Below are 72,089 nucleotides of genomic sequence, written 5' to 3'. Positions count from 1 at the left end.
AAATATAAAAATCAGACATAATTAGCTTAGCCTCCTAAATTTTAAAAAATTTGTAGGTCAAAGAAATCATTCTTAAAGAAAAAACAGGAAAAGTAAGTTGCTAGAAAAATATTTGCAACACATGGGGTAAAAAGGTCAGTGTATCTTGATACATATAATGTTCACTGAAAAAAGAGTACTGAACCATAATAGTTGAACTGCCTAAAACACGAATATGAATAAACATAAATATGAACATGAATAAACATATATGAATATATAAGTATTAATGCTTTATAAATGCTGAATAATATGGAAATGGTTATTAATATCTTTAATTTTAGGGTTGTAAAACAAAGGAAATGACTACACACACACACACACACACATGCACACACACACACACGTTTTTTTCCCTGACCTGATTAGCAAAGATTAAGGAAATGATCAAACAAGGAGAATGTAGTGAGTAGGGCCATCATGTGACATTGTTAGTGACACTGTAAGCTGGTACAATTTCTTTGACAATTTGACAGTATTTACCAAGAGTTCTGATGAAATTAATTCCATGAGATTTCAACCCAATAAAACAATCACAAATTTTGAAAAAATGGTTTTTAAAATCAATTATTATATTGAATGAATAAAAGAGAAACAATCTGAATACTTAAGCCATGGAAGCGTGGTTAAGTAAACTATCTTACTTTTATGTGATGGACTGTTATGTGATCAATAAAACACACAAAACCAAACAAAGAGGAATAAATATCTTTAGATGTGCATTGAAAAAATCTGTATGGAATCCATCACATTTCGATAGTGATAGATGATTATTTTCTAATTTTCTAAACTATTTCCAAAATCCTTTTATATTACTTTTCCAATTGGAAAAAGGTATACAAGTCAGATGTTTCATGACCTAATGAAAAAAAAAAAAAAAGATAAGAGAAGCAAGATAGTAAATTGAGGGCAGTGAGTAATGGAAACTAAAGTTAATGGATTTAGAACAGCAGGATGAATCTAGTTTCTGTGGATGGTTGTGGTGTTTTTTTGCTTTTTGTTTTTTTGTTTTTTCCAAATAGTCATCATAGAACATTGTTTTAAAACTGTGGTACAAAAGAAATCCAAAAGATCATATGCAATTCATATATGTGACCTCATATCTTATTGACATCAGAATATTCGGCTACTAAGTGATTTGTTTATTAGATTTCTATCTGAAGAATCAAATTTCTGGCTCTACATGGGTTTTTGACTTAAATTTGGGATTGAATTTCTGCTCTGCAACAACTATTGGTTTTGCGACTTGAAGAATGGTTCTTAAACTCTTTGAGTTTTGGTTTCCTCATCTGTAATATGGGCATAATACTTTTTCAAAGGGTATTTTTGAAGGTTGAGGTACTTTATGCACCTATCATAGTCCCTGATACCTAAGTGTTTGTTTTTATTAGATTAAAGTGTTTTGAAAAAGAAGCATTGAATTTTACATATTTTAGTATATATGAACACATATCCACATATGTCATGTATATATATTTATGTATAATATATAGTTAATATTTATATATATTTGTTTATATATAATTGTTAATATTTTAGTTTATATGTATACATATACATAGTACATATATATTTTAGGATATGTGTCGATATATGTATAGTAAAACTTCATTTATTTTTGGGTGTTTTAACTTCTATTATTTTGGTCTATCAATTTTGTTTTTCATACTCTACTGAGCTTATAGATAACTTTCTCAAAATTCTAGATTTCCCTATTAGGGATTCCATAGCAATGGGAGAGAATCAGAAATGGATCTTCTTTTGTTTTGACTTCCATCAATCTTCACAACCAAGAAGAAACACAAATGGTCCCAATATCCACGTTCTCTGGGCAACATGTTTCATTTTTAGATATTTACAACAGAACCCAGAAATAATCTCTTCATTTCTTCTCACGATTCTGCAAAACTGCCTCTCCGTTTTCCTTTGTGGATAAAGCAAAGTAAAGCCCAAGAAACGTCAGCAGAAATCCGGATGCAGGTTGGCTGCTATGCTGTCATGCTTCCCGATCTCGGCTGGTTAACCAGCATTCAGTAGCTGGGAAAAGGGAACAGCCCTCTGCTCCTGCTCCTTTCTCTGCGGAGTAATATTTCAATCTTTGATGGAGACCAAACTTTAAAAGATAGGACAAAATGGCTTAGGTCATGAAAGTCTGGGCCAGACCATAAAGTTGAAGGTTTAGGTTCAAGTTGGAGGATTGATAATAATATACTTGCAGAACCAGCAAGCAAAGCAGAGAATGCGCATGAGCTCATTGGTGTACAATGAATATGGCCCCTCAGTGACAACCTTGTTCCCTGCTGAGAGGCACCAAAGTTCAGTGGCCTGAGCACCTTTCATGAAGTGAGGAACTAGACCCCAGGATTAGAAGCCGTTTAGGCTGGTGTGGAAAGGGTGCAATCATGAAGCAAACCTCAACCCTAATTATTTTCAAGCAATTGGATTTTTTTTTTTTTAACCAGGCCACAGGTACAGCAGATAGTTTATTTTATGGTTACTTCTGACTGTGCCATCGGGTCTTGAAACTGGAAATTTCAATGCATCAAGCTTAGCTGAAATGCAAATGGACGTTCCAAGTTGCTTTTCGGAGAGTTGCTATGAACACGGAGAAAAGAGAGGGTATTAAAGAAAAATCAAAATGACATATAATATGCATTTTATTAGAGCTCACCAATGTATTTCAGTAAGTACTTTTAACTTACATCGTACGTAGAGAAAATTTTCATGTGTGGTGGATATTTATAAGATGAACATCCATGTTATCACTCTCAGGTCAAAAACAGAACACTTCCAGCACCTCTAGGGTCTCCCCCCACCCCCTATGTTGTATACAGCCCCAATTCTGCTTTTCTCCTTTTCCTGATGGGTAACCACTATTATAAGTTTTTACATTTATTTTCTTGCTTTTTATTTTTATTTATTTTTTTCTTTTGTGTTTTCCTATCTATCTATCCATTCATCCATCTACCAACCTACCTACTTATACTATTCCTATGCTTCACTTTAACCTTTCTATGTAAATGCATTTGTGAGAAGGTATAAAATTAAAATTGGCAATAATATTAGTGGGCATGATAAAAATATTAGTGGACATGGTATTTTATTTATAAAATTAAAAGAGATGTCAATGGATTTTCTTCATTGATTGCAATCATGTTTGTGACATTTGGTTTTAGAGTGACTCTATTATATTAAGAATGGATCCTTTCTCTCCTGCCTCTTTGCTCATTTCTGTTTTTCTCCTTTCTTATTTCCAAAGTGGTACAGAAGAATGTATTTTTATAGGAAAACCTCAAGCAATAACAAAAGTTAAACAATTAAAGTTGAAACTTTTTTTTATTGTTGTTGTTTTGAATCTTTTAAAATTTTGTTTTGTTTTTTGTTTTTTTTTAATTTTATTTTTTATTTTTTAAAATTTACATCCAAATTAGTTAGCATATAGTGCAACAATGATTTCAGGAGTAGATTCCTTAGTAGATTCAATGACTTGAAGCATAAAAGTCATTTAATATTTGCTTGGTGAAAGGTCCAGAGGTTTGAAATTAGTTACATATATTTTTTTGTATTTTCACAAATATACTTATTACACAATAAGAAGACATGTCTGCTTTTGAATTAGGATTGTGTAAGTCTATTAATATTTTGGAAATTCATGTCACTAACTTCCTCTTGCCAAAAGTTGTTGGCTTATAGGAAATGCATGACTAAAAAGATCTTTAAAGCCATTTTTTCTCCATTCCATACTGCATGCCACGTTGTCAAAGGGTCAGGGAGCATTAATTCTCAGACTGACGTAAAATACCGCCTCAATTGTGCGTGCTGTATCATGAAAACTTTTCCTTGGGAGAAGTGGCAAAGTATCAAAGACATTGTTTCTTTCCTAGTTCCAGCTTATCAAAAAGATTGGGATTCATGAGAAGCAGTGACATCATTCCATAGCCAAAAGCACACAAATTTACATAGAAGCAGACTAGATTTACGGTGGATAATCCTCGATTCATATAATCAAGAGCTACTGAAGTGTACTTACTTCCTATTTTTATCTGTATTTTTAGTAAAACCATTTTGGTAAGTTTTTAGTTCCTGTTTCCATCTCAGTTTAGCCACTGACTTCAACAGCACAGCACATTTTATTCAACAACCACCTAAATCTATCATGATCCCCTAATCTCCATATTGTCTTATTTCTGGAAAGTTTTGAAATTAGTCATTACCATAATCCCTCTGCTTAGCTACAGAATATTCTGCAATACTCATTACCAAAGAGTGGCTTTGTGGGTTTTTTTTTTTAGAAACAAAAACTAAATTCCTAACCCATGAGAAATCAAGTTTCAGTGATTTTAAATGAATTATGTGAAATAAAGAGGACAAGGGTTTATATCTCCTCCAGAATCTTAGAGTCATTCTGATAGTTGGGATAATTTTCTGTGTGTTCTGTTTTTGAAGGGAGCAAACTTTTCTATTTATTTTTCCACAGCAAGTATAAATTGCATACTTTCGGGTTGAATTAGGAAATTCTTTTCAGAAAATAGCTATTGTTTTACATAACCCAGATTGAATACAGTTATTAGTTTAACATAAATCCAGGATTTCCCAAGTTCTCATCCACAAAGTGAGCATAGACATTTTGAGGGTTGTATTTGAGACCCCAGCACCCTCAGAATGGATGGGGAACGACGACATCATGTTGTGGATATTGAGCAAACCTCAACAGAGCTGGTGAGTACCAATACCTTTTAATGGCTTTCATGTCTAATAATCTTGTTTGCAACATTTAACATTTAACCTTCCAAGAAAGTTCAGTTGCATTGTTTCTGATTTTGCTATTACAAGATGAATGGAATCTAGGATGTTATTACCAGAAATCACGAGTGTTGAGGCTGTTATTTAACATGCCAGATAGTGCTTTCACATCATTTAGGAATTGTGTATTAGACTTTGCTTAAATTTAGATATTTTGTCTAAATTTTGGCACTTATATATAAGGTACCAGTAGATAGAGTTATTAGTAAATTATTTGAAGTGTTTATAGCAAATATTGATTATTTTTTATTTTAGTTTCTTTATTATGAATATTATTGTATATTTTAATCTAATGAAAATATTTATTCTCATGGGCCTACTTGCATTTAAAATAGTAATTTATGGAAAATGTCTCATTGGGAAGCTTATGCTGCAAATGTGTTACTCTAGTAATATAAAAATCATATTTCTTAGAAAGTGTATGGAGTCTCATTCGTTGTTCAAACAAATCTGTTCATTTTACACAGGAGGAATTGAAACATTAAGAGTCCAGCTAGCTAGTGGCAGAGTTAGAAACAGAACTCAGATTTCTCACATATAATCTCATTATAAGAAACTACTTTTCAGAAATCTTGACTACTATTATGTTCATAATAAGGAAAAATGAATTTTAAATCAACTTGAGGTTGTAGAACCAAGAGACCAATCAGAAAAAATAAATACAAAGGTAAGATTTGATAAGAGTTGTTTTGCCACTTGAAGGTTTTACTTGTGAAGGTTTTACAGTTTCAGCATTCAACAGCTAGACCATTGGAAACGTATTTTACAGGATGCCTCATACTTCAGGGAAGCTACCAAGTGTCATCGCTTTAATATCATATATACATCACTTTATTTCCCTCCCCTTTTAATTTACGTTAAGTATGAGTTATGGTATTTCCCCACATGCTAAAATCTATGCAATTTATTCCATTAAGTCAAATGATTAGATAATCATGCTAAACCCATGCTAAACAGTAAAACTGACTTCTGAGACAGTGAAAAGGAATGTTTGGATTTTCCATTTTTTACCAATCTGACAATCTATAACTTCTTAGATTCCCCAGCATGATGGGTAGAAAAATTTTTTTTTACAATTACCATATGAGTTTATTTGCTAATTTTAGAGAATTTGGGAAATATAGAGAATAAAAAAGAAAACAGAACAATATCACCCATGATTCCTCCTAGAAAAAACTCACTGCTAATATTTTGTTTCTTGTCCCCTCTCCCATCCAATCTAATTTTATTCTTTTGGTTACTTTATTTTGCCACATGAAATTTTTGTTAATTTTCTTGTTTTTCCTCAAAAAAAATCCCATAAAGATATTAATTAAAATTCTGGAAAATTAATTAAAATTCAGCTTATACTGCTGAAGCTTTTTTTTATTATTATTTTTAATGTTTATTTTTAGAGAGAGACAGAGCGTGAGCAGGGAAGGGGCAGAGAGACAGGCAGACATAGAATCTGAAGCAGGCTCTAGGCTCTGAGCTGGGTTTGAACTCACAAACTGAGAGATCATGACCTGAGCCAAAGTTGGACGCTTAACCAACTGAATCGCCCAGGTGCCTCTGAAGCTTTTTATAAGAGGACATTTACCCAAATTGTCTTTTTGCTTCCCAATAAAATTTTGTGGTTTTCTTTATGTAAGTCATATGGCATTTGATATGCTTAGCCATTTTAAATTGCTTTATTACACGAATAGTGGTTGCTAATACATGTACACACACGCACACGCACACACAAAACAAGTGCTGTTACATATATTTTTCATAGTTTTATAATGAGCCAATGTGATGAGTTCTTATTACTTTTGAGATGTTGTATGGTTGATTATTTGAGATTCTGTTTGTAGACAATCATATCATGTACAAATAATGTTAATTTTATCTTCACATTTCTCTTAGTCATGCATATAGATGAGAACTTGTAGAAAAACATTACCTGATATTGGTGGTAGGAGACATTTTTTCACTTCTCCTGACTTCAGAGGAATGTGCCTGATGCTTTACCATTAAATATGATGTTTGTTACTCATTATTTTGAGGAAAACATTCCTTGTTGCATTTGGAAATTACTATTTTATGTTTAGATTTTTGAGATTTGCATTGTTTGTCTGCTTTCCTCAGGATTGAATGTCGAAATTTATTAAAATGATCCTTGGGCATCTATTGAATCGATCATTTTATTTTTCTTCATTGATCATTTGATGTGAAAAATGTATTTGTACAATTCATATCATCAAACCATTTATTAGAGTTTCAGATTCTCCTAGAACTTGGTTGGTTTTTCATTTAATACATATTGGACTCACATCATTTATATGTGCTTCATTTGTTTATGTTCCTGGATAAAATAAACTTTCTTCATCTTTAACAGTAAGAGTTATTTGTTTGTTTGCTTGTTAATTTAAAAATTCTTTCTCTGCAGTTGCCCAGAAATCCATACTGTTTGAATGAAGGAAGACAGTGTGGTTGTACATTGCCCAATGTGACCCTCCAGCCACAGTGGGTAAGATTTAGGGCCTGGGGGAAGGGGGATCTTCAGTAGTCCTGAGGAACACTGGTGAAATGGGGCAGGCAGGCCCTACTCTGCAGACTCTTCTGGGATCTCCTGTCGCCTCACTGTCCCCATGTCCTTTGGCTACTCTGCACTTCTCCGTGCTGCCACTCCACAAGCTCCTGGCGACACCTGGGACTCATGGCCCCCAATAGTTTATTAGGGCTCCCTTCTATTCCTTTAAGACCCTGCACCATACCAGAGTTAATAAGTTTTGTATTTTGATGTCTTTCCAAGCTCAATGAGAGTCCTCTTATGTATGTTTAAGAGATAAAAATGTAATTAAAAATTTTTTTTGTAATTATAAAATTTCAACACGTAATATGAAAATAGGAGATCACAAACAATGAGCAAAAGAATACCTGCCATTGTCCATCAGTCAAAGGTAACTTTGAGTGATGTAAAATAACTTGAGTAGCTGATAATTACTTAACAGTGATTTGAGATAATGCCTTATTGCTTTAGTACAAAGGAGTAACTTAGAAGGGACATTTTGTCCTCATGGACTTGAAAACAAGGGCTTTGTGTGTGTGTGTGTGTGTGTGTGTGTGAGAGAGAGAGAGAGAGAGAGAAGGAATGAGAGAAAGAGACAGCTAAGAGACAGCTGATAAACTACTTTAAATTATAGCATGTGGAGTAATTGAAATCAATTACCTAAGTCACTTCTATGTAATTTGCTGAAATATTTTTCATACTTCATTGCAGGTTACAGCAAAACCGTGGTCACTCTGGAAAACATTTCTGGTGTGTCTCTTGGCCTGTCTAATTGCCACAACCCTTGTTATTCTGGTCTTATATTTTGTCCACTTTGGCAAGCGCACCAACAGTACCACTATCATCATTCATGCAGATGGAAAGTCGAATCGTGTCACCTGCATCCCTGATTCTACCCCATCTCCTACCTCATCAACCCTGCCTGGATCTTCTACCCATGCGGCCACCCAAAGCTCCTTTGCCAAGGTGTCTCCATCCTCCATGGAGACAACTGAAATAACAACACTGGACCATGAAGTTATCATTGAAGAGAACTTTTGAGCCCTTAGCTCTCCTCAAGCCAGACCAACACCTTTACCCCAAAGGAGGCATGTCCAGGTGTTCTCTCTTCCTGCCAATGGGTTGCAAAGCATTTGGCTTCATGAGAGCTTGCTCCTCCCCCTCCACTCATTTGCTATCTTCCCATATGGTAATGACTCAGTCTTGGGCCCTCCAGTGTTCAAATGATTGGAAAACATTTTTTTTTTCAACTGAGGCTGATTGATTCATTCAGGCTGGGGCCCAGTGTTTTCTTTCCATCCCTCCCATATGACCAACTTTATTCTTCACAAATAGTGGTTTCAACTGCTGAAGAGGCTGCCAGGAGGATGCTGCTCTACTTAGATCTCTGCCTGTTGGTTCTGAAGCCAATATTTACCACCTAGCTATTGATTATTTTCTAATCTCATAACTTCCCTATTTTCAGCATTTATATTCCAGTAGGGAGAAGGAAATGCTCAACTAAAGTGGTTAATGAGTCGGGGGCCTGGGTGGCTCAGTTGGGTAAGCGTCCAACTCTTGGTTCAACTCACGTCATGAGCTCACAGTTCATGGGTTCAAGCCCCACATCAAGCTCTGTCTGACAGCACAGAGCCTGCTTAGGTTTCTCTCTCTCCCTCTCCCTGCCCTTTCCCTGCTCGCTCTCTTTCTCTCTCAAAACAAATAAATAAACTTAAAAAACTAAAGTGGTTAATGAGCAAGAGTTTTTAAATATCTATTGGTCACTACAGAAGCATTTCTCTTGGGAAATTCAGAAAAGAAGTCAGTGAAGTTAGGAATAATCAAGGAAGATTTTGGAGAAGGACTAAAAGTTGAAAAAGGATGAAAATTTGGACTTACATAGAGATCATTAAATAGAAAATGAGAGGGTTAAGGGGGTTTAATAGATTTAAAATCAAAAGCACACTTAGGAACACTTCAAATGTGACAAGTGATGTATTTTATATTTGTGAAGTTTCACTGATACTGTCAATATTATTTTCCATATTTGATATTTTGCTTAGTCTCCAAACCCTACTATAAACTATTACTTACAAAATTTGTATTTTGTACTACAAGTTTGAGGGCACATTGCTTGTAATTTGCTATGAAACACAAGACTTATTCAATGTTATTTATATTCTGAGTGTTTAATACTCACTGAAAGCATACATTTTTCATTCTGGGAAAGATTTTAGAGTTAAATTAACCTGCCCATTCCACCCCCAACCTCCAAACTCTACAAAAATGGAAGAGTGTTCCAGACAAGGGGGCTCCTACCCAAAGACTCAGCCCTATAGCCTATACCCAAGCCGATAAAGACTTGGTATCCAGCTTCCAACTTCTGCTTGTCTTTTGTGCACCATTAAAAGTTCTAAAAGCATTGTTTTGTTTTCCTAAAGCAAAAGACTTTGTGTTCTCTATCATTCTAGGTTGAGTTGCCGCAGGCAACAATAAGTCATGTAAATTAGCATGACTTTGAGGCCTTACTGAGTAATTAGACTCCACAAAAGAAAGATCAGAAATACAGTCATTCCTTACAAAATTGTTATATATGGACAACTAGTATTATTTTTCAGACACCAAGAAATGTAAAAATTTGAGTCTTTATTTATTTATTTATTTTTTTAATGTTTATTAACTTTTGAGAGAGAGACAGAGAAGGAGACACAGCATCTGAAGCAGGCTCTAGAGCTGTCATTGCAGAGCCCAATACGGGGCTCGAACCCATGAACTACGAGATCATGATCTGAGCCAAGGTCCAATGCTTAACCAACTGAGCCACCCAGGCGCCCCCAAATTTGAGTCTTTAAAGAATATATATATTTTTATACCACAAATATCACTTGATAATACAATTCAAGAATGATGAAAGTCAGGATGCCTGGGTGGCTCAGTCAGTTAAGCATCTAACTCTTGATTTTGTCTCGGGTCATGATCTCATGGTGGTGAGACTGAGCAGGATGATGGCACAGAGCCTGCTTGGGATTCTCTCTCTCCCTCTCTCTCTCTCTCTCTGCCCCTCCCCTGCTCTCTATCTCTTCCTCTGTTTAACAGAAAAAAGAAAAAAAATGATGAAAGTTGTTATATAAATTTTAGAAAAAAATCCTAAAGCTCTAGATAAGATTAATAAACATAAGGGAGTAAGTGTGCATGCATTTTCCCCCAGGCAATCTTAACCCAAGTCATTTCTATTGCATTTTTGATTTAAAAGCTTATGAAGAAGAAAGACTAAAAGCACTAGGTTTAAATGTACTTTCTGATATGACTTAAACTTTTTGATATAAAAGTTAAAAAAGTTTGGGGCGCCTGGGTGGCACAGTCGGTTAAGCGTCTGACTTCAGCCAGGTCACGATCTCGCGGTCCGTGAGTTCGAGCCCCGCGTCAGGCTCTGGGCTGATGGCTCAGAGCCTGGAGCCTGTTTCTGATTCTGTGTCTCCCTCTCTCTCTGCCCCTCCCCCGTTCATGCTCTGTCTCTCTCTGTCCCAAAAATAAATAAAAAACACGTTGAAAAAAAAAATTAAAAAAAATTTAAAAAAAAAACTAAAAAAAATTTATCAATTAAAAAAAAAAAAAAAAAAAAAAAAAAAAAAGTTTTGTATTCTAAAAGACATGCTAAGTTGTAATAAGAGCTGTTGTTTACTTCCCTTACTTTTAGAGATAATACAGAATGCAGTATGGTAATATGGAAAGGATAGCTTCTTTACATTTAAGGAGAATCTTAGCAATGGATTTCCCATGTTAAATATTGGGGTGGAGGATATTGCAATTAAAGTTATCTGAGATCATTAGATTTCTGGGCTTGTGACTAATGATGTGAATGAACTCTTAGGTTCTTGTTTTTTGCTTTAGACTTTCAGTTTTAAAAAGTTTAATAAAATATTAAAATAGTAAACAGAGTTGTGGGAAATATCTTCACAAATTAAAATACACATCTCGAACAAAAATTTTACAAAGTACTATGAAAATACTAAGTGCACATAGTCAATAAATAAGTAATCACCCAGTTTTAGTGGTTTATTCAACAAATATTAAAACCATATAGAAGTCTAATATTTATTATTTCAAAAATTTATTCACCACACTTGGTCAATTGTGATGTATTTTATTTTAAAAAAATTTTTAATGTTTAATTATATTTTAGAAAGAGAGAGAGACAGAAAGTGTGTGTGAGCAGTGGAGTGACAGAGAGAGTGGGAGACACAGAATCTGAAGCAGGGTCCAGGCTCTGAGCTGTCAGCATGGAGCCCAATGTGGGGCTCGAACCCACAAACTGTGAGATCATTACCTGAGCCGATGTCGGACGCCCAACCGACTGAGCCACCCAGGTGCCCCTATCGTGACATATTTTAAATTAGTCAGAAAGCTTCTCGATATAAAACTTCTGTGCATAGACTTTTGTGAGAGTATCATTTGTTCTTAAATGCAAAGTAACTTTATGTAGGATTAAATGTTAAGCTTTCAAATACGCTTCACTAAATTAGAGTGTAATTAACTGCTTTAGAAGCTTTACTGGAATATGTCCTAATGGGCATTTTCTTCCCCCCAAAGCCCATTTATCTATACTGAAAATCTGTTGTAATAGGTAGCCCTGCTCTATGATGACATCCACAGTATTTTAGGGAAGCCTTTCAACAGGTACACTATTTAAGCCAGTCACTCTGATATTGTGCAGTTTCAAAAGACTTTGAATTTTGGAACTATAGTTCCATCTGACTCCATCTTTGGCCTTCCATCTTGTTCTGGCCTGTTCAGTGACTTCCCCTACGTGTTCCATGCCCTGTGGAAATTAAGGTATAACCTGCCTGGAATGTGGGAAGGCTTGTTCGGAGTTTGATCTTTCCTAAAGTGGCACACAGAAGGCTCCACTTTAGATAACCAGCAGAGAGCCTCTGGTGCACACAGAAGGTACCACTTTAGGTAACTACCCTGTGACCGCCCCACCATGCCCCTTGCTCTATAAATAAACTCAGGATTAAGGGCTGGACTCGGTGGAGAACAGGGGTAGAAGATAGCTCTGCAGTTACAGTGAGTCATTTTCTGCCTGATTCCCCACTGTCGGTAAGTCACCTTGAATAAAACCCTGTAAATGGTATAGAGAGGTTTGCTTCAGTTTTCAGTCTCAGAGTGCCTTCTCTTTGGGCTACTGAACTTCCTCCACGTTCTAACAACGGGCAAGTCAGCCAGGAGACTGAAAACCAAAGCCTGGGTACAGGGGAAAGCCCATTGTTTGTGGGAGAAATCCCAGGTTGGCCAGCCACCCCCATGTGGCGCAACTTGCCAGGTTTTTGGAGCATTTCAGACCAGTGCAAACAGTAATGCACCCTATCCCCGCCCCCTGCCAGCCAAAAGCCCAAGGTATTGTTAGATATCATATCTGAAACAGTAGGGGTGGGAGGAGAGGAAGGAAATGGAGATGGGAAAGTGAATAAGCTATTGTGGTAGTAGTTTGGCCATTGATCTGTGCATTATTAGATGCCAGGGAAAAGGAATTACTAGTAAGGAGAGAATTGGAACAATCAGCGAAGTGTGTTTTTAGAAGTGAGGCTTTGGAAAAGGATATAGGAACCCCTGTTCCTCTAATATGGACATTATGTCCAAAAGAACCCAACAGCAGGAAGAATGCTTGGAAACTATGGCATTTAAGGTGGCAAAGATGCACGGGCACAGATTGTTGCACACTAAAGTGGGAACTGTATCCCAAGAGAAGTGGGACCCTAAATCATGCGATCTCTGAGATAATGACTCCTCTGATGAGTACCTATCATGGAGGAGCAAAACGATGTATGGGCACACCTTCTGATTCAAAGACCCAGGCCACTTGTGAGCCTGGGGATAAGAAGTTCCCACTAGTGAGAAAATAACTATGAGGGACTATTCTGCCGAATTAGTGGAGCTAACCAGCTGCTTTAAGCAAATGGGCTTGGAAGGGTTGGCTTCTTGGGTGTTATGACGGTGGGATACTGGGGGAGATATGTTAAGTGGGTTTGAGATGTCAAAATGGCTTCAGTCACTGCTCAACCTGCTTTGTGTCAAAGATGATGCAGGCATGGAAAATCTAGGTGCTTAGCTAATTTGATTGGATAAATACTAACATTACCATAACCTGGCTTAAATAAAGGGAATATTGCCCCTGCTCTTCACTATGCTGGACCTTTAAGGGAGAACTATAAGAAATTATAGGTGAACTAGGAATAAAACATGCCTTTGATGCCCAACATTTTAGAGGCCCAGGCAAAGAATTATTTTCCTCTGGTAGGAAAGACCATATCTTACAGTTAGCCCTGGGGTCATGGTAGGAGACTTTAGTATCTGTTCTTGCCCCTATGGTTAATTGGCCCATTGCTATAGTAGCTGTTATGATGGCTGACTAAATGAAACCGAAAGAATCTGTCCTGAGGGAATCGGGTTGAAAATGGGGAGAAACAAAGGATCCTGCCAATGATAAAATGGCGGAAAGGAGACCCACCAAGTTCCCTCATAAACAATTATGGCAAGATGTAATATCTGGAACACAGAGGGAAAATATAGACAACCCAATCTAGTCTCGCCAAGCACATGGAAGGTGCTAAGGCAAAGCAGTTCACTCCCTTGAAGAAAGACTCAAAGCCAGGTGTGTCGCCAAGTGCCTCTCCGTTAATGGAGGAATTTCAGGGGTGGATACCCCCTACCCCACCCACCCTAGAGATACGGGGTTAGGCCAACATTGCCCTCTAGTGTGTGTGTCGGGGGGGGGACCCATGTTGAAGTGGCCGTTTATTGGTCTTGTGCTGATGGGCAGCCTGTACTTGCTCTGATAGATGCTAGAGCTAAATGCACACTTATCTGTGGAAACCTCTCAAACTTTGGGGAGAGACAGTGAAGCCATTAATGTTAATGGGGGACAGATTATCAAGGTCAGACAAATTAGTCTTTATCTACAAATGGGCAGGCTTCCTTCCTGCTGTTTTTTAGTGCATATTTCCCCATTCCTGAGTAGAATTTGGGTGTAGATGTTTTCTAGGATCTGGATCTAATTACAAGAACAGGTGAACTTTGTTCTCTGTATTTAAAAGTCTTCTGGTTGACAGCGGGGGGGGGGGGGGGCACCGTGGGGGAGAGGGGAAAGTAGGTGATGGGCATGAGGAGGGCAGTTGTTGGGATAAGCACTGGGTGTTGTATGTGAGCGATGAATCACAGGAATCTACCCTCAAAACCAAGAGCACACTGTATATTAGCTAACTTGACAATAAATTATATTTAAAAACAGGTGAACTAGGTTACATACTCGAATAATGAAACCTGTCTTCAGGACTCCTGCAAAATGGGAGTCTATACAGTTGCTATCCCCTGGAAAGTAATAAAAACAATGTAAACTACCTGAGGGCCATAATGAGATAATCACCACCATTAGAGAATTAGAAAAGGTTAGGGTAGATCTGCTCAAAGCTCATTCAATAGTCAGGCTGGGCCTATAAAGAACCCTAATGGGACCTGACAAATGACAATAGGTTCTAGGAACTCAGTAAAGTTACTCCACCCATCCAACCTACAGGTGCCTGATAGAGCCTTATTGTTAGGTCTTAATGGATACCATGAATTTTTCTATCATTATGTACTGGACCAAGCTAATGCCCTTTACGGCATTCCATTAGAACTCGAATCCCAAAACCAATCTGCTTTCATGTGGAGCAGGAAACCATGAACCTTCCAGATGTTCCATAGTCGCACCATTTGTCATAGGATGGTACCCAGAGATTTGGAAAAATGGATATTGTTAGAAGAGATGGTGCTTTATTATTCTATAGATGCTGTATTAACTTGTGATTTACCCTCCTTGTCTCCAGCAACTGCGGCATTACAAGTGTACTTAGGAGGTTGGAAGGTAAATACTGATAGAATCAAGGGCTAGGTCAATCAGTAATGTGCCCATGAGTCATGTGGTTAGGTAAGACCAAAGCAATGCCAGAGGCAGTCACTGATAAAATATAAGCCTTCCCAATCCCTGTAATGGCAAAAGAATTAAAAGCTTTGGTTGGTTTATTGGGTTCCTGGAGATCTTTTAGTCCTCGTCTAGCACAGATATTAACACCTTTATATGCCTTGGTTAAGAAAGGAAGCCAATGAGATTGGGGTACTAACCAACAAGAGGTTTTCTCAAAGGCAGAAATGGTAGTAAAACAAATACAGGCCCTGGGGGTATTATACCAAGTATCTTTTCTGACCATTGTGATATGAAACTAGAAACCAATAACTGGAAGAAGGTTGGAAAACTTATAAGCAGGGGGAAACTTAGCACACTACTGAACAATGGGTCGAAGAAAAAAATCAAAAGGGAAATAAAAATCTTAAAATAGAAACACAACACCTGAAAACCTATGGGATTCTGCAGAAGTTCTAAGAGGGAAGTTAATAGAATAAACTCCCAGAAAGCAGACAGATATCAAACAACCTAACTTTATACCTCAAGGAAACCCAGAAAGAATAAGCCCAAAGGTAGCAGAAGGAAGTAAACAACAAGGATCTGAGCAGATATGTCACTGCCCCCCCCCCCCATGAAAATGAATCAACTACTTTAATTTTAGAGCATGAGCATGCGCAAGTAGGGGAGAGGGGCAGAGGAACAGGGAATCCCAAGCAGACACCATGCTGAATGTGTAGCCAGATGCAGGGCTTGATCCCATGACCCTGGGGTCATGACCTGAGCTGAAATCAAGAGTCAATGCTCAACCGACTGAGCCACCTGGGCACCCCTGAATCAATTACTGATACATACCACATGAGGAATCTCAAAGTAATTATGCTGAGGGTAAGCAAACAGAAGAATACATACTATATGATTCCATTAGTAGAAACTTTCAGAAAACTTAAAGTAATCGTGAAGAAACAGACCATTGGTTGCCTAAGGACAAGAATTGGAGTGGGGAGACCTGGGATAAATCACAAAGGGGCATAAGGAAAATCTTGATGGTGATGGCTATGTTCATTATCTTGATTGTTGTGAGGTTTCCATGGGTTAAAATCTATCAAATTGTATGATGTAAGCATGTGCAATTTGTTGTAGGTCAGTTATACGTCAGTAGATCTACTTTAAAAAAGAGACCAGGGGTGCCTGGGTAGCTCAGTTGATTAAGTGTCCAACTTCAGCTCAGGTCATGATCTCACGATTTGTGAGTCTGAGTCCAGGTCGGGCTCTGTGCTGACAGCTCAGGGCCTGGAGCCTGCTTCAGATTCTGTGTGGGTGTGGGTGTGGGTGTGGGTGTGGGTGTCTTCCCCTCTCCTGCTTGTGCTCTTTCTCTCTCTCTCTCAAAAATAAACATTAAAAAGAAAAACAGTAAAACAGAAAGATGAATAAAACTAAGCTGGTTATTTGAAAAAATAAAAAAATAAAATTGAGAAACATTTAGCTACACAAACCAAGAAAGAGTCAACATTAGAAATTGAAGAGGAGACATGACAACTCCTACCACAACTCTAGAAAGATCAGAAGAGTTTACTGTGAACAAGTCTAAGCCAACAAATTAGATGATGTAGAAAAAATGGACAACTCCCTAGAGATCTATGACCTGCCAAGGCTGAGTCATGAAGAAACCAAAAATCCAAACAGATCAACAGGAGCAAGGTGAATAAATCAGTAATCAAAAACTTACTAGCTTCTAGAAAAGCCCAGGACCAGATGGTTTCACTGGTGAATTCTACCAAACATTTAAAGAAGAATTCATGCCAAGCCTTCTTAAAGTGTTTCAAAAAGTTGAGGAGGGAATATGCCCGACTCCTTTTACAAGGCTAGCATTACTCTGATACCAAAACCAGATAAGGACACTGCAAGAAAACAAAAGTATAGGCGAATATCCCTAATGAATGTAGGTACAAAAACTCTGACCAAAATATTAGCAAACTAAATTCAATCGCATATTAAAAGGATAATGATGATCAAACTAAAAGTCTTCTGCACAGCAAAGGAAACCATCAGCAAAATGCAATCTACAGAAGGGGAGAAAATATTTGCAAATCATATAATCTGATGAGGGGTTAATATCTAAAATCTCTAAGGAGCTCACAACTTGATAAGAAAAAATATATACAATTTAAAAAGTGGGCAGAGGATGGGACACCTAGGTGGCTCAGTCTGTTAAGTGTCCAGCTCTTGATTTCAGCAGTTTGGGAGTTGGAGTCCTGCATCAGGCTCCATGCTAACAGTGCAGAGCCTGCTTGGGATTCTCTCTCTTTCCTTCTCTCTCTGCCCCTCCCCTGCTCACTTTCTCTTTTTCTCTCAAAATAAAAAGAAATGGGCAGAGGAATAAACATTTTTCCCAAGAAGACCTACAAATGGCCAAAAGGTCCATGAAAAGATACTCAAAATCTCTAATCAGGAATATGTAAATGAAAAGCACAAGACCTCACCTCACACTGTTAGAATGGCTATCATCAAAAAGACAAAAGAACAAGTGTTGGCAAACCTGTGGACAAAGGGGAACCCTGTGCACTGGTAGGAATGCAAACTGGTGCAGCCCCTACGGCAGACGGTATGAAGGTTCCTCAAGAAATTGAAAAAAGAACTATTGTATGATCTGGCGATTGTGCTTCTGGTTATGTTTTGAAAGGAAATGAAAACACAATCTGAAAGAGATCTGTAGTCCCATGTTCAGTGCAGCCTTCTCCACAACAGTCAAGATATGGAAGCAACATAAGTGTCAACAGATGAATGGATAAAGATGTGGAAAAAAATTCAGCCACCAGAAATGGAAATTCTTCCATTTGTGAGGACATGGATGGAAGTTGAGGGCATTATGCTAAGTGAGATAAGCCTGAGAGTGAGAAATGCAGTATGATATCATTTATATGTGGGAAGCTAAAAAAGCTAGAATCATAGAAACCTTAGAAATACAGAAAGTTTCTTTCTTACAGACCTTAAAAGCTGAAGGCAGCTGTAACACTTGGCAAAAGTAATTTTATGGTCATCAGAGACCTTGACTCCCTTATCTCGGTGCTCCCTATCCTCAGCATCTGGTTTCTATTTCACGGTTCAAAATGGCTGCTTAAACTCTGGTCATTGCGCCTATATTCCAGCCAGCAGAAAGGAAGAGGCATCAAAGCACTGATCCTTCCCTCCAAGAATATTTTTCAGAAGTTGCATGCAGCAATTATATTACAACCCACTGCCAATTTTAGTCCTACTGCCATGCCTACCTGTAAGGTATGCTGGGGGAATGCATAGTATTTTGGATGTTTGTGTGACCAGCTAAAACTGATGGTTTTATTTATCAGGAAAACAGAAAGGATGGATATCATGGGACAGCTCAGAGTCTCTCCCATAACAACTAATTCCAAAATTCTTTAGAGGAAAAAGTAAGCACTTCATCCCAAATTCCTAATCATTTTATGAGCTCCCGGTACTCTTTAAAACTCTTTTACAAACACTTGGGGTGCCTGGGTGGCTCAGTCAGTTGAGCGCTCGACTTTGGCTCAGGTCATGATCTCATGGTTTGGGAGTTCGAGACCCCCCCCCCCCCATCAGGCTCTGTGCTGAAAGCTCAGAGCCTGGACCCTACTTTAGATTCTGTGCCTCCCTCTCTCTCTGCCCTCTCCTGCGCTCGTTTGCTCGCTCTCAACAATAAACATTAAAAAAAATTTGTAAACTCTTTTATAAACGTTCTGACAGTAGCAAAAGTCTAACAGTATCTAATAATCGTGAGTCAGAGGTGCTCAATTTCAGTGTCAAGGGCGCTGGCAGCAGGTGCCAACCACCTGAGGATTCAGGTTTTCAGGAATTTCGCCTGTCACTAGTGAGGACCAGGGGCCCCTCCCGGAAGGCATGGGATCATGCCTTTGCTTGCGTGTATCTCCACAGAACCCAGCCCTGTGCTCGGCATGGAGAAAATACAAAGCAAGTATTAAGGCACTGACCACATGCCAGAAGCAGAAAGAGATTTGTGGAGATTATCCAATCGAAACTGCACTTCTGAAATGAAGGATCTGAAGCTGGAATAAACCTTGGCAAGTGCTGGCTACGTGTAGGCTTGGCGTAAAGGACTTGAACCCTGTTATCTTGCGTGCATTAGTGATAAAGCTGAGTTTACGTAAATTCAGATCTTGGGCTCTGCACTAACATAAAACTTTTTCACTTAACATTTTCTGACTTAATTCTGACACTTTTCCTGCATGTGCAACTTAATTCACATTTGATTAATGTCTACCTCGTTTTAATGGATTTTATTTTCAGTTGGAAGAAAGAAAATTATGTTTTTTATATTGCCTCCATCTCTTCAATTTTACTTTTCATTTTTCCTGAGAAACAGATTTTCTTTTTTAGGTCTCAAAGGGTTTTACATTTGTCTCTCAATATTGTACATAGAGTAAAGTGTACATGCTCTAAAACCAGGTAGCTGGGACTTGAAACCTAGCTTTCTCACTGTCTATGTGACCTTTGGAAAATTACCTGATCTTTCTGTGCCCTACTTTTCACATTTGGGAAGTGGAGATTAGAAGACCCACTTACTTCATAGATCTATTGTGGAGAGCGAATAGAGTAATATATATAGCCAGCTAGCTTCGTACCAAGCCAATGTTCAATACATGTTATTTGAGGATGATGGTGGATTCTTAAGGATGTTATTCCCTTGCTACCTAGCATATTTTTGGCCAATTCTCCTCCTTTAGTAATTTATAAGTATTTAGAAAATTACAACTAATATTGACATTCAACTAAGAAAAATATCACAACATAGTTGAAGCTTCTAAGACCATATTTTCATACGGTTCACTCAAAACTGAACAGAGGTTAGGGGTTGGTGGAATAAAAATTAAAATGCATGTATAAAGGGTCACCTGGGTGACTCAGTCAGTTAAGCATTAGACTCTATTTCTGATCGGGTCATGATCTCTCGGTTGAATTTGAGCCCCCCACCCCGTCTGGGCTCCACAGGCACAGTTGGAATTTTCTCTTCTTGTCTCTGCCTCCCTCCCCCCATCCTGCCACTTGTTTGAACTCTGTCTCTGAATAAATAAGCTTAAAAAAATATACTAAAAAAAGTGCATGCACAAAGACTCTGCAATGATTGGAGGTGAGGGTTGAATGGGAGATGAAAGGATTCACCTTCCCTCTTGCACTATTAGCTGGCTAAGTCACACATGAAGAGAATTACACCACGCAACTCTTCTCAAAGTGAAAAGTAGTTTCAAACTAAATTTAGCTATTATTGGCACCAGCAAGGACCACCTTAGTACAGAATGTTAAGGTTTAAATATTTAAAAACTGTTTCAGTGAATAAAATACAATTTTGTGTATTTTAGTTTATACAGTGCTTTAGGTTCTCACAGTCCCTTTCCCCAAGGATACCTTAGTCACATGTCTGCATTGAAACCAATTGCTGTTGACAAATGGGCTAGATTATTCTGGTTCTGGGGCTGGTTCAGGGCAGGAAGGTAAATTCAAATACTTCTGCAAGTCTCTCTTTCCTCTGGGAAAGTGTTTTGTCACACCAGAATTTCTTTCAAGAAAATGGCAGCATCTCCCAGAAAACATGGCCTATCACCATTTTCTGCCTAGAATAGCATCAACAGGTGGTGGGACCCACACACTGAGATGGGATGGAGATCTTGCTTCTGCCACTGACCATTTATATACCCCCTGAGAGAAGCTTTTCAAGTTATTGGAAATTGGCTTCTTCATCTATAAAATGGGGATATTCAAACTTGTTGCTAAAGTTGTTTTTGAGATAATCTGATGTCATTACCCTGAAAGTACTTTGCAGCTATAACAGATCGTAACAATAAAGATTGGTATTATTATTTCTCCTTTTAGAGATGAACTACTTGATTTTCAACGTTAGGTGCAGGATGTTCTTATTCTGAAATGAGGAGGCTGTGATCTAGAGTAGTTAGTAAGAGGGGATTTTTGAGCAGAGACATTTGGGTTTTAATCCCCGTTCTAAGTGTAAATTGTGACCTCAGGAATGCCTTTAACCTCTCCAAATCTTGGATTCCTCATCTATAAATTGGAGATAATAGTTGTGTATAATCTATAGAATTTATAAGATTTAAATAGATGAATATTCTTCAGCAGAACACAGGCAGACCTTGAAGATATTGCAGATTTGGTTCCAGACCACCACAGTAAAGTCGATACTGTAATTAAGTGAGTCAAATTAATTTCCTTATTTCCCAGTGCAAATAAAAGTTATGGAATCTAGACACACTCTATGGTGTCAATTTCAAGCATCCAAAATTTACTTAACGTAGGTATTATAATGACCATCATTTGTCAGCGATATCAACGAAAGTAATCTAAATACACTGATAAAATATCTTCTTTGTAATTCTTCATAGTTAAAAAGAAAGGTGGTAGGAAGTCTTTGTAGACTCATGAAAAAAAGCTTTTTTGAGAAGACACTATGGAAGGATAGATTGTTTTTATGAATTTTATGGTGGTATCCTTTAAAAAAATTTTTTTTAATGTTTTTATTTTTGAAGGAGAGAGAAAGCGAGACAGAGCATGAGCGGGGGAGGAGCAGAGAGAGAGGGAGACACAGAATTAGAAGCAGGCTCCAGGCTCTAAGCTGTCAGCACAGAGCCCGACGTGGGGCTTGCACCCACAAACTGTGAGATGACCTGAGCCGAAGCTGGACACTCAACCGACTGAGTCACCCAGGTGCCCCAAATTTTGTGGTCATATCTTTTTAAACGGAAAATGGGAAACGTTTCTTGAGTGTTGCTATGAGCAAGACACTGAGATTAAATTTGAAATTAATGTCACTAAATAAACAGTCTTTAGCTTGGCTCAGAAGTTTTAAGAAGAGTGCCAGAACCATCTGTGTTCTCTGAGCAACTTCTCCCTTTGAAGGAAACGTGATTATCCAAAGAAGGATCCTCCAAAGTAAGGTTGGGAAAATGTAACACATCATGTGTACTAAGTTGACAGTCAAAAGCTTTGAAGATTGTATGAAAGTTGAATGCCCTCCTTAGGGGTACCAGCTTCCAGCCTGTGTGAGCATATCTCACACTCCTCCAGTCACTTAAGAGCTAGTGATTCATCCAAAATCCAGGTGTCTCTCCCAAAGAGTCGTTAGCGAAATAATAGTATTTGTTTGTGAAAAGCACTGGAAGAAAAAGAATAATTCTGAGCAGCACAATAACCACACTGCAGAACTGTGAATAGAGCAGGAGTCTTCCTAAATGTAGAAACCAATGCTAACTAATGCGGCCAGCAGAAATTTCAGATTTGGTAATGAAGAGTGGTTGCTGAATATTCATAGAGCGTGTCATTAAAGGACCTGGCCAAGTTAAAAATAAATTTGTCTAGATTTTCTGAGAAATAAACAATGAATCTTTAACAATGAAACCAAAAGCTAGAAAATTTGAAATAAAGTACTTACTGGCCCTTCCTTAACTTCTCTTCCACCCTGTTCTTAGCTCTAGTTGGGAGAAAGTTGCTACTTCTTTTTTTCCTTTTTTCGTTTTCTCCCCAGCTATATATTATCCATGATCATTGGCTTCTTCTTCTTCTTTTTTTAGTCTATTTTTTGACAGAGCATGACTTGGGAAGGGGCAGAGAGAGGGAGAGAGGACCCCAAGCAGACTCCAAGCTGTCAGCACAGAGCCTGATGCAGGGCTCAATCTCATGAACCACTGTGAGATCATGACCTGAGCAGAAATCAAGGGTCCGATTCTCAACGGACTGAGGCACCCCGATCATTGGCTTCTTTTTAAAGAATAATTTGTTTCTTAAAGACCGTTAACCTAATAAAACTTTACATAGCCTTTGGCAAAAAACATCTATATCTGAGTCTGAATAATCTCAATTTGTATTCCCTGATTTTAGTCTGAGAATGAGGTCATGTTAATTCTTTTCTTTCCCCACTCTGAAAAGAACTGACAAAAAAATTAATTGGCTGCTTTACTATATCTTCCAACACTAAAATCACTTTACTATAATCAAGGGATTGGTGCCAGAAAACACTAAAGCTTAGGACAGTTTGAATCAATCAGTGAAGACCATGCCATGTCTGGTGGGGGAAACTGAGGAAAGCAAGAGGCAACCATTCTGGCTGTGAGATAGCGTGAGACAGAGGACTTCCAAGCTGGCTTCTCCCTAGTGGTGCTTCCCTTGGATGTTTCCCCGCAGTTCTCAGGGGACAAGAGCTCCCCTTCAGGACTCTCCATCTTCTGTTGACCCTAGCTGCCCTCCACATTCCCCCTTACAGAGCCCCTCGGGGCTCCTGGGAAACAGAACGTGGCTCTTACCAAATTGTATAATGCCTTGCTGTCTCAGTTGATTTATTTAATAGTCCTGTACCACAGAGATAATTAGAGGAAAACCTACCTATTGAGGAATAGCTTCTAACTAGGATGTGCCAGCTTATCAGTAATCCTACCTCAGACTTTCATAGAGACATTTTTATTTGAAGATCAAAAGAACTGCTTTCTAAGACCTGCTGACAAGTAGGATCATTATACATGCCAGACCAACCCTCTATTTGTGGAAATAGGAATCCTACTCATTGCTCTGTGAAAGACTTCTCCAAATGAGATAAAGAAACGAAAGAGAGAACATAATCCTTCCCTGGGAGATACTATTCTTCCCTGTTGGAAAGAAGAGGAAATCTTAATTCACTTCTGTGAACTCTAAAGGGTTCTCATCAGTCTCACTGAAGCTAGTTGAATTTAACATAAATAAGTGTGAGTGTATGTTATGTTTAGTGTTTCTACATTTTAATAGTATTTTTATTTTATTTTAATTTTTATTTTTTTAATATGAAATTTATTGTCAAATTGGTTTCCATATAACACCCAGTGCTCATTCCAACAGGTGCCTTCTTCAATACCAATCACCCACCTTCCCCTTCCTCCCACCCCTCCATCAACCCTCAGTTTGTTCTCAGTTTTTAGGAGTCTCTTATGTTTTGGCTTCCTCCCTCTCTAACATCTTTTTTTTTTCTTCCCCTCCCCCATGGTCTTCTGTTAAGTTTCTCAGGATCCACATAAGAGTGAAACCATATGGTATCTGTCTTTCTCTGTATGACTTATTTCACTTAGCATAACACTCCAGTTCCATCCACGTTGCTACAAAAGGCCATATTTCATTCTTTCTCATTGCCACGTAGTATTCCATTGTGTATATAAACCACAATTTCTTTATCCATTCATCAGTTGATGGACATTTAGGCTCTTTCCATAATTTGGCTATTGTTGAAAGTGCTGCTATAAACATTGGGGTACAAGTGCCCCTATGTATCAGTACTCCTGTATCCCTTGGGTAAATTCCTAGCAGTGCTATTTCTGGGTCATAGGGTAGATCTATTTTTAATTTTTTGAGGAACCTCCACACTGTTTTCCAGAGCAGCTGCACCAGTTTGCATTCCCACCAACAGTGCAAGAGGGTTCCTGTTTCTCCACATCCTTGCCAGCATCTATAGTCTCCTGATTTGTTCATTTTGGCCACTCTGACTGGCGTGAGGTGATATCTGAGTGTGGTTTTGATTTGTATTTCCCTGATGAGAAGTGATGTTGAGCATCTTTTCATGTGCTTGTTGGCCATCTGGATGTCTTCTTTAGAGAAGTGTCTATTCATGTTTTCTGCTCATTACTTCACTGGATTATTTGTTTTTCGGGTGTGGAGTTTGGTGAGCTCTTTATAGATTTTGGATACTAGCCCTTTGATATGTCATTTGCAAATACCTTTTCCCATTCTGTTGGTGGCCTTTTAGTTTTGTTGATTGTTTCCTTTGAAGTGCAGAAGCTTTTTATCTTCACGAGGTCCCAATACTTCATTTTTGCTTTTAATTCCCTTGCCTTTGGGGATGTGTCAAGTAAGAAATTGCTACGGCTGAGGTCAGAGAGGTCTTTTCCTGCTTTCTCCTCTAGGGTTTTGATGGTTTCCTGTCTCACATTCAGGTCCTTTATACATTTTGAGTTTATTTTTGTGAATGGTGTAAGAAAGTGGTCTAGTTTCATCCTTCTGCATGTTGCTGTCCAGTTCTCCCAGCACCATTTGTTAAACAGACTGTCTTTTTTCCATCGGATATTCTTTCCTGCTTTGTCAAAGATTAGTTGGCCATACTTTTGTGGGTCTAGTTCTGGGGTTTCTATTCTATTCCATTGGTCTATATGTCTGTTTTTGTGCCAATACCAGCTTTTGATGATTACAGCTTTGTAGTAGAGGCGAAAGTCTGGGACTGTGATGCCTCCCACTTTGGTCTTCTTCAAAAGTACTTTGGCTATTCGGGGTCTTTTGTGGTTCCATACAAATTTTAGGATTGTTTGTTCTAGCTTCAAGAAGAATGCTAGTGCAATTTTGATTGGGATTTCATTGAATGTGTAGATTGCTTTGGGTAGTATTGACATTTTAACAATATTTATTCTTCCAACCCATGAGCATGGAATGTTTTTCCATTTCTTTGTATCTTCTTCAATTTCCTTCATAAGATTTCTATAGTTTTCTGCATACAGATCTTTTACATCTTTGGTTAGGTTTATTCCTAGGTATTTTATGCTTCTTGGTGCAATTGTGAATGGGATCAGTTTCTTTATTTGTCTTTCTGTTGCTTCATTATTAGTGTATAAGAATGCAACTGATTTCTGTACATTGATTTTGTATCCTGCAACTTTGCTGAATTCATGTATCAGTTCTAGCAGACTTTTGGTGGAGTCTATCGGGTTTTCCATGTATAATATGTCATCTGCAAAAAGTGAAAGCTTGAGTTCATCTTTGTCAATTTTGATGCTTTGGTTTCCTTTTGTTGTCTGATTGCTGATGCTAGCACTTCCAACACTATGTTAAACAACAGCGGTGAGAGTGGACATCCCTGTTGTGTTTCTGATCTCAGGGGGAAAGCTCTCAGCTTTTCCCCATTGAAAATGATGTTAGCTGTGGGCTTTTCATAAATGGCTTTTATGATGTTTAAGTATGTTCCTTCTATCCTGACTTTCTCGAGGGTTTTTATTAAGAAAGGATGCTGAAAAAAAAAAAAAAAAAGAAAGGATGCTGAATTTTGTCAAATGCTTTTCTGCATCGATTGACAGGATCATATGGTTTTTATCTTTTATTAATGTGATGTACCCCATTGATTGATTTGTGAATGTTGAACCAGCCCTGCAGCCCAGGAATGAATCCCACTTGATCATGGTGAATAATTCTTTTTATATGCTGTTGAATTTGATTTGCTAGTATCTTATTGAGAATTTCTGCATCCATATTCATCAGGGATATTGGCCTGTAGTTCTCTTTTTTTTGATAGGTCTCTGTCTGGTTTGGGAATCAAAGTAATACTGGCTTCATAGAATGAGTCTGGAAGTTTTCCTTCCCTTTCTATTTTTTGGAACAGCTTGAGAAGGATAGATATGATCTCTGCTTTAAATGTCTGGTAGAACTCCCCCCTGGGAAGCCACCTGGTCCTGGACTCTTATTTGTTGGGAGATTTTTGATAACTGATTCCATTTCTTCACTGGTTATGGGTCTGTTCAAGCTTTCTATTTCCTCCATTTTGAGTTTTGGAAGTGTGTGGGTGTTTAGGAATTTGTCCATTTCTTCCAGGTTGTCCAGTTTGTTGGCATGTAATTTTTCATAGTATTCCCTGATAATTGCTTGTATTTCTGAGGGATTGGTTATAATCATTCCATTTTCATTCATGATTTTATCTATTTGGGTCATCTCCCTTTTTTTTTTTTTGAGAAGCCTGGCTAGAGGTTTATCAATTTTGTTTATTTTTTAAAAAACCAACTCTTGGTTTCATTGATCTGCTCTATAGTTTTTTTAGATTCTATATTGTTTATTTCTGCTCTGCTCTTTATTATTTCTCTTCTGCTGGGTTTGGAGTATCTTTGCTGTTCTGCTTCTATTTCCTTTAGGTGTGCTGTTACATTTTGTATTTGGGGTTTTTCTTGTTTCTTGAGATAGGCTTGGATTGCAATGTATTTTCCTCTCAGGACTGCCTTTGCTGCGTCCCAAAGCGTTTGGATTATTGTATTTTCATTTGTTTCCATATATTTTTTAATTTCTCCTCTAATTGCCTGGTTGACCCATTCATTCTTTAGTAGGGTGTTCTTTAACCTCCATGCTTTTAGAGGTTTTCCAGACTTTTTCCTGTGGTTGATTTCAAGGCTTCATAACATTGTGGTCTGCAAGTGTGCATGGTATGATCTCAATTCTTTTATACTTATGAAGGGCTGTTTTGTGACCCAGTATGTGATCTATCTTGGAGAATGTTCCATGTGCACTTGAGAAGAAAGTATATTCTGTTGCTGTGGGATGCAGAGTTCTAAATATCTGTCAAGTCCATCTGTTCCAATGTATCATTCAGGTCCCTTGTTTCTTTATTGATCCTGTGTCTAGGTGATCTATCCATTACTGTAAGTGGAGTATTAAAGTCCCCTGCAATTACCACATTCTTATCAATAAGGTTGCTTATGGTTGTGATTGTTTCATATATTTGGGGTCTCCCGTATTTGGAGCATATGCATTTATAATTGTTAGCTCTTCCTGATGGATAGATCCTGTAATTATTATATAATGACCTTCTTCATCTCTTGTTACAACCTTTAATTTAAAATCTAGTTTGTCTGATATAAGTATGGCTACTCCAGCTTTCTTTTGACTTCCAGTAGCATGATAGATCTCCATCCCCTCACTTTCGATCTCAAGGTGTCCTCAGGTCTAAAATGAGTCTCTTGTAGATAGCAAATAGATGGGTCTTGTTTTTTTAATCCATTCTGATACCCTATGTCTTTTGTTGGAGCATTTAGTCCATTTACATTCAGTATTATTATAGAAAGATATGGGTTTAGAGTCATTGTGATGTCTGTAGTTTTCATGCTTGTAGTGATGTCTCTGGTACTTTGTGGTCCTTGCAACATTTCACTCACAGAATCTCTCTTAGGATCTCTTGTAGGGCTGGTTTAGTGGTGATGAATTCCTTCAGTTTTTGTTTGTTTGGGAAGATCTTTATCTCTTCTTCTATTCTGAATGACAGAGTTGCTGGATAAAGGATTCTCAGCTGCATATTTTTCTGTTCATCACATTGAAGATTTCTTGCCATTCCTTTCTGGCCTGCCAAGTTTCAGTGATAGGTCTGTTACTAGCCTTATAGGTCTCCCTTTATATGTTAGAGCATGTTTATCCCTAGCTGCTTTCAGAATTTTCTCTTTATCCTTGTATTTTTCCAGTTTCACTATGATATGTCATGCAGAAGATCTATTCAAGTTACGTCTGAAGGGAGTTCTCTGTGCCTCTTGGATTTCAATGCCTTTTTCCTTCCCCAGATCAGGGAAGTTCTCAGCTATGATTTGTTCAAGTATACCTTCAGCCCCTTTCTCTCTTCCTCTTCTGGAATTCCTAATATATGGATTTTGTTGCATTTGATTGCATCACTTAATTCTCTAATTCTGCCCTCATACTCCTGGATTTTTATAACTCTCTTTTTCTCAGCTTCCTCTTTTTCCATAATTTTATCTTCTAATTCACCTATTCTCTCCTCTGCCTCTTCAATCCGAGCTGTGGTCACCTCCATTTTATTTTGCACTTCATTTATGGCATTTTTTAGCTCCTCATGACTATTTCTTAGTCCCTTGATCTCTGTAGCAATAGATTCTCTGCTGTCCTCTATACTTTTTTCAAGCCCAGCGATTAATTTTATGACTATTATTCTAAATTCCTGTTCTGTTATATTGCTTAAATCATTTTTGATCAATTTGTTAGTTGCTGCTACTTCCTGGAGTTTCTTTTGAGGAGAATTCTTCCGTTTTGTCATTTTGGATAGTCCCTGGGGTGGCTGCCAAACTGCAGGGCACTTCCCCTGTACTGTCTGGAGTAACTTGTGTTGGTGGGTGGGGCCGCAGTCAGACCTGATGTCTGTCTCCAGCCCACCACTGGGGCCACAGTCAGACTGGTGTGTACCTTACCTTCCCCTCTCCCAGGGGCAGGACTCACTGTGGAGTGGTATGGCCCCTGTCTGGGCTACTTGCACACTGCCAGGCTTGTGGTGTGCTTTGGTGGGATCTGGTGTATTAGCCAGGGTGGATCCGCAAGGTGCACAGGGGCAGGAGGGGCAGGCTTAGCTCTCTTGGCCGTTGGTGGTCCCGTGCGGGAGGGGCCCTGCAGCACCAGGAGGGAGGCTGATCCGTCGGAGGGATGGATCCACAGAAGCACAGCGCTGGGTGTTTGCACAGTGCAACCAAGTTCGCTGAACTGGTTCCCTTTGGGGTTTCGGCTGGGGGATGGGCGAGGGAGATGGCGCTGGCCAGCGCCTTTGTTCCCCGAGGAGCTGAGCTCTGTCATCCGGGGCTCAACACCTCTCCCTCCCAGTGTCCTCTCGCCCTCCCGCTCTCCGAGCAGAGCTGCTGACTTTTAAGATTCCAGATGTTAAGTCCCTCTGGCTGTCAGAACTCACGCAGTCCGGCCCCTCTGCTTTTGCAAGCCAGACTTGGGGATTCCGCCCTGCCGGGCGGGCTGCCCCTCCACCGCCCCGGCTCCCTCCCGCCAGGCGTGGAGCGCGCACCGCCTCTCCGCCCTTCCTACCCTCTTCCGTGGGCCTCTCGTCTGCACTTGGCTCTGGAGACTCCGTTCTGCTAGTCTTCTGGCGGTTTTCTGGGTTATTTAGGCAGGTATGGGTGGAATTTAAGTGATCCGCAGGACTAGGTGAGCCCAGCGTCCTCCTACGCCGCCATCTTCCGAAGTTCTCCTGCCGGCGCCCAGAGGCAGCCGCCAGCGAGGCTGCCCCGCGGCCGGCTCCGCTCTCCTCGGCCTTGCTCCTCTCTCCTCGGCCTTGCTCCTCTCAGTATTTTTAAAATTAGAAACATAAAATTGGTTCAGAGCAGACTGGAAAATAGGAAAAGGTAAAAAAAAAAAAAATTATTCACATTATCACTGTGCAGTGGCAAGCAGGAGAAACAGTTTGGAATAGAGTGTTTTGGCCTTTTTTGTGCATGTGCATAGATATAATTTCCCTCCAAAATATATAATAAAGTACCTCCCTTATTAAGATGGATTCTTTTAATCCACTTAGCGATGTATTCTAAACTCTACACACATCAAAAACTGTATTATCCCACACGTGGTATTTTTAAATGGCTTTAAATTTTTTTACTGCACAAATTCATTAGTTTAACCAGTTCTCTAAAGTTGCACATTTAGGCTGATTTCTATTTTTATGATATTAAAAAATATATATGTATATATATATGTATATATATATGTACATATATATACATGTACATATATACTGCAATAAACATCTGTAAACACATGAATACATTTTAGTATAAGAAGAATTTCTAGCTACAATTTCTGGGCTAAAGTGTATGTACCTTTTTAAGACTTCTAAAACATTTTACCTAATTGTTCTTAGAAAGGTTATACAAATTTTCTTTCCCACCAAAAGTATGAGTGTGTAATTTTCCTCAAGCCACTGCCAAATGGAAGAGTGTTGTTCTAAGTCTTGACCAAATTGACAGATTAGTTAAACAGGGATTGTCTAAGTGGTCTTATTTCATTACTGGTGAGATTGGACATGTTTTCAGTTTGTGCCATTTCGTGTTTTCTTATCACGTGTATTTTTAATGGAACTGCTCTATTCATGTCTTTTGCCCATTAATGGGGTCTTCATCTTATTGATTTGTGAAGTGATTTTTACATATTAAAAAGATAAATTGTTTGGCTGTCCTATTTCTTGCAAACATTTCCTTCCATCGTAATTTATATTTTGATTTAGTTATGGGGATTTAAATTCAGAAGTGTGAATTGTTCTTATCTGCAGATTTTCCTAACTTTATTTTTTCTATTAGTGCTAGGCCTGTAAAGTTTCTTCCTCCAACATTAAAGATTATATGAATATTCAAATACAGTTTCTTCTTTAGTATGACTTTTTTTACTCTAATCTTCAATCCACTGGAATTTATTTGATAGATCTCATGGCATAATGTTCAATTACCTTTATTTTCACAGGATGAGAAGTTTAGAAACTTGGAGGTACCAAAAGGCAGAGGTTCTACATATGGAAAAGATGGCCTAATGTGGTGAGAAGGTCTGAGTTCTGTGTTCCGGTCTCATGTCAGGTATGCCTGAATGTATGTTTCTTACATACAGGCAAGTTTCTTAACCTGTCTGTAAGTTTCAAATAAGCTTGTAGAGTTGCCATGAAGATGAAATAATACTTTTAAAAATAGGAGTACTATTTGTTGTGTCATCTTCAATTTCTTTCTTCAGTAATTTATAGTTTTCAGACTACAGGTCTTTTATCTATTTAGTTAGGTTTATTCCTAGGTATCTTAATATTTTTGGTGGGATTGTAAATGGAATTGTTTTCTTAATTTCTCCTGCTTTGTTCTTGGTGTACAGAAATGCAACAGATTTCTGTACGTGGATTTTGTATCCTATGACTCTACTAAATTTGTTTCAGTTCCAGCAGCTTTTTGATATGAAAGTTTTACTTCTTCCTTACCCATTTGGATGCCTTTGGTTATTTTTGTTGTCTGATGGCTGTGATGAGAGTAGACATCCTTATCTTGTTCCTGACCTTAGAGGAAAAGATCTCAATTTGTCCCCATTGACGATGATATTAGCTGTGGGTTTTTCATATATGGCCTTTATTTTGCTGAGGTATGTTCCCTCTAAACCTATTTCATTGCGGGTTTTTAATCGTAAATCGATGTACTTTGTCAAGTGCTTTTTCTGTATCTGTTGTAATGATCATATGGTTCTCATCCTTTCTCTTATTGATGAGATGTATCATGTTGATTTTTTGGTGAATATTGAACCACCCTGGCAACCCAGGATTAATTCCCACCTGAACATGGTGAATGATTTTTTTTAATGTACTGTTGAATTAGGTTTGCTAGTATTTTATTGAAGATAAACATTTAATATTTGTGTAATTTGGCTATCCTGGAAAAAGCTCATTTTTGAGAAATTTTGAAAGTTTTTAAAAATATATATATATTTAATTTTAGAGCATGAATGGGGGAGAGGGGCAGAGGGAAAGAAAGAATCTTTAAGCAGGCTCCACGCTCAGCACAAAGCCCAACACAGGGCTTGATCCACGATCCAGGGATCATGACCTGAGCCCAAGTCAAGAGTCAGACAACCAACTGAGCCACCCCGACACCCCAACTTTGGAAGTATTAAAAAAAAAGCAGCTCTCGGGCACCTTGGTTGGTCAGTCGGTTAAGCGTCTGACTTTGGCTCAGGTCATGATCTCATGGTTCATGGGTTTGAGCCCCACCTCAGGCTCTGAGTCTGGAGCCTGCTTCGGATTCTGTGTGTCTCTCTCTGCTTTCCCTCACTTGTGTGCATGTGCTCGCTCTCTCTCTCTCTCTCTCTCTCTCAAAAATAAAAATAAACATTAAAAAAAACATTTAAAGGGCTCTCAGAAAAATATAAATATGATTAAATGTATTTCAGGGATAAGTGTGTGTATCCTTAATATATCAAAACAAATTCAGTAGGAAGATTCTCTTAAGTAAATCAATTTTACGTTATTAAGGTACCTACTCCCCCCACAGAAAATGCTGTTTTCCTGAAAAAAATAAAATAAAAAAGTATTTTTCTGTTATGGGTACAGTCCTTTGTTTTCCCCTCCCCAGTGGAGGAAATGCTATGGGTATCAAGCCATTTTAACTCCTGTTCGGTACTACTTCTAAAAAAGTCATTTTTGTGTTTATTTTAAAAGAGATGAACTATGCTCTTAAAAAAGAAAAAGAATCCTATGAGGAAATATTTTAAGTTTTAGTCTCCTAACAGATGTTTCCGAAAGCAATAGCCTCCTCAAAAACACACCTTAATGGAGGAGGGGAGACATCTGGTGGATGCCAGTTAGAAAGAGAACCCAAGACTCACTGGATTCCAGGCCCTTAGTGAGCTGTTATGTTGTTTTTTCCATGTGTCTCTGTAAGACAAGAACAAGTAGACCGACAGAGGAAAAGGACATTAAAGGTATTAATGTCTACTGATTTGCCTTCATTAACAGCGTTGAAAATTATTTTAAATGAGATTGAGTTTAAAAAGTTTATATGTATATATTTTTCTTTTTTTTTTTTTAATTTTTTAACGTTTATTTATTTTTGAGATAGAGAGAGACAGAGCATGAATGGGGGAGGGGCAGAGAGAGAGGGAGACACAGAATCGGAAGCAGGCTCCAGGTTCCGAGCCATCAGCCCAGAGCCCGACGCGGGGCTCGAACTCACGGACAGTGAGATCGTGACCTGAGCTGAAGTCGGACGCCCAACCGAATGAGCCACCCAGGCGCCCCTATATATTTTTCTTTTTAGCATATTCCTCTAAATTTTTTAATATCACTTTAGGCCTGATGCACGTATTAACACAGCTTTTTGAAAATACGAACTATTACGAGGTATTCAAGGATATGAAGGAAGAGCTTTCTCAATCTATTTTTTGTATCACTGTTGGCATTTTCTGTCAAAGTTTAAGGTGCACACAGAGCAAAAGCAATCCATTTCTAGGATAGTATGTCACTCATACACTGGCAAAAGTATACAAAGTTAAGTTTATTAATAAACCATGTTTATTAAGCATTGTTTGCAAAGGACAAAACCTAGGAACCGCTTAGATTTCTACTGCTAGGAGAGTAAATAAATTAGACAATGTCAACATCGTGAAACCCAGCATCACAAAGACTGAGATCTATATTACCGTTAAGCTGTTTTTTGAACGTATTACAGTATTAAATCATTCACATAAAAAGGATATGTCATGTGAATAATTGCTTAGGAGTTCACACAATACATATTTTAACTGAATGACCAATGATCATGAGTTAAAATCCGTATTTAGCTAATGCTAAGGCCAAACCAAATTCATTCTCACATTCATAAGAGAATGAACTTCTGGGATAAAAACAAAAATCTGATTCAAAAGTAATAATTTGAATTCTTGCTATTAAAGTTTTAGTAGGTGTTGGTCTTGCCCTGTGGATTCAACTTTTTTTGCAACACTCTATTTCATGCCTTCCAGATTTCATACTCTGTAACGGACAACGCGGCTTATTAAAATATATTTATGGAGAATTATATTTATCATGATAAATCGCGAAAGTTCTAATGTTTACTTCATACTGATTATATTTATTTGAAATATAATGATAATATTTGCTCCAATAACATTGCAGTTTGAAATGCTATACTGTTTCATTGAACATTGTTCTCATTAAATCCTCCTCTCGACCTGGAAACTACCTCCATGTTTCTGATTTCAACACCTTCTTGAAGTCTTCCCTTATTCCTCTTGTGTTCTTATATGGCACTCCTAGAAGCTTTGTTATAGCCTGGCTCCTACTACACTGCCATTAGTTATTTACATATATATTTTCCTGATGGTCTGTATGGGGTCTATTCAGTTTTTGACCCAGACCTCTAACAGTTACTTGCTGGATGAATGAAAAAAAGAAGAAAACATTTCCTTACACTGATTCAAAATCTCCAAGAAAAACCCAACTTGATTACATTTCCCAGCTTCTTTGCGGCAAGGGGAGACACGTGACTGTGTCCTAGCAGGCAGAAATGATGTGCACCACTTGCAGGCTGGGCCCCTGCAAACCTTCACGTGCACCCCTTGGGGCTCTTTTCACTCCTGGCTGATTGGGCTGTCCACCCCCACGTGAGCTTGGAAGCCATGTGATGGGAGAGCTGCTGTCAGCCTAGTCAGCCCCTCTGCATCAGCCTCCACTGACTTAGAACCGTCCCCTGCTGTTTTACGGCTGAGAAAAAAAAAACTCGCATTAAGCCAAAATAGGTTTGCATCTATTTTGTACTGTGGCCTAGCCAACCCTAATATACTGGTCAAAGAGGAATTTGACCAAGTCTAAATGATTTAGTTCTCTTTCCTAATTCGGGCCAAGTTAGAGATGGATGTCTAGGAATCCGTCCATTTATTTAGCCAGAATCGATTGACTACCACCAGCTGCCACATTCTGTGCTTTATGCTGAAGATACAACAGTAAACAAAGAAGGCATGGATCCCGCCTCCGTGCACCATACAGAATAGTGGAAACGACAGACAAATAAGCAAGACACAAAAAGTAGTTTTAAGTTGTGATAAGTGCTATGAAGGAAATAAACAGCATTTGAAGATAGAAAATAAAAGTCATGAAGGGGATTTTCAACAGGTAAAGGTTTAGGAAAGACCTCCCCGAGAAGGTCATATTGAAGCCAAGATGATCAGGATGAGGAGTTGATGGGCCCAAAGATGAGGAGAGCCCATCCATGTGAAGACTGGAGTTAAAATCATTCCAGGCAGAAGGAGTTTCAAGCAAAGGTTATAGCATGAGAAATGTTCCCAAGTTTGAGGCACTAAAGAAGGCTGATGTGGCACATGGAATGAGAGATGATGTTGAGCTGAGCAAACCTGAACTGCGGAGTGGTTTTCAGCCAGGTAAATGTGCCAGCATTCTGGCTCCCTGCTTGTAAATCTACTGTTGGACTAATTGGACAAGGATACTCATATCTTCTGTTTGCTTTACCCAATTATTCTGTCCTATGTAGGCAGATGTCACCGAGGGAGAGACACACATGGCCAAAAGCCAGAGTGGCCCAATGTATTTGATTTCTTTCTTTTTTTTTTTCAATTAAGGGCCATCTGGGTTACTAAATTAATTTTATAAAACAGAAAAGGAGTTCTCCATGAAAATATTTTTACTCTTTTTTTATGTGTAGTCTTTTATATAAACTCCACTGATTAGAGTTAATCATTCAGAAATCTGAATAAATACATTGTCTCTTCCATGAGTTAGATCATTACATCATTATAATTTACTGATAGAAAAGTATCACTTGTTTTAATTACTGTTACTCTTATTTAATTACCCATAGATAACATCATCCATAAAAGATATTGAAGCTTTATTCATTTTTTAAATGTGCCTATGACTTCCCATATCTACAGCATTCATTTCAATGATTTTCTTAAATGTGTCCCACCCTAGGATAGCCTCAGTGCTGCTGTGACAAATTGTCTTGCCGGTAGCTACGTGGGTAATGGTCTCCATAGATTTCTCAGTTTTATGCACACTGTGTTACCTAAAGGATTCTTCACTCAATGTCATGTGTCAAGGACACCTATTATAAAAGCCATGGGATATCATTTAAGCAGCTTTATGTAGATGGAAAAGACCATCTTCCATCTTGGAAATACACCTCAGGCTTCTTTCTGTTAATTAATCTTTCCCATCGACAAGAACATTTTGAAAAAGCATCAGCAGGTTGCTGGGCAAATTCAGGAGCTACAGAGCTTCTGGCCCAGCACCCTAATGGATCCGGGTGTTGACTGCCTCAGGGTTGTTGCACTGCACCTTACCTCAGAAGTGAAATCACCATGTACAAGAGAGCCACTGCCTTGGCCTCCACAAATTGTTTCTTGGTAATTTTGCTCTGGCAATGGCTTACTCCTTGGCTTTTAAAGCGATACGAACCCCATTAAGCATCTCCCAGTTGTGTGAGACCACAGGAAATAAAGCATCTTGGTTTTCATTTTTTTTTTTTTTAATATCATGGCATGCTGAGAACTGCTTTACTAAAGTAAATCAGGGTTTTTTCATGGATTGTCAGTCCAGCATTCTGCATCAAAAGTATTGTGAAATAATATGATGTGCTTTATGTGAAATATTTAGCCCTATGCCAGGCATACAATGAACATGTAATAAGTAGCAGCTGTCTCTGTGATACTGTTATTATCTCCTCTTACAAAATCTGTTAGTGACTGATGGCTTGAGCTTCAAACCTACATCAATCAATTGAATTAACAGATGTTTATTGAGAATAGAACATGACTAGTTGCTAATTCAGTGGATAGCCAGAAAGCGTTATAGTCAGAGAGGGACAGTTCACAATGGGGTAGGTAATAGGGTAACATGCATACATGAAGCATTTAAGTCAGGATTGTAAGGGTTTAGATTTTCACAGGCAGAAGTTTGCCTTCTTTTCATCTCTTCCCAAATTATATTTATTTTGACAAGTTATAAACCTGCGAAGAAGCAACACCTGTTTTTCTTGACCTAGAATCCCCCATCGTCATAATTTGATTGCATTTGCTTTATATTCAGGCTTTTTTTTTTTTTTTTTTGCCTGAACTCTTTGCAAATAAGTTGTAGATATCCTGACACTTTACCCTTGATATTTCAGCAGGCCTCTCCAAAGAGATATTCACAATAGCATTACTTTACTCAAGGATATTTAAAAACACTGCCATAACATCATCTGCTATACAATCCATCTTTAAATTGTTCCAATTGTCCCCAAACTGGTTTTCATAGCTTTTATTTTTGATCCAGGACACAATCAATAAACAAGCATTCAGTTATTAGCAGGGTTGAATCTCCAGGCCCAGATGATTTCCACAAAAGTAGAAACTCTTGATATCATTTTCTACACATGGAGGGACGGGCGCTTCATCAATCCTTAAATTAACCATTTTGGGTAGTAAACAAATCCTCATAATTGAATTCTCACTTGATAAGACTTTCTATTAAAATCAAGCAGGATATTAAAACAATTACTCATATAGTTCACTTTTTAAAAGAAAAAAATGCTTCATGCTAATTTCCTGATAATTGGGGGGATAAGGAGGAAAAGGGGGGCACAAGTGATTGCTTTCCTTTAATTATCTGCATAATTGCTTCCATTCTCCAGGATGCTTTGTCACTGATGATGTGGACTTAGCATTACACAGGGAATACAGGTGGCTCATAGGTAAATATTGTTTTTCTACATTCTGTGGTTCATTTGGAATAGTTAGAAACATAGAGACCTATTTCTTTTCTCTGCGTGTGTTTTTGTTTGTAGCAGATAGATCACATCTCTTTGGAAATAATTAGATTAAGTTATAATGCTCCACAGCTGCTGAGTTATTAGCCAAATGCTCACCAAATGGGATCTCTCATTAGGACTCGTGAACAGGTAATCTTTTTTGATAAATGAACTTGTAATTTTCATAACCATTTACACAATACACAGATATCTTCTTTTATATTGATTTCTAATGTCTTGGCACTTAGGATGCTATATTTGATTCTCCCCTTTAAAGGATGTAAAATCATTACTGATACTTGATTAAGTTCCTTTTCAAGGTGGCACAGGATCCTCTAGGAATTAGGTACCGTGGATACTGATACTTCATGCATTAAGACTCAAATATTTTTTCCTAGTCTTAACTTCAAAGGGAAGTCACATCTTCTGATGAGTGGCTTGATATTTTTACCATTATGCAAACTCCGATGATAATTGTTATCCACATAAAAATAGTTCTCATGTTCTTATTTAACCAAAGTGGCTGAATAGGAGTTGAAATTAAGTTAACAAATGAACACAGGTGAAGGCATTCATTTTTTCCTGCATCTGAGCCGGAGTGTTTTAGGATCCAAATGGCTCCCTGATAGCAATCTAGGAACTTTAGGATGATGCGATCGTTGTCTTGATGAACTGAGAGAGTTCCAGTATCTTCTGGCATTGCAAGTAGAAAAAGCTTGCCTCGTTTACAGGAGTTAACAAATACACCTGCAGCATCTCCATGTGTTTTCTTCATTAAAAGACGTATTGAAATTAGAACCCTCCTACACTGCTGGTGAGAATGTAAAATGATGCAGATGCCTGGAAAATAGTCTGGAAGTTTCCAAAAAGGGGAAACAAAGAGTTACCACATGACCTGAAATCCCACTCCTAGGTATATACCCAACAGAAGTGAAAACATGTGTCCACAGAAAAACTTGTTTGTATCATTCAAAACAGCATTATTCAGAATAGCCAAAAATGGAAACAACACAAATGCTTATCAACGGATGAATGAAAACCTAAAATTTGGAAGAGCCATACAGAGGAATGTTACTTGGCCATAAAAATAAGTGTAGTTCTAATTCATGCTCCATCATAGATGCACCTTGAAAACATTATACAACGTGAAAGAAGCCACTTAAAAAAGAATCATATTTTATGACTCTACTTCTATTAAATGTCCAGAATAGGCAATTCTATGAAGACAGAAAGTAAATTAAAAAATTGCCCCTAGGGCTGGAAAAGTTGGGGGCATAGGGTAGGGATTTCTGACGAGTACAGGGCTTCTTATTAGAGCAGTGAAAATGTTCTGAGGTAGATTCTGAAATAGGTTACACAACTTTGTGAATATACTAAAACCATTGAAGTGTATATTTTAAATGGATCACATGAGTGGTGTGTGAATTACATCTCAAAAAATGTTTTATGTGTACAAATATATTTCTCTAATGAATTGATATGTTACATTATTTTAATATGTAGCATAATATCTTATATGTGATTGTGTATATTATATGTATGTCCTTTCTGTGGAAGGAGAAGTTGGCTTTATTGTCATAAAGCCACAAGGACAATGCAAAAATTAGTCCATAATTGTTACTACTTTTGGAAAAGTATTTTTGAAAGATCCTATTCGTCGTATTCAACCAATTAGTATCTGACAATAGACAAAAACAAAATATTATGGTTAATATATCTGTGTCTATCATAATATTAATGAGGCATAGATAAGTCATAGTGTATATGGCCTGGGGAACACTTCCTCCTCAACAACAATGAATCAGGTTGAAATCACTCTTCTTATAGGCTCTGAGTTCCAGAATATCCTTGGAACGCACTAGCCTTTGCTAATGTGACTCATTTACTAAACAAATATATTAGGAATAAAAATTACATCTACAGTAGTGCTCTATTGGAATCTCTTTTTTCTATTGCTTTAAAGACACTTTTGATGATCTGTGGCGTTCTGATCACTCTCTGAAATAGAATAATTCTGTTAAAAAAAATCCCGAGTTAATTTTTTTTTTCAGCTCAGATTTGATCCACGGCTCCAGGAAAATGAAAGGGAGAGGAAACTAATAGTGAGTTCTTTTGTGTCACTTTCCTCCTTCTTCTAGGTTTTTAGACACTAGAGGGAACATGGGGAATGGGTGATGGCAGCAACAAATACTTATTTCACTGGGTATGGAATGGCATAGTTTGTGATTATTCTTGTCTAGGTTGCTTTAAGTTGTATCTATTCTTTGGCAAGCATCCAAATGTTGGCTCTCTCATCGGACACAGGAATGATTTCAGGGAACATCACAATATTCCAAGTTGTGTCAGTTGGGACAGGCTGGCTGGTGCCGCAGTACAAACAACCCTATAAAATTAGTGGCTTAAAATGAGAAAGTGTTTTGTTTTTTGTTTTTTTTCTGCTCCTGGTATGTCTATCACACATATCTTGCACAGAAGTTAGGGCTTCTACTCCAAATCTGCTCACTGACTCTCGCCGATTGTATCTTAAAGATGATCTCCATTGCAGAAAGTCCTGGTGGGTATGGCTCCTACAATGAATGTTTTGAAATGGAAGTGAGATCTGTAACTTCTGCTCACAACTCGCGGGCCTGAATAAGGCTTATACACTCACCCTACCATGAAGAGGACAAGTGTAATCTTGTCACGTCTGGAAATATTTGGCAAACGTATAGCATGGGAGTTGTGGTTCCAACTCTGATCATTCCACCACCAGCATCTCACCATTACCAGCCTCTAGCTGTTGGAGTCCCTTTATCCAGAAGCAGGACATCTTGCATGGGGCACAGATGATGGCTTCGTGCCTGGCTATCCTCTGTGGTGTCCATTGAGAAGCTCAGGCATCCTTTGTCACATACGATGTATGGAAATATTCCATGTGTCTGAGTGACCACGTATGTCATTGTGGATGCAAGCTGTGGCAAGCTTGGTGATGCACCACCTGCCATTTACTCCCCCTCTTTCCATCTTTCCTTCCCTTTTCCCTCACTCCTATTGCCTTGAGGTTGAACCGTTAGGTAAGGCTTTAACAATTCATCTTTGCCTCTAGAGAATTGAGCTCAGACAAGTAGTTATCCTTGGGAGAAAAGCGTGAATAGTGACTTGGAAAAACCACAAGATGGAATTTCAGACAGGCTGGTAATATTCTACTTCTTGGCTTGGGAGGTTACAGTGTGTTCAATAATTGATTGAACCGTGCATTTATATTTTGTGTACTCTTCTAAATGTATTTTTTTTAAACTTGAAATCTTATGGAAAAAGAATCCTTGAAATTATATTTTATCTAAAGCTGCCACAGAGTCAAATCCTAAAATTGGAGCAGAGGAGCAATGGAAAAGGAATTAGAAGTGAACTGAGTAGACTAAGCCCTACTTCGTTGAGAACCTGAGCTCTTAAAAGCTTCCCTGTTCTTCCCTTCCTTTAGTGACACTATTTCCTCTATTTCACAGCCGAGGCACTGGAAGCCCAAAGGAGGAACATCAAATACTACATCCCACAGATTTTCATGGCAGAAGGTAAGAACAGTCTTTGGTGGGACCAAATGATCCCATTTCCTTATTCCATAATTAGCATCCTTCACGAGCCTGAAACATTTAATAATCCTAGTTAAAATCCAACTGAGCTCGTAGCATTTTGTGATTTTTGCCTGAGTCTGTTTAACAAAGTGTTACAACTTCAGGAAGGGCTATGAGTAATACCTATGAGTAATTACTGTGAGTAATACCTATATTAGAGCGTAAAAGATATAAGATCTAAAGTTGTCAATGCTATAAAAATACAAAATACCCAGTGATGCGTAAAGCAGATTGCACTGCTCTGCCACTTGCTATAATTGCCTTTCATAAGCTCTCTTTCTCATCAGTTGGAGCTGTGGTTATCGTTTCTGGATACTACTACTCTAAGTTTTTTTCTCTCTTTTTTTAAATTTATTTTTTTAAGTTTTTATTTATTTTGAGAGAGAGCGCGCAAGTGGGAAGGGGCAGAGAGAGAGAGAGAGAGAGAGAGGGAGAAGGAATCCCAAGCAGGGTCTGTGCTGTCAGCACAGAGCCTGACGCGGGGCTAGAACTCACAAACTGTGAGATCGTGACCTGATCTGAAATCAAGAGTAGGTGGGTATAACCAACTGAGCCATCCAGGCTCCCCCTCTTGTTTTTTTTATTTTTTTTAGAATAATGCAAAAGAGCTCTTTGGCATGGCTCCAAGTCTCTACATCCTTAGAATAGGCAATTCTATGAAGACAGAAAGTAGATTAATTGTTCCTTGGGGCTGGGAGGCTTGGGGGTGGGAGAAAGGGCAGTGACTGCTAATGAGTACAGAGCGTCTTTTTAAGGTGGCACCTGTCACCAGGAGGTGTCACCCAGAGGAACTGCGACATCCCACAGATGATTTTGCAGCCTCTCACTTTGTGAGGCAAGATCTTTTTGGGCCATTCCCTCCAAACCCTACCCCCTCCTCTACCTCTGTGGCCTCAGAGCTGAGGTAGACCAGAGGGGGAAGAGGGAGGCATTAAGAGCAGATGGGAGCTCTGCCATGATGCTAGATGCTAGAGCTGGGGAGAAGGGAAAACTTGAGATCTGAGCTTAAGTGGGAGAAAGATTCCTACAATGACAAACGAGATCTGCTTGTTTAGCAGCAGGCTGTTATTTGGATAGCTTTATCCACTATTCAGGTCACGACAGCCTATAAAGTATTTCTATCACGATATAGTAAGGGAACTGAGAAACAGAGATTTCATCTACTTTCCCTAGGTTGCACAATTTCGAGTGGCAGGCAGGGGGGCTCTGGAGGACAGGATGAAGTCAGTACAGGATAAGACTTTTTGTGTGTTGAGGAGTGAAGAAAGATTAGCGAGTGTTGTTGAAATGGTTGAAAAGGGGAAAAAAACCATTTAATGATCGTACCCCCGCAAATTCAGACTGATCTGGGGTGGAAATACACAAATAGGAATAAACAATACATATGTTTACAATATGAAAATATATGCATAGAACTTAAGGCTGTTTATCAAATATTAATAGCAATTGTCACTGGGAGGTGGAATTATGAGTGACTCTTAATGTTCTTCTTTGTATTTTTAAGTGATTTCCCCAAATTTCTACTATGAATAAATACACTTTTATATGTTAATTAGAAAAAACGCAGGAAAAATTATATAAATAGCCACCACTTAAATCTAGATCCAAAATGCACGATTTACCCCTTAATTGTTTCTGTTTGCGATATAAATGAGAGAATTAAATGGAAGTTACTGCACTCTTGGGAATTTTGTTTACAATTCGTAGAGTGGATAGCAAGAAAGGCAGAGAAAGAAATGAGAGCTGTCAGTATATTCTATGAGAAGAGAGCCATGTTTGTCCCGTTCACCATTGTGTCCTCCGGGAGTTAACCCGCTGACCAGTGCAAATGACCTGCCAGGAAACCGCATGGCCTTTGTATGTCTACAGCCTTGGTGGCTCAGTTGTAATGGTGAACTGCCGTGCCTAGTACACATGCTGGCACACGGTGGAAGCAGCAGGAATGCCTGGGGGACCCACTAGGTGCTCAGCCGAGATGGAGTTAACTTAGAGAAGAAATAACAATGTAGAAAAGATCTATAGTCACCAAATACACAACAGGCCCCGGGGTCTTCATAAACCCTTGAGGAGGGCACATGTTTCAGGGAGCTAAGGCCCTGCAAGAAATGCTGGGGGCAAAATGCAGTGACTTGAAAGCTATTACCATTAAACTTTATCCCATCTGTATACAACAAAATGGGGGCAAGGCAGGAAAGTGCACTGCCTTTGAAACCATCTAGTGTTTGACTCTGCATTTTGTGACTTAGTGTAGACCAACCACCAAACGAGAATGGAATATTTCAATAGGATGACCTATATCTCCTAACTAGCAAGTATCTAGGTCATTCAGATGAGCTTTCATCTGTAATCTTGGCTTTATGTAGATATGATCTCATATTTCTAATTTTATGAACTGAGTTATAACCTCAGTACCTTGGGCAAAGATCAGACGAAATGATAGGATATCCATAACTGAAAATATCTTGATATTCACTTTCTACCTACCAGCCCTTGGTCAAGAGTAATTGTAATGATCGGTTCAATTTATATATAAACTCTTGCTCCTGGAGTTCCTTTCTATTAGTCTTTTGTTACTGTTGTTTAGTAAACTGTATTTCTTTATAAATATGGAGAAAATCCAGGCCTTCACTAGTGAAATCTTTGGTGGAATTCAAATGAGTACAGTTTAATCATAACAATCATTTATATTTTAGTATTTGTGTTGAATTCTTAATATCCAGCTGCTTGCCTCATTTATATCAAGTGACTGTCAGCAGTAATATTTCTTGAGTAAATATCTCCCAATTGTACCTCCATTTGTACTAAACATCACCTTACATGTAATTTAGGGACTTTGAGGCAACGTCCGTCTGAAACAACTGTCCCATCAATTAATAGGATTCTTGGTTTTCTATACGTTGGTTTTAGTATACCTATAATGGCATTATTTAAAAAGAAATTGGCAATTGTTTAGTGCCATCTAGTGGGTAGTTTGTTGTGAACAAAAACTAAAAATCTTGTTCAACAAAGAAGTTATGTTGCATTTTATTATTTTTTATAATGCTATTAAATGTATATAATTTTAATATCAAGTTTTATAAATTAGGACATAACAGAGCCAACAAATTCTAAAATTATTACTATTGCATTAAATAACTAGTTTTTTGAATAGGTAAGAAATACATTAGAGATTGTCCAAATACTTTATAATTGCTCTCTTTTATTGAAAAATGTAATGCTCTCAAAACTAATTTAAAATTCCATAACATGTATCTCTCATTAATAAAAAAATTTAAATTCTGCTCTTCAGAAGAAGTGGTTTGATATTGATGTTAAGTGTAGGAGTGTTAATAACAAGAACATAATTTCTTACAAAATTGCTTGGTTTGGAAAGCCTATGACTTACTACAAATAAAGTATTTTAGGGAAGTAACCTAGCACATTTTAGCATAACATTCATAGCATTAATTTTATACATTGTTGCTTTCATTAGTTTTAGAAACAAAATATCAGTGTATATTCTACCATTATTAAAAATACTTTTCAAGTCATCACTATTTAGAGCTTAACATTAGAATATATGTGTGCATTGTTGGTCAGCATTATTAACTGAGTATCACTTCAACATCATCTGTTGAATAGAATGAATGTGTGGATGGAATGGAATAAATGCGGATGGAAAGGATGCCTTTTTGTCAAGGATGTCTGTGCTCGAGTGCAGCTGACAGTATGGAAGACAAGGACACCTCATGTGTATTGCCAGAGTGATCTTTTTTCCTTCCTTCACTGACTAAGCTTGGTGATAATGAGAACTGCACAGCAATGAAATGCATGGTCTTGTGAGATACAGGTCTTGCACCAGATGTCTATGAATAGCAGCTGGATGGCCGTGATGGTGATGATGTTATGATGGCGGTGACTGTATCATGACATAACAAAACTGCCACTGAATGTTCACTGTGGACCAAGAAGGGTTCTCATTGATTTGCATAAATTACATTAATCTTTTTCCACAAACATGTGAATTGGTGCTATTAGTTTTCCCATTTTGTAGAACAGAGAAAAAAGGTACATGGGGTTAAGCATCCTGTCGAAGGTCACACAGCTGGTCACACAGGAGTATTGGATGGATGAGAACCCAAGTATGTTGGCTTTTGCTCTTAATTTTGCTCTGTTGCTAACTGCAGCAATTATGAATGGGTTTCAATGTCTTTTACTCCTCTCATTTCATTATAAATGAATTTCTGGTGTGATGTGTGTGGTTCAATTAGAAGGCCCCAGCATACCTTTGAAATTCTAACATTTCTGTGTTTCTGCAAAAGAATTTTTTCTCACAGACAGAAGGAATATTATGAAATTGCATCTCTAAGAAATGAATGTAAAATTCCCCTTGTGAATAACAATCGGCGTTGTCATTAAAAATTGGCATTGACAATTGACGTTGACATTGTCATCATCAGGGTTTCCAGGATACTAAATTCCTTTCTGAATCCTGGGAACCCTTTTTGTGGAGGTCCAGGCCCCATCAGCCAAGCAGACCCTGGACAATGACCAATGACCAATGCTTGGTCAATCACATATTCTCCCTTGGGATTCTGAGTCATGGACAGATGATAGAAGGAATAAGGGACAACCTCCATTCACAATGGTGGTCATACCTGGAGACATTTGTGGGAGAAGGGGGCTTGTGCAGGCTACTCCTACCAAAAGTTGTTGTCCTTTCTGTTCCTTGGCCTCTTATATTTTACCAGCCTGGTTTGGCAGCCTGTTATGAATAGCGAGCTGCTATTATACTTCTAATGTATCCTATTTCTGCATAAGATCATCAGAGTCTGAGAACCTTGACTGACACCCCTCTTCTAACACCAATACGGTGATGCTGACAGCTACTGGTACTTGTCAACATTAGAGAGATTACTTTGGTGCTGTCTCCACTAAATCATGTTGAAGCATATGAGTATAATTGATTATGATTTTCCAGTGTAATAGAACTTTCATGAGAAATCTGCTGACCTGACAGTTCAGACTAGAGGTTTTATCATAACTATATTATAACTTTTTAATACATCTCAGAAGAAATATTGTAATTTTACTTCACTTAGAGAATGGTTATTGGGGTTTTCAATCTATTGTGGAGTATTGACACTCAATGACTATACTAGTGAAAGACAAAAAATGTCATTTTTCTCCCTGTGATATTAGAGTATGGACTTAGAAGAATTCTACAGTTGGCATTACTGCATCTTATGGATTTTAATATGAGTGTGACAGATTGTGTAACATGATGGTCCTATAGTACAGATTTGGGGCCCCAGAGACAGTGGGTTTCAGTGACTCTCTGTTCTAATTACCATGTGTGATCTTAGGCAAGCTATTTAACTTCTCTGTGCCTCTTTTCCTCTAGTTATTAAATGGCAATAATCATAGAGATTATTTTAATAATTACAACTAAGTAATTTAAGGAGTCACAATTCTCATTTTCCATCAACACCTGGCATAAAGATAAAATGAATACATATCTTAATGGCATAAACCTAATACATAGAAATAACATTTGTTTCTGTCAGGAAAGAGGCTCCCAGGGTTCCTGGGTGGCTCAGATGGTTAAGCATCTGACTTTGGCTCAGGTCAGTGATCTCATGGTTTGTGAGTTCGAGCCCTGCTTGGGGTGAGCACAAACCCTGCCTTGGGTGAGTACAGTCTCTGTTTCTCTTTCTCTCTCTTTCTCTGCCTGTTGTGGATTTCAGTCTCCTTCTCTCTGCTCCTCGATCACTTGCACCCTCTCTCTCAAAACAAAAACAAAAAACAAAAGAAAGAGGCAATGTTCACAAAGTTACCCTACATCATGTCAGTAGCTTTTGTTTATGTTAATTAAAATAAAAGAAACTAAAAGTGTATGAGCAGAAAACCAGGATTTAACATGAATACAATATTCTTAACTGAAGACCTTATTGGAACTTCACCAGTTTTTCCACTGATGTCTTTTTTTCTGCTTCAAGCTGGGTAAGAGATATTTGGAAACTCACTGTGCTATTTTTGCAACTTTTCTATAAGTCTAAAATTAGTTCTGAATCAAAAGTCATTTTTAAACACAGAATAAGAAAAAAAAGAATGAAAGTTTAGAAGAGTAGAAATAATGTTTTACTTTTCCCTTTAAAGAAACATACCTGAACAAAAGTGATGACTTGGAATAAAATTATGTAAAAGGAGATTTGTACATGTAAAATCATAGTAGAGAAGCTCTGAAGCTAGCTGCCCGTGAGCCCTGAAGGGCTGACCACGTATTTGACAATACAGCAATAGCAGAACGGTAACAGAGAGATCTAGATCCTGTTAGTTGAAGACGAAATTTTAAGCCATCCTCATCCAGACCCCATCACATGTAGTCTAAATTCTTTTTATTGTATTCAGTTGTCTTTTATCTCTAGCTCTGATCCTTCTTGTAACACACTTTTTGATTGATCTTAGAGGAGATAGCTTTCTTAGTTTCAATCCCCCTGCTCTAAAATTGCATTTCTCATTCTGTGACCCATGGACAAATCACCTAAAAGGCATGTTAATAATGTTAATTCTTGGTTGAAACCTTAGGCTTAGTCAGAATCTCTGGACATTCGTCTCAGCAATCTGCTTCTCTGAAAATGCCCTAGGTCTAATTTGCAAGACTTCCAGGATGCAGTTTGAATATCTACACTTGACATCTAGGACCCTCTTACCTTCTGCTCTGTATCCTACCACCGAAATGGCCTTAGTGTTTATGGTTATCAATCTGGCTAAGAAGCTGGTCCTGGAATTTTTTTTCCTGTAGATTACAATATACCTTCTCATGCTCAGTGAAGTTATTTTGTTTAAACCACAAATAAGAACTTTCTCACTAATTTCCTTCAGATTTTGACTGCAGAAACAGGAAAAAGTCCAGGAAGGCCAGGAGTGATGTGATTAAATTCCCCAGCAGCCAGGTGCTAAAAGGACTTAGGATAAAATGTTATCATTTTGTTTTATTTTATTTCATGCAAATGAGATAAAAAAATGCTATTCTTATGAGTCTGTATTTGCAAAATGATGCCCATGACATGTATGCTGTATGCCATAATATAGAAGGTAATAAGCTTTTAAGTTGAAAATAATAGTATTTGCACTGAGGTCAACTTTGATACCAACATCAGACAGAGAAGCAGCTGGCCCCTCAATTCATAGTTGTCCTACGAGGGCAGGTTGAGGGGACAAACAGAAGTACGGGTGGGAAATCTGTGCGCTAAGAAAAAAAGCACAGTAGTAGCATGGGAATCCAAAGCCACATAAGAGATTTAACAAATGGAAGAAGAGAATGAGGCAGGCATTAAGGCAAGTGGGAGGTGGTCACCAACACCTGTCTGTCTTAAATCAGCAAGATGAAGGGCCTCAGGAATGGGAGGGCAGGCAATTAGAGTTTTACCTATTTTTCAACTTGGACCCTTTTAAGGGTCTGTCTTTAGCAAGTCTAACTGAGACATCCATAGGAAGTGACCAGGGGCAGAAACAGGAAAATCAGAGGCCATGGTGCCTGGCTGATACTAAAAATCTATAGCTCACAGAAGGGCAGGAATAGGACTGGAATAGGAAGAAATAGGACTGATATTCTATCAATTGCTTGATAGGACCTACTCTTTACATTACATTGTAAATACTCATTGTATTACATTAAAAAAACAAAAACAAAAACAAAAAGCCACAACGCACCATGTTTTGTTTCTAATGGTGTTGACAAAAAAAAAAAAAATCTTGTGACATGTAGTTTTCACAAAAAGCATTAGCCCATAACTGGTTAGAGAAATCTTTGTTCCTCTCCTTCCCCTGGAATAGGTAATATAATTCCATGCATGATAGGGTATCCTGGTTTTATAGCGATTCTTTGTATGGTTCCAGGAGCAGCACTTGCATTTGCTCACAGTTGCTGGTCTGTCACAGGCATGGTCCATGAAACATTGGAAGAGATCACAGATTGGCCCCCACCAATGGTTAGTCAAGGATGAAATAGTGTTTGCTCTTCTGTGGAAAATTTCGACTTCCCAGGCTTGCCATTTGGAGGCCTAGGACAAGAACATTTATTTCACAGCAGTGGGCACTTAACTTTGAAGGCTGTGCTCTACTCATGTTGGTTTGTCATTGGCCAGGCCCCCACTAGCACTTGAAATCATTTCTGCAGAAAGGAAAAAATATTACCTTGGCAGGGCACAGACGAATACATTATGGCTTTTGAAGATACATCTCCAGTATCTTTTATATGGAGTCTTCCCTGATCCTTCAGCCAAATGTGGCCACCCCTTCCTGTAAATTTCCCTGCAAATCTATCTGTATTTCTCATGCCGCTTATCTATATTATAGTTATATTATTACTTTTTATGTAACATAGTGCTTAAGGCTGACTAAAAATTTGGGCTCTAAATTCATAGACATCTGGGTTTGAATCTTTGTTCAGACGTGTATAGTTTGTGTGACTGTGGATGTTTCCTAACTCTATTTATTAACCTGTAAAATGGGGATAAAGACAGCATGCAGCTTTTAGGGTAGCTGTGAGAATTACATGATTAAGCATCTAGCACAGATAATTTCTTGATGAATATTGCCTTTGATTATCATTATCTCTCTAATCTATAAGCTTTTTAAAGAGTAAAACTCAGGTTTTATTCAATAGTATACTAGTCTCATAGCCTATAACATAGTGTCTTATGTAAAAATAAGCACTCAAAAATAATTTTTGAACTGATAGGAGAATTATGAGACCTTGAGATTATGAAACATGAAAAAGGAGAAGCTGGTGGAGGCTTGTGAGAATTTGCTTCACATTTGGTTGTAATCTAGGTGTAGTATAGACCTTATTACTTAATTTGATCAAAACAACTCTGAAGTAGAGATATTAATTTGCCCATTTCCTCTTAGGAGGACCCTGAGACTTAAGGATTTAAATAACTTGTCTGAAGTCACATAGATAGCAAGAGGTGGAATTGGGCTTTAGCAAAATCTTTGTTCTATGACCCTCTCTATCCTGGGAGGCCTTTGCCATCCATATTTGTTGACTTGTTTCATCCCAGGAAAGATTGTGTTCCTACCGAACAGTCTCTTTTCTCCTTTCTATGTCCTTAGCATCAGCCTGAGGGATCGCTGTCATATGGGGTCTAACATGGTCAGTCAGATTACTGAAAGTCTAATTTGGATGACTGCACGCTTAATCCAATCAATTGTGTGCTAATCAGCCATTAAAATGGCTGACAACACAGACCCCAGAATGCCTTGGGAGAGTCACTGGTCGCACACAAGGGCTATGTTTGTGTATCACACAAACAAGGCCATCTGAGAAAGTAGGAGAGAATAACATCTTTTACATTCTCTATTTCTACACTTCCTTTGTTTTCTTTTAGTTTTTGCTGATTATCTCTTTGGACATAGTAAGTTCTCCCCCTGCCCAGCTTTATTGAGGTATGATTGACAAATAAAAATTGTAAATATTTAAGGTGTACAACGTGATGATTTGGTGTATGTATACCTTGTGAAATGATTATCAAGGCAATTAATATATTCATCATTTCCCATAGTTACTGTATTTTGTGTGTGTGTGTGTGTGTGTGAAAGAGAGAGAGGGAGAGAACACTTAAGATCTACTCTCTTAGCAAATTTCAAGTATATATTTCAGCGTTATTTTTTTTATTTATTTTTTATTTTTTATTTTTTTTAACATTTATTTATTTTTGAGACAGAGAGAGACAGAGCATGAACGGGGGAGGGTCAGAGAGAGAGGGAGACACAGAATCTGAAACAGGCTCCAGGCTCTGAGCTGTCAGCACAGAGCCCGACATGGGGCTGGAACTCACGGCCGCGAGATCATGACCTGAGCCGAAGCGGCTGCTTAACCGACTGAACCACTAGGCGCCCCAGTTTCAGCGTTATTATAGTCACCATGCTGTGCATTAGACCTCCAAAAAGCTCTTTCTAATATTTATTTATTTTTGAGACAGAGAGAGAGAGAGAGAGAGAGAGAGAGAGAGAGAGAGCAAGCATGTGCAGGGGAGTAGCAGAGAGAGAGGGAGACACAGAATCTGAAGCAGGCTCCAGGATCTGAGCTGTCAGCACAGAGCCTGATGCGGGGCCCGAACTCGTCAACCGCAAGATCATGACCTGAGCAGAAGTTAGACGCTCAACCGACTGAGCCACCCAGGTGCCCCTCAAAAAGCTCTTTCTATATTCTTTAGGTCTAAGGCTCTGTCCCCCATTAACTCTAGATGAATTTAAGGAAAAAATTAAAGTGAAATTTGCTGAGCAGTTTCTAAGGACTGTAATCACTGGTGTAAAACTATGCTGACTGTGTTATGTCACCTTTCTTCACTAAAAGTTAGAGACAAAATGAAATGTATATTTATATACAGATACTGTATATCCCATATCAAAACTCAGAAGCTATCAAGATAAATATTGGCAAATAGCACTGCACAAAAGTCCTTAAATTTCTACATGGAAAGGGCACAATAAATCAGTCAACAACAAACTGGGAAAAATCTTTTCAGCGTATAGGAAAATTTAGAAACTATTCTTTACATATACTGAGTACTTACAAATTAGTAATGTACTTGTAGATTCACAGAAAGAGAGTTGTGTAAAGAACATGAATGTGCTTATCACAGAAGTAAACTAGAAGTAATGCACATAAGCAGAGGCGAAGACACTTGACCTTGCTAATAGTTAAATACATAGAAACTATACAAAAAGTGAGATTTTAAAATTAGGATTAGGCAATTGTTTCTGAAATTAATGTTGTTTTTTTTTTATAAAAGAGTTACACGTGCTTGATATAAGTAGCCCACAATGAAAGAATCCTGCATTCTTAAAGGAAGGTATTTAAAATATATATATTAAAAAAGAAAACATCGGAGGACTCTACTACTCTCGTAGATCTTCCCCTTTCCCACCATATTTCCCTTCTTTCCTTCCAGCTTTTCTGGAGACCTGAGCAGCCACCAGCCTTACTGAATATATGGGCAAGGCCCATGGGATTCTGGAAGGAAAATTCAGGTTTGAGGTATTCAGGAAAATCAGAAACAACTCTCCCTTTGAATTTTTTTTCCAAAGGAGATGAGTATTTAAATCAGTGGAGATGAATATTGAAATCAGGGGATTATGAGACTGGTTCCAATGACCTTTCTGCTGCTTACTAGCTGAGTCATTCTGGGCCTTATTCCTTCTAGGCTTCATTGTTTCCCGATTTCTTCATACATTCTTTTAATCACGAAATATATACACCATTCCAAGCTTCCAGAGGGCAGGGCTCCTGTCTGTTTTGCTGACTCATGTCTATGCAATGTTTGAAATATAGGAGGTACTTATTCTATTTGCTACTAGCTGACTGACTCTGTAAAACAAGGGGGAGACTGGATCATGGCATTATGAGAAGAAAAGAGGATTACTCCTCTACTAACTGGATTAGAGGAAAATTTATAGGAGACCACAGATAACCAGAGAAAAAGGCCCATAGCTGAGCTAGGAGAAATGGGGAAAGACCTTCAACAGGAAAATCAACCCCTTTGATTACCACTGTGGGTCAAAGAATACTGTCCTTTCAAAGGGGATCTTTGGGGAGGCTTAATATCTGGATAAATATAGAAATGCACTTTAAAGGGATGCAGTAGATATATCCTTGTTATAAGGGAAATATATCTGAAACACAATTATTTTAGAAAAGCAGCTGCAAATAGGTGACAGAGTACCATGGTATGTTTTCATATTTACTCCTGTGTGTATATGTGCATGTTTGTGTATGCATATGAACACCAAAAGAATATACAGCAAGCTTTTGGCAGTGGTTTTCTGTGGGTCACAATGGGTTAATGAGGGGTTTGAATGTTTACGATGAGCATGCGCTGCTTTCATCATCAGTAAAAACAATAGGAATCCTCTCATAGCTAATGCTTCTGACAATATGATCAATTCCAAAATCCATGTTAATAAACCAAAGGAAATGTGCCTCTTTATTTCTCTTCTGCAAGTCGATTATCACTATAGCTCTGTTATATACTAATGGAGGGACATTTTGTATGAAATCTGTGAGACAGGGCATCTTTTTGTTCCTAGCGTAAACTTATGCCTTTTCCTCATGCAGGAAAGAAGGGGGGACAGCCACAGGGATAAATCATCCTTGTTCATCTGGTTTGAACATCTAGATCTCTTGTGACATAAGGCCCCTGGATCACCTCACATGTTCCAAATTTGTTCTATAAATAAATCAAAATCCAATCAACTATTATACAGCTCAGCTTGTGTCACTGTTCCCCACAATTGTATCTGAGGTAAAATATTCTCTACGGTGAGACCCAAACCAACCAGGCCTCCAAAGATGACCATAAAGTATAAAAGTACAGAACGACAGCTGAAAAATTCTAGAAAAGTAAGGGCACCTGCATGGCTCTGTCGGTTAAGCGTCTGCTTTGGCTCAGGTCATGATCTTGCGGTTCGTGGGTTAGAGCCCTGTGTCCGGCTCTGTGCTGACAGCTCAGAGCCTGGAACCTGCTTCCGATTCTGTGTCTCCCTCTCTCTGCCCCTCCCCCACTCATGCTCTGTCTTCTCTGTCTCTCGAAACTGAATAAATGTTAAAAAAATTAAAAAAAAATGCTAGAAAAGTAAAAGTAGGTTTACAAAATGTTAATGTATCATGAAGCAGGGACATCAAAATCTCTATCCCTTCCTGTCCCAGTGGTCAGTGCCTCCCAGGGCACAGCTTAGCTTTAGATGTGATTCTAAGAAAGGGTCCCAAACAAGTATTTCTAATCCCTATCTATTTTCCTAATTACTGCCTATGTACTGGGCTACAGGAAATAATCCGTGGAAAGGTTAGAGTGGCATGTACATATTTTTCCAGCTGGGTCGTATTTGTGAATTACCCTGGTGGTGCCCACCCACGGCTTCTCTTGCTGGATTTAATGGTTGGCTCTTTGCCATCTTGGCTGTCAGAGGCCCTATAAAAGCCAGTGGTGTGCATGTGATGGGAAGATTGGACTATGAGCCCATCGTTCCCTCCAGACTTCCAATAATTGGCCCAGGTTATAGGGCAATATAATTTTCAGCATAGCCATACATATAGTGCTCATATGCAAGGCTGAATGGTCCTGGTTAGTGGCAATTCCTTGTGACACAACATAATCTTAAAAGCCAGACTAGAAGGAAAGAAATCAACCAGTAGATGTCTCTGTGGTGCTTCAGTTCTGTCATGTTCTTGGGTGCTTAGCCATGGATGTCTGTGGGTTCAGAAATGCACTGATAAGAAGATTTGCACCTTTTATTTTGGGCAGGTGGGAGAGGGCCCAAAGTGCCCTAGAGATACACGAAAAGTCTCTAACAATAAGTTTTCTATATGATCTAAAAAATAAACCTTGCCATTAACATCTGCACTTCTGATCTCATCTTGAATACAGACCATCTTAAAAACGTGTTTTATTTACAACAATGAGCAGTTATGAGATGTTGAACAAATTTTTGCGAAATGGTCACATTAGTAATTTCAGAAGTATGTATCCAGGGGAAAGATGTTTGGAGGAAAAAAGGTATCATTTCTTACTCAGCAGTTCCAGACCTCGAGGAGCACAAGAAGTGGTACTCTGGAAGGAAACAGGACATTATGAAAAGGACCCACTGACAGTACAGATAACAACTCGGAGAAATTCCAGGGGCTACTGTGAGCTCATTCATGCACCTCATCTGTTTTACCTTTCAAGCATTCTTCTGCTCGATATGGGATATAGAAAACATTTTTTTTCTCTTTGTGAATTTACTATAGAAAAATATGTAAGCTTAGTTAAAGAATTCCTGTGACAATTTTCTTGGGAGGTTAAACTCTTTTTGCTTTATTTGGTCAAGGAAATAAGAATTTCCATAATATGTCTTTCCTGCAGGTGTGGATTTTTTAATCAAGCTTTTAAATTATATTTTTTATTGGGGGCCGCCTGGGTGGCTTAGTTGGTTGAACGTCTGACTCTTCGTTTCAGCTCAGGTTGTGATCTTGGGGTTGTGAGATCGAGTCTGGCGTCAGGTGCTGTGCTCAGAGAACAGAGCCTGCTTGGGATTCTCTCTCTCCCTCTCTCTCTGCAACACCCCCCCCACCCCCACCCCACGCTCATGTGCATGTGCATTCTCTCAAAATAAATAAGCATTAAAAAAAACCCAAAATTTTATCAGGATGATTATAGATTCACATGCAAGTATATGTGCTAAGAGAGACCCGGTATACACCTTGCACAGTTTTCCCCAATGGACCGTTTTGCAAAACTATAATATCACAAGCAAGATATTGCTGTTGATACAATCTACCAACCTTTATTCATATTTCCCCAGTTTTTGTGTCTATTTGTGTGTGTGTTCAGTTCTGCACAGTTTTACCACACATGTAAAACTGTCTAGCACCACACTTGAGATACTGAACAGAGTCAAAGCCACAGGATACCTAGTATTTCCCTTTATAATTTGTACCCACCTCCCTCCAGCCCCATTCTCAGTACCCACCCCCAGGGTTACCAAACTCTGGCAGTCATTAATCTATCCTGCATTTCTACAGTTTTTCATTTCTCAGATGTTATCTGCATGGAATCATCCAGTATGTAACTTTTTGGGATTGGCATTTTTATCCTACATAAATCCCCTGATGTTCTTGCAAGTTGTTCACTGTATTAATATTTTGTTTCTTTTTGTTGTTGAGTCGCTTTTTGAGATATGTATGTACTATAGTTTACTCACTCCTTGAAGAACATTCCATCAGATTCTGATATTTCACTATTCCAAATAAAGCTGCCACAGAACTCACATACAGGTTTTTGTATGAACGTAAGTTTTCATTTCTCTGGGATTAATGCTCAGCAGTGCGATTGCTTTGTCATATGGTATGTTTGACTTGTATGCAACTTTCCAAACTGTTTTCAAGAGTGTACCATTTTTCGTTCCAACCTGCAGTATATGAGAGATCTAGTTTCTCTGCATCTTTGCCAATATTTGGTATTGTCACTTTTTTTACTTTAGTTATTTTGATAGATATATACTAATATATCATTGTAGTTTTAATTCCATTTCCCTAATAGCTAATGATGGTTGAACACCTTTTTGTTTGCTTATTTGCCATCCCTATAGCCTCTTTGATGAAATCTCTGTTGGTGTCTTTTGTCCATTTTCTAACCTGGATTTTTTTTATTGTGAGTCTTTAGGATTCCTTATATTTTATTTTGTTTTATTTATTTACATTTTTGAGAGAGAGAGCGGGCATGTGCACAGGTGTGCACGAGCGGCGGGGGTGGGGTGAGGTGAGGAGAGGGGCAGAGAGAGAATCTTAAGCAGGCTCCTTACTCAGAGTGGAGCCTGAAGCAGGACTTGATCTCACAATCGTAAGATCATGACCTAAGCGGAAATCAAGAGTCAGATGTTTAACCGTCTGAGCCACCCAGGCATCCCCAAGAAGTCCTTATATTTTAGATCCCAGTCCTTAGCTGAGTATGTGGTTTGCAAATATTGCCTCCCAGTTTATAGCTTGTCTTGTTATCCCCTGGTTTTATGTAGCACTTGCTCCCAGCTAAGCAGAGCTGGCACAACCTAACAGAATAGTGCCATCCCACGCAAAACCGGAAACACATTCACCGCCTCTTCAAAGTCATGTCTGCATACCAAATCCAGAGGCGACAAATTTCCAGAGGAAATTTGAAGAACAGGGATTTGGCTGGAACTCTCAGAGTGGGCTCACAGCCTGAGAATGTTTGTGGCCCCTGAGAATACTCCTAAAAAGTTTCCAATGCAAAAGAGGATCTTAAAAATCAGGCTGGAAGAGTGATCCACTTTATAGACCATGGGCATCCTTCTTTTGCCCCTTCAGGGCTTGCTCGTGGAAGCATGACTACCATGGCAGAGATGGCAGGAGCAAAGGCTCTGTACCACGCCCATTTGGCTTGCCCAAAATATCAATAGTGCCATGACTTAAAACAATGACAGGGTACAATCTGAATTATAGCCAAAAAAATAGAGGATTGCTGAATCCTGGCTTGACCAGAAATGCTATACTAGAGATTCTCAGCCTTTCACCTAATTTTAGGAGCTGAGTCCTTGTCTGTAGACAGGTCTCCGTCCTCTTAAGAAAGAATTTTTCTTAGGAGAGCTTGGGTGGCTCAGTGGGTTAAGAGTCTGACTCCTTGTTTTGGTTCAGGTCATGATCTCATGGTTGGTAAGATAGAGCCTGGCGTCAGGCTGCACAGTGTAAAGCCTGCCTGTGATTCTCTTTCTCCTCTCTCTGTTCCTGCCCTGTTCACATGCATACACTCTCTCAAAATAAGTAAATAAAGTTTAAAGAAAAAAAAAGAATTTTTCTTATACACTCCAAATTTTGTGCCCATAGATTTCAGTGTAAAAGAATTAGTAACAAATGTGTTTCTTTAATATTTTATTATGAGAACTTCAAATATATTAAAATCAACAGATTATGAACTCTCATATACTACCATACAGGTTTAACAATTATCAGATCATTTCTGCACATATTTGACAATGACTTCAGCAAATTTTTGTGATGTCTTCCTGAGGTTTTCTCTCTCTCTCTTTTTTTCTATCCCTATTTACATTTCCCCATTGAGAGCACATTCAGTATAAACACTGGACGTGGTTCAAAGGCCATTAGGGAAATGAGAGTCAAAGCCATAGTGAGATGCTACGCCATACTCCCTGGGATGATTATAACAAGTTTCTCAAAAACTTAAAATTACCAAAGGGCCCAGTAATTCCACTCTTAGGTATATACACAAAAGAGTTAAAAACACACATATGCAAAAACTTGTACGACGATATTCATAGCATTATTCATAATAGCCAAAAAGTGGAGACAACCTAAATATTGTTTAGGACACAACCTAAATATCAGCAATTGATAACAGTAAACATAAGTGGTATATCCATATAACGGAATGTCATTCAGCCATGAAAGGGAATAAAGTAGTAACACATACTACAACATGGGTGAACTTTGAAAATGTTACGCAAGGAGAAAGAATCCAGAAAGAAAAGAACACATATTGTATGATTCAAGTTCTATGAAATCTCCAGAATAGGAAAATCTATAAAGGCAGAAAGTAGATTAGTGGTCGCCAGGGACTGGGAAAGAAGGTAATGGCGAGTGACTGCTAATGGATCTGGAGTTTCTTTGGGGGTGATGAAAATATTCTGGAATTTAATAGTTGGTGATGGTTGAACAACCTTGTGACTATACTGAAAACCACTGAATCATAAATGGTGAACTTTATAGGTGAATTGTACTTCAATTTTAAAAAGGGCACTGGGCAGCATTTCAGAATCTGGAGATTCAGCATTTCAAAGTCTTTGGAGACTCCCAGCTGTCTTCATTTCATTTGCTGGGATCCCAGACTTTCTGCATCATTCTCTAATCTCCACATGAAAGAACTGCAAGATTGTCCTTTTTCTGAATTAGAGATCATTCTCTAAAATGAAATCTAAACCCACCTTTCAATGTCATGGCCAAGCAGTGACAAACCGAAAGGAATTCTTGTCCCGGGGCACACAGTATTCCTGAGGTTTATTATGCGCTGCATTGAAGAATTTTGAATTTTGAGATTAGACTATATTGTTTTGTCTTATTCCCCCTTCCCTACCCCAGTCCTGACATTCCAATCACCTTGATATTGGTTGACCTTCTCAGAGCTCCCTGCTGAGCTGATAAATGGTCTTAAATGACTGACTGTAGATCATGTGATTTGCTATTTCTCCACTGTTCACCTAAGGGTACCATTTTCCTTTCCCAGTATAGTCAAACTTTTTCTGTCTTTAGCCCCATTTTGATTCTCTAACCCATCCCAAATATGCCTTAATCTCTCATGCAAATGTACTTACAGTGCATATTAAGGTCCTGATTTCTGAATCAGTTAAGGTTCTTTTTTAAGCCAGAGAAATTGAGTCTACTGAGTTGGTACCACAATAAGTAAATAAGAGGAAGACTAAAAAGTAGCTCACAAGGGAAACTGTAGAAAGAACAAAGAACTAAGTGTTCAAGTCTAGGGAAAGACAGGAACCGGGCACCTGGAGGAATCACAGTAGAAAGAGCTCAGTGGAACTTCTCTTTAGAGACAGGCCATCACAAGACTCTCTCCAATTATTATTCTTCATTGTGTGCTATACCTTTTTTCAAAATTCAAATAATATGCAAGAGAAACTTCTTGGATCATGTGCACCCCTGAGGAATGGTGAGGGCAGAGGAATAAAAAGAGGGAAATCCATTGGGAGGACAAATTTCATAATTACAGCCTTTGTTATCATAACTTTGTGATGAACACCCTTGAACTTAATTCCTTGTCTACATATCAGGTATTTCCTTAGGTTGGATTTCTAGAAGTGAATTTATTGGGTCAAGAAGTTGGAAAGAAAAATGAAGGTATGACTTCAAACTCATGTCATTATAACAATTGTCCCCTGAAAGGCTCTACCAATTTACGATCTTCAAAATACACAAAACAGGGGCGCCTGGGTGGCGCAGTCGGTTAAGCGTCCGACTTCAGCCAGGTCACGATCTCGCGGTCCGTGAGTTCGAGCCCCGCGTCAGGCTCTGGGCTGATGGCTCGGAGCCTGGAGCCTGTTTCCGATTCTGTGTCTCCCTCTCTCTCTGCCCCTCCCCCGTTCATGCTCTGTCTCTCTCTGTCCCAAAAATAAATTAAAAACGTTGAAAAAAAAAAATTCAAAATACACAAAACAATCACCTCACTGTCTTCTATCAACATTAGTTATTTCCCTTTCAAAAATATTTGAAAATTTGTTAGTTTAGAAGTGATATTTCTTTGTTACTTGATTTAGGGCTAGGATATAATAATCCAAAATATAATTTAAGATAATCAAAAATTTCTCCTTCAAACATTTTCAGATTTCTTTTTAATAATATGGGATTTATTTTCACATATTCAGAAAAGTACCTAGATTTCAAAATAAATTATATTATTACATTTAATTAGGTTTGAATGTTAATTAATTTGGAGGTAGATAAAAACCCTTAGCTTTTAGCATATTCAATTGTTTAATAGTCTCTCAAGTGACCGTACATATTTGGAGCTTGTTTTAGAAATCTTGAGGGAAAAGAACTCACGAATGAAATTTTGTCATTGACATTTTGATTCTAAGCCTAGAAAAATTCAAGAATATTATTTAACATCTAAAAGTCAATAAGTTGTGTGTGATTCTTAAATGTGACTGTTTTAGTGTTTATAATGCAATCAACAGTTAACCAAGTTAAAAAAAAAAAAAAAAAAAAAGCATGTTCCACAGTGATAGAGTGTAAATTTGAGAAGTCTTGACTGGTTGACAGTGAAACTATGTCAACGTTTAATGAGAAAGAAGGAAAATCACGAGACAACCAAAAAGAAGGCTTTTTAGAGAAGAAATCAGATACAAATGAAAAGTAAACGATCTCAAGTCTCGTGTGCACGGTGATAGTTTGTCAAAACCCAAGATTAGAACTGTAGTTAGAAGTCTCGGAAACATAGTTGGAATGGTGGCACAATCGTTCATCTGAGAGAAAGCCACATGCTCAGAAAACCTGCCTCCCAAGACTGGTTGCATAGCAACCGGTAGGGATGTGGTAGCTGGAAAAGTCTAAGTTGGGAAGGAAGCAGGTCAGTGACAGTGGAGGGTCAAGGGAATTGCACAGCCACAGAGAAGCAGCAGCATTTCTGAGGGCAATAACTCCATAGGAAGACCCCTGGAGGTTTAAAGGGGAACACAGTCACAGATTTGAAATCAAAAGAGACCTAGCTGCTGAAACTTTTATCTCTACATTTCCAGGGAAGTTTTATAGTTTAGATGAAAAACAGGTTATGGGATTATTTGGGTAAAAAGATTATTACTCCTAGAATACAAGTGTTTTTGAAATACTATAATAAGGCAAATGAAGACCAGAAAGCCCCAGTGAGGGATTTTGGTTCCAATCTTAAACATTTTATTCCATGTTTTAAAAGCTGCAAGAGAACAAATGATATGAAGGAAGAGAACCATTTGATACTGAAAATAATCCTTTATACACACACACACACACTCTTTCACACACATCCTGATTCACATTTTTGGCAATCTACTCAATAAATAATAGTGTCTGTTTTAGCCCATTCAGGCTGCTGTAACAGATGCCACAAACTGGGTAGCTTTATTTTATTTATTTATTTATTTATTTATTTATTTATTTATTTATTTTGAAGTTTATTGTCAAATTGGTTTCCATACAACACCCAGTGCTCATCCCAAAAGGTGCCCTCCTCAATACCCATCACCCACCCTCCTAGGTAGCTTTATATACAACAGAATTTTCTTAACAGCTCTGGAGGTTGGGAAGTCCAAGATCTAGTTAATTAACACATCCATCACTTCACATATTTATCTTTTGTTTCTTTTTCTTTTCTTTTTTCTTTTCTTTTCTTTTCTTTTCTTTTCTTTCTTTCATGAGAACATTTAAGTTCTATTCTCTTAGCAAATTTCAATGATAGAAAACAGTGCACCTCTTGAATTTTGTTCCATGTGAAGGTACTACTAATTTAAAAATATATGAAAAAAACCCTAAAAAAGCCAATGAACATAAGATGCCCAAGATCAAGATGCTGGCAGATTTGGCCTCCGGTCAGGGCCACTTCCTGGTTCCTAGATTGCTGTCTTTTCCATTTACCTTCCCATGTAAGGAGAGAGGGAGCTCTCTGGGGCCTCTTTGACAGGAGCATGAACTCTATTCAGCAGGGCTCTGTCCTCGTGACCTAATCACTTCCCAAGGCCTCCCTCACCAAATACCATCTTATTGGGGATTAGGTTTCAACATGTGAATTTGGGGGAGACGTAAATATTCAACCTGGAGCAGTTTCCCACTGTACTCAATTGCAGTGGAAGCCATATAAGGAATTAAAAGTAGTCTCTGCCCTCAAGACAGTTGTAACATAATTGGAGGAATAAGGCCCAAATAGGTGGGAAGTTTGAGTAAATGAGAAAAAGGAGCAGTGAACAAACATTTATCAAGTGTTTCATGTACTATGTATGTTCTATGTATTTGGTGTCTGCTGTGCTCTATGTATGTTAATAACTTCATATATTTTTTCATTGGTCTTGATAATGATTCTTTAGGTTAATGTTTCTTAACTCTGTTTTGCATCATGGACTCCTTTGAAGATCTGATGACAGATCTGATGACCTCCTATAGAAAAAAATTTAAAAAAAAATTTAAAAAATTATATAACATATTTGCTTGTAATATTCAGGTGATTTTAAGACTTTCTGAATTTCATCCACAGACTTCAAGTAAGAAACTCTGCTATTAGACTTATGGAGTATTTCTCTTCATTTAATTAAGAATGAAACCTACCCATAAAAGTTTATAGGTTTACTCTAACGTCATACAACAATAATGCATTTGGGGATCAAACATCTCATTCATTTCATATAAGAAAGACCTCTCATTAACCAAACTATAAAAGGAAATATGAAGTACCAAACTTACTTATAAAAATTATATTAAACCTTACAGAAATGTATTAGAAACTTTGCAGAAGGGCTCTAGGAATCTCTAGGATGTTATTGCTGTCTCTGTGACAGATTGCCTCTTTCACTAGAGCTTTCCCTATTAAATATTGATGAAGTCTTTATGGAAATTTAATTAAAGGTTTCTTGAGGTCAGTGCCTGAATGTTTTTTTCCATTCTCAAGTAAAAAAAAAAATCACTCCTACTAGCGCAAGCAGATAAATATTTTAATAAATTAAAGAGTTAAAAAAAATAAAGATAAAGGGATAGTTCACGGAACATGAGAAAAGGAAGAATGAAAACACCTGGAACAGGAGAGGTAGCAAGGGACCAAGAGTGCTGCTTTCTCCCTCTCCTTCTTCTTGGGATCCCCACCACTTGTCCCTGCTTCTCTGAGCACATGTGAGACAATGGGCAAACTTAGCTCCTATGTTACTTTGCTCTCACTTCCAGCAATTAGAAATACCTGGCAAAAATCTCCCTAATCTCTTTAATTCCCAACTTTACTCCAATATCCTGGAAGAGATCAGTTTTGGTCAGTTTTTAGCTCTCATGTAATCAGCTATTGTTGGGGGAAAGGCAGGGATCAACTAGTAAATGATGGTAGGCATTCATCTCATGGGTGCCCAGTATGTGGGGAGCATTGACACTGAACGGTGTCAATAAATGGCCACATAACAAACATTTTGGAGTTTGTGGGCCAGATGGTGTCTGTCACAAATACTGGTCAACCCCTAGTGTGGAACCAAAGCAGTCATACTCAACATATAAACAAATGAGAGCATCTGTGTGCCAATAAAACACTATGGACACTGATGTTGAATTTTATATAATTTCATGTATCAAAATATATTATTCTGCTTTTGCCTCTTTTTCCCCAACCATTTCAAAATGTAAAAAAAAAAATTCTTAGCTTGCAAGATATATGAAAGCAGACTGCAGTCCAGATTTGACCAATGGGTCATAGTGTGTGAACTCTTGGTAGAAGAGCTTACCTTTTCTGAAGGTTTTGGGGACTCTCTTCCATCCAGTAATTTGGAGACTCACTCTTTCTTCAGCTTGGTATGCCCCATCTAGGAATGTGACTTTTAAGGTTGCCATAAAAAGGGGGAAAGGACAATGCAAGGAGCCTACATACTCTTAATTGCCTCGACCACAGGAAACGTCACTTTTTACAACCCATTGGCCAGAACAAGTCACATAATCCTAACCTGATTGCATGGAAAGTTGGGGAATATAGGTCAGTAGATGTGGTCTACGGTTAAGTAGCAACAATCTATGCCACAGTATTAAACCAAATAGTGGCCAGTAGTTTATATTTGTGACTATCAATCGTAAATTAAAAATTTTTATTTCTATTTGTTTATTCTTCATTGTACAGCTGGAGGCACATAACCTCAGGAAACTTTCCCCCAAGTAATATAGACAAAGTATAGTAAATTTAATTAAGGTATAAGAATTCAAGTCATTCTCTTTTCTTAAATTATTTGATAGTACTTCTGTGTTTGTATTCCTGCCTTATAAAATGGCAAAGTGTATATTTTATGCTGATTGTATCATAGAAACCCCTCATATCTACAGCTAACTAAAATGAATAGAAAATATTTTCCATTCCTCAGGACTAGGTACCACTCAAAATGCCCATCAAAAAATAATGTCCACTTTTGCAATGCCAAAATGCCTACCTTTTCCTATTAGTTTACTTTGACCTCTACCTTTTTCATTAATTAAATACAAATTATTTCATCTGCCTGATAGCTAATCTTCTCCATTAGCTGACCTCATCTCATCTATCATTCTGGTACACAACCTTCGATTCACATGGCTTATCTCTTTACCATTCTTGATTTATTTCTGTATTGTTCTCCTGTGTAAAAACCTGCTTTCTACTATTGTCACTACTTTCTGCCATTCCTTATCTTACATTTCATTCACATCAGCTTTTACATTTCCCTACTTTTTGAAGCCTTATCAGATTAGCCTGCCCTCAAAGAATCTGTTCCTAATCTTGATTACTTCGCACCACTGAGGATCTGAATCATTCCATTATTCACTTAATAATATAGTGGCATACATTTGTATAGAATATCTTTAAATCTTATTTCCCCATTTAGATTGTAGTTTTTCAAATGACTGGGCTAGTCTGTTTCCTTTTCAACACAAAGTAGATTACATGAAATTCTCTTATTTTTGATATTAATCATTCAGACTGTAAGGGAAAATAGAAAAGACCATAACATATTTTATATTTAACATTTTTCAGAAATAAAAATATTATCAAATGTTATTTACACATATTGCTGAATTTGAGAAGAATTTCTTTTTATGAGTCAGTTACTAAAAAATGCAATCTAGAAGACAGATGGTCAATGCATTATGGGCATGTTCTAAAAGCATTTATAATCATTTAATTTAAAGCTTTCCTCACAAGAATGAGCCCAAGCCTGCACATGCCTCATTTTATGGGGAACACTTTATAGCACTGCACAAATATTAAAGATGTGGCAGCTACGCAGTTTTGAAAGTAAAGAGTTCTGAAAATGACTTGACACTTTTGTCCATGGAATCTTCACCTTCTTCGGAAACAAAGTTGTGATCAAAATTATTCATTTTCATATATAGAAAAGACAAAAGTAACAGTGAGGTGTATTCACAGCTTCTGTAAGAAAAGAAATAGCTTCAAAGGGGAAGTATAGATCTGAGTACAAGGAAGGTGAGTTAGTAGCTAAGCAACGTGCTGCAGGATCAGGGGCTATAAATTGTAATTACAACTTCTTCCGCTGGTAGTGCTTTTCCAGCTGGGAGCTCAAAGTATACCCGGGCTAGCAACGTGGCCTCAAACCGAGCCATTCACCCTCAGTTTAGTCATCTGAGAGATGAAGATGGGGTAATGACGTACTGACGATTATACAGATAGCTTCAACATAGAAGAGAGATGAAAGGAAATTCATTCAGGATGTGAGCAAGCCTGGTGACTCAATATTAAAATGAAAGAAACCAGAAGAAATATAGGAGATACCAAAAAAAATGCCTCTGATTTAAAACAAAATTCTCCCAAATTGCTTCATACTCTCGTTTCAATGACTTCTAACGATGTAATTTTAGAAGCGGTTAGTTTTTAAACATCTTGGTCCAATAGAAAGTGGTCTCAAGTTTCATAAAGTATTATCCAGAGAATTACTTTTGAAGGTTAAATTATTTCAGGTTTACTTGAAATTGAAGACCTGCAAAACATTTTATGCTAGAAAAATAAAAGACTGATTTTAAATATAAAAGTAAATACTTCTCATTGTAACAGCTTTGTACTACAGCCAAATAAAAAGTACTAAATTTAGAACCAATACCAACTATGAAACTAGCTTAAAACCATGGCATTGATTAGCTCCAAGCCTTAGTTTCTGTGCTTCTTTTCTTTTTTTTAAAAAAAATTTTTTTTAAATGTTTATTTATTTTTGAGACAGAGAGAGACAGAGCATGAACGGGGGAGGGTCAGAGAGAGAGGGAGACACAGAATCTGAAACAGGCTCCAGGCTCTGAGCCGTCAGCACAGAGCCCGACGCGGGGCTCGAACTCACGGACCGTGAGATCATGACCTGAGCCGAAGTCGGACGCTTAACCGACTGAGCCACCCAGGCGCCCCTGTGCTTATTTTCTTAATCATAAATTGAGCTGAACATCTTTGCATATATTAATTCCTTTCTAATATTAAATTACTGTAAGGATGGTGGGACTATCTCATTTATTCACTCAATAGTTATATATTAGTTTATCGTGATTTTAATATCTGTCAAAATCACCTGCTGGACAGAGAGTGCCTTGGTCCTTTTCGTCACAATAAGAAGGAAATCTCAAACAACAGGAGACAAATAATATTCAAAATGTGTCACCCTCTTCTTATTTAAGAGTAATGGCCAAAGCACATTTGAGTATTTTTATATGGCCTGTACCTGAAGGTAGGAAACTTCATGCATTTGGATCATCTTGGGCTCTAGAACTGACATAGATTTCTCATAAATGGTATTCAGAGGAAGACCAAGAATTTTCCCATTTGCCTAAAACTAAATCTCTACAAGTTAAGACTACCTTTACATCAATCCCAGGAGACCCTCTGATCCAGTGTTGTAACATCCCAGGTCTGTGACGTCCACTCAGGTGAAGTTCCACTAGATCTATTACTTTATTTGGAGGTAAAGGGACAAGTCTCTCTTAGAGAAATATGATAGATACATATTTTAAAGAAATACTTCTGTAGGATTCCTAGTCAACAGAAGATCTTGCTGGGGATTTGCATATGATATTCTCTTTCAGTGGAAATATGCAGATAGGTCAAAGCTACCTTACCTTGAATACATTCATTTCTCAAATATTGCCTCGGTGGAGAAGTCTTCCCTAATCATCATTTATAAAATAGCTAACATACCTGCACTATCACTTTTACTTATGCCCTTACTCTGCTTTATTTTTCATAGTGCTTATTATTCTCTCTCTCTCTCTCTCTCTCTCTCTCTCTCTCTCTCTCTCACACACACACACACACACACACACACACACACATTTGTTAACTTACTTTCTCTCCAGAATAGAAATAAACTTCATGAGAGTAGGGAATTTACTTATTTATTGCCTAGATTAATGTTTGGTAATAGAAGGTTCTTAGCACATGTTCATTAAATAAATGGATGCCTGAATGTGTGGAAGGATGGATGGACAGACAGTATTTAGTAGTCCTCAATGCATGACTAAACCAACATATTCCACAGAAGTTCTTATTCATGGAGAAGAGTGATTAGTAAAATCTCATAGAAGGCAGGGGACCTGATGTTAACGTTGAAAGAGGTAGACAATCAGGAAAAAGAGATAGGAGAATATTAAAAAAAAAAAAGAAAATTCTTTGATTATAGATATAAAGTGGGAATGTGTACTTGTGCATGTAATGTGTGAAGACCAGGCAAGTAGCCATCAAGGTTTGTATAAGGGAATAATATAAATATTGGTTGGGAAGGTAGGTTCAGGCCAGTTGTTAAAAGACCTTTGATGTTCCATTGAGACATTTTGAGTTTTATCCCCTCAATCCCCTCAATAATGAGCAAAGGGAAACAACAGAAAAAATGGGTAAATTGAGAAGATGAGGTTGAAAATAAATGGAGTAGATTGAAGATATAAGTGACTAAACAGACGAAGAACAGTTGGGAGCTATTTCAGTGACAAATACACAAGTGGAGAGTTTCAGATTTAAGTGGTGAAAAGTGGATTTTTTTTCCAAAAAAAAGAAGATACATACAAGTGATAACATACATGAGAAATCAAGCATTTCTTTCTAAGCCCCTAGGAGAATGATGGAGCCCATCTTCTTCACTAAGATGCTAAACATATTTTATATATGTTTAAATAACTTAGAGTAGCAAAAGGAATTATAAAAAAAATTGACATTGAATAAAACAATTTTTTCTAGTTTATCTCAGTGAGTTTTTTTTCTTTTTTTAATGTTTATTCACTTTTGAGAGACAGAGAGAGACAGAGCGTGAGTGGGGGAGGGGCAGAGAGTGGGAGACACAGAATCCCAAGCAGGCTCCAGGCTCTGAGCTGTCAGCACAAAGCCTGATGTGGGGCTCAAACCCACGAACGGCGAGATCATGACCTAAGCCGAAACTGGAAGCTTAATCGACTGAGCCACCCAGGCTCCCCTCAGTGAGTTTTAAGTATTGTTTATAATAGTCTTTGTATTTTATTTATTCAAAGTAAAAAACAGAATCAGATGATTATGTTCCCTATAGCTGAAGTCTTGGTACACTCTCACATGATCAGGACAGGTTCTCATATGTCTTGGATGTGTTTAAAGAATGGCTAGGATAAGACTGTAAAATCTCTTTGGGCTCTGTAAATCTGTGAAACTCTAAACAAAAACATCACCATTTCAAGAGAAAATAAACTGAAGAACAAGAGAAAACCTTGCATTCTTTCATTAAATTCATCTTTAGTCAAATTCCCTTAGTTAATCCAAGAAAATGGGGAAGAGGAAATTTATAAGAAGAAATTTATAAAGAAGGAGTACTTAAGAAAGAGAATGAGTTTATGCTGTTAAACCCAATAACCATTTCCAATTTATCACTGAAGTTACATTGTATTTTTGACTCCTTTTTCGTATTCTATGTGGTGCAGAGTCTGTCTCCCTAGTTGTCAGGACAATGAATATCCATCTGAAAGTACCCTAAGGTATTTTTTTTTTTTTTTTTTTTTAGTAAATTCCCCCATGCATTCTACATGTACCTATTTGCGGCAGTCAACAGTATTACGGGCAAGTGGCAATGCATTTTGCTTACAACTATTGAAGTGGAATTAAACTTTATGAGGCCAGATGGGACTGATACATTCCCTCCCAGCAAGATCATTGCAATGAAAATACTTTCACTGTGAAATTCTAGTGATAATTAGTGCTCTAATTTTTAGGTGTTATTAGTAAAAAAAAAGGAATTTCTTAATATTTTAGATTTTTATTGCTTTTCAAACATCAGCCCAGTAAGATAAAACATCACAAAACATCTTTGTCACCTGCAGTAGGTAGATTCTTAATTAGAATACTGAAAAAATTAACCATAAAAGTTAAAAATGATATATTGTGTTACGCTGAAATAAAAAAAATATTCTTCAAAAGATATCTTTAAAAAGTTGTAAAGCAACCCAGAGAATGAGAGCAGATATTTGCAATATATATTTTCACAATTATAAATAAGAAATAAATAACCCACTAGAAAAATGGATAGATGAATAGACATTTCACAAAAGGGTATTTAGGTAGCAATCTATGAAAATGTGCTCAACTTTAATATTAAAATTTTTTTAATGTTTTATTTATTTTTGAGACAGAGAGAGACAGAGTGTGAGCAGGGGAGGGGCAGAGAGAGAGAGAGAGAGAGAGAGAGAGAGAGAGAGAGAGAGAGACATAGAATCCAAAGCAGGCTCCAGGCTTTGAGCTGTCAGCACAGAGCGCGACACGGGGCTCGAACTCACAAACCGCGAGATCATGACCTGAGCTGACATCAGATGCCCAACCGACCGAGCCACCCAGGCGCCCCTCAACTTTAATATTTTTGATAAAGTGCAAGTTAACCCATAACTAGATGCTACTAAATAACCACCAGAATGATCAAGTGGTAAAAGGTTGATACTACCGCGTATTGACGAAGATGTAAACTGAACTTGCAGAGAGCATAGATGGGAATGGAAATGGATAAAACCACTTTTGAAAACTGCTTGGCAACATCCTCTCAAGCATGGCATATGCAAAAGCCTGTAGCCAGCCATTCTATTTCTGGGTGTACACCTAGCAGAAGTGCGTACGTATGTTCATTCACCAAAAGACATGTCGAAGAATGCTTGGTGCGACACTCTGTTTCTCCTAAACTGAGTCATTACCCAAACATCCATGGTAGGTTGGATGAATACATTCTGGAACGTTACCTGAGTGGACAGTATTGAGAATGAAAAATGTGAAATCATAATGTTGAGCAAAGGAGCCACGTACAAAAAATTTACCACGCACGCAATTCCTTTAATATAAAACAAAATAGGTAAAAGTGATACTTGCTGTCAGATGTTAAAATAATGATTACCTTCTGAGGGGAGACATATGTCTTATTTGGAGGGAAACACAAGAAAGCTTCTGAGGTGCAGGGAGCATTCTGTTTCATGATGTGACTGCTATCTCAGCTTGTGGAAATTCATCAAGCTATATATACTTAGGTGTACTTCTCTTTGCACCTGTGTGTGTGTGTGTGTGTGTGTGTGTGTGTGTGTGTGTGTGCATGTGCGTATGCGTGCAAACCACACCCTATGTTCAGTAAAAATCTAGAAATATCTTAGACAAGTAGGATGTGACTAACAGATTCCAGTAAAAGTTTCACAAAATAGAGAAATAAAATAAGGCAGATCATTGCCTCTCTCCTCCCCCCTGCCCACCCATGTTATTCTCTCTCCAGAAGTAATGACATGAATGGTTAGGCATCCTTCCATCCCTAACCATGGCACTTACACACATATACACATACAAGTAATAGTTTGAAAATGTAGTGAAATTATATTTTATGTATTGTTCCTTAATCACATCAACTTGCTCTTTAATACTGTTTAGCAGTATATAATGCCACAAGTGAAGTATGACAGTGAGTGAATTTTCCTACCTCTTGTCATTTATATATGGACCTACCTCTTGTCATTTATATATGGAATCAATCTTTTTAACTTTTGACAATGTGATGGACAAAACCCATTTCACGTAGAATGTCCAGGATTTGTAATGAGGTTGAAAATGTTTGCATTTATCTTATTTGTATATCTCCTTTGGAAATTTGCTGCTTATATGACTTGGCCAATTTTCTATTAGGTGGCTTATTTTTACCTTCTTTAATGTAATATTCTCCATTAATAATCTATGTTAACCTTTATTCTGATATTTAGTTTATATTAAGATTTTATGTATTTAACAATTTTATGTATCACTTAATGACTTCTAGGTTTAATGTATTGCTTAGCAAAACTCTTTAGATTATAAAAATATTCCATTGTAGTTTTTTTTAATAAGAATTTTAGTTACTCAATCCATTTGAAATTTTTGTGTGTTTGAAATGATGAAAGTATCTGATTCTCCAAATGGATGGTCAACTGTGTCAATACTATTTGTGGAATAGTCTGTCATTTCCCTACTGATTTTAAACTTTGTCATGAACTACATTTTCATATATACATGTCTCTGTTTCATGCTTAATTTTTCCACTGTGAAATGTGTAGATTTCTGTACCCATTCTACAATTTTCAAAGTTCCTCTAGTTTTATGGGGTGCTTTGATAGCTAACAG

The 72,089-nt window shown here is 37.9% G+C and overlaps 1 long non-coding RNA gene across 2 annotated transcripts; it reads left to right on the top strand.

Annotated features, from left to right (window-relative positions):
* The first annotated feature begins 12,356 nt into the window (after positions 1–12,356).
* On the top strand, positions 12,357–44,022 carry LOC125914579 (uncharacterized). 2 transcript variants are annotated; one of them, XR_007455353.1, is made up of 5 exons: positions 12,357–12,454; positions 31,308–31,417; positions 38,000–38,059; positions 40,168–40,218; positions 41,602–44,022. It is a non-coding gene; the product is annotated as an uncharacterized LOC125914579 (long non-coding RNA). The 2 variants fall into 2 exon arrangements; XR_007455352.1 differs by lacking the exons at positions 38,000–38,059; positions 40,168–40,218.
* Positions 44,023–72,089: the final 28,067 nt, after the last annotated feature.

Source organism: Panthera uncia, assembly GCF_023721935.1.
Source record: "Panthera uncia isolate 11264 chromosome D3 unlocalized genomic scaffold, Puncia_PCG_1.0 HiC_scaffold_8, whole genome shotgun sequence".
In the NCBI taxonomy this organism is placed as follows: domain Eukaryota; kingdom Metazoa; phylum Chordata; class Mammalia; order Carnivora; family Felidae; genus Panthera; species Panthera uncia.
This window is presented reverse-complemented; position numbering and strand designations above follow the sequence as displayed.